Genomic DNA, 71,677 nt, shown 5'->3' on the forward strand with positions numbered 1-71,677 from the left:
TTTGCTTATTATCAGGCATAGCAGTAGGTACTTCCATCTATCCCCTAACACACTTCTTTTGGATAGAAGCATCTGAAAGACAGAAGTAGCCACACGCTTGGTAACACCTTCCAGCCAGTCTTTTATAGTTTCCTTTTTTAGTTCTCTTGGAACTTGCCAGTGGAGATAGTCTGTGTCTGTAGGTCCAGAACAGGAGTTTTTAACCTTTTATTGGGTCACAGACTCCTCTGTCAGTCTGGTGAAACCAATGGACCCCTTCTTAAAGTAATGATTTAAAATAATTGACGGAAATGCTAAATGTCATTTGGAAGTTACTGAAAATAAAGATGTAATTTTTTCCTATCTAAATTCATATCAATGCCTTCAAGGATCTATGAACTCAAGGCAAAGAATGCCTAATCTGGAATATTCAGTGCATTTAATTTTATTTGATCTAGTAATTCTGACCTCTTGGCTTCAAAAAGCAGTTTGAGAAAGGGAATCTCCCTGATTCCTGTGAGTCTAAAAAGAATTCCCCCAAACCATGTAAAGTTAAACTAATGTATTAATCTGGGGAAACTGTCTTGGGATCTAAAATTCTAGTTTCTTGTTTGTTTTCTAGCAACTTCATGCGTCAGGAGTGTCTGGATTCCAGATTTGTATTTGACAGACCTCTTCCAGTGTCTCGCCTAGTGTCTCTAATTGGAAGCAGTATCTTTTTGTGTTAATAATTATGGGTATGAACATGGAGGGTGATGTACAATAGATTATGTTCCCTCGAATCCCACATATGCATACATATGCATACACTGTTCCTGGAGCCATGTGGAAACTGGAGATTTTTAATCCCAGCAGACCATCCCAAATAGTGCATGATATCCATGCTTCCTGAAAACACAGCACCATGTAATGGCATCCTACATGAGAAAAGAGAGTTCTTGGGGGTTTATGCTTGGGTTTGATGAAGACCCCAAAATGTGGGATTTCAGTCTAAAGAGAGGACTCAGACCATTATGTTTTATCAAATTAAAAATGAGGTGATTTCGAGAATTTATACTGTACATTAGGGGGACCTTTATTGTTTGTCGTAAAGATGGTATAAAATTTAAAACATGACGTTCCTAGAGTCAGATGTTTCCTTAGACTAAGGAAGGAATCTCAAAAAGAAACATAGTCAGCTCATCCACATCAGGAAAAAGTCTTTAACTAGATTAAGAGACCCAGATACCAACCCAGCGTTATGGCCGGAGACCATATGGTGTGGGACTGCTCATCGCTGGGTATGACGTAAGTACCAACTCATTTCATTTGATTGAAATTAACTGTTTGAAGTAGCTTTGCTTTGTAAAGTGGTCTTTGTCATAATTATAATAATTATTTTGTATATATGTCAGAGGCAATGTGGTGTTACGGATAGAGTACTGAGCTTAGAGTCAGCAAGATTCAAGTTTAGATCCTGCCTCTTACACTTATTGGCTCTGTGACCACTGGGCAAATCACCTTAGTCCTGTGTGCCTTGGGCAACTTCCTTGGACTTTTCTGGTAAGCCCTAATGAGGCAGGTGGAAGGAATTCCCACACCAGAAGGCCTTGTGCTGAGGACACAAATCTCAGATCCTTTGCCTGTTCACATGTATGCTAACCACTATCTGAAGCAAAAAGTTCCAGACAGAAATTTTGTTTGTTTGTTTCAACCACTCTTATTGAAAATCTCTCTGAACCGTGAGTCCACTTTTGTGCTATAGTAGGAGTAACATGGAAAAACTGAATTCTTAATGGTGGATATTTTGTTACATTCGAACTGCCATTCTGAACTTCACTGGTAATTATATGGAATAATAGACACTTACTAGCAATTATAATAATAGCTAGCAATTTGCATAGTGCTTTACAGTTATTATCTCATTTGATCCTTATAGCAACACTGGGAGGTAGGTGCTGTTAATATCCCCAGTTTACAGATGGGGAAACTGAGACAGGCAGCAGTTAAGTGACTTGGCCAGAAGCACTCAGCTACCAAGTGTCTGAGGCAGGATTTGAACTCAGGCCTTCCTGACTTCAGCTTCAGTAATCTATCCTCTGCACCACCTAGCTGCTTGAGCTGAGTGCCTACACACCAAGAGTTGGGGTTGTGGGCTGGTATAGCCGGGTTTTATACACAAGCCCTGCATATTTCTTGCAAAACAAAAACAAAACTGGCTAACTCTGGTTGGAGGTTTGCTGTAATTTGTCTCCTTTTGAGGTATTTATAGTCTGTAAATTATTGTTTTCTTATTTAAGCAAAATAGCATTTGTTTTTATCTTTTTTCCAGATTGCAAAAAGTAAAATTACCATGTACTTTGTGTTTAAGAACTTAAAAGCTCGTCAGTATACCTTTTAATACCACTCTACCCAAATTTATCATAAACATCATGGAATTTCTTTTCATGCATGTCTAACTGAAGCAATTAACGTGTTCTCTTCCTTTCTGCAGGATATGGGTCCTCACATCTTCCAAACCTGCCCCTCTGCAAACTACTTTGACTGTCGGGCTATGTCCATTGGAGCCCGCTCTCAGTCGGCCCGTACTTACTTAGAGAGGTGTATGTCCAAGTTCAGTGACTGTAAGTCATAGGCTTGTTCTTTTTCAACTCCTTAATAAGAGGGTAAAAGCTACAGTCTCCTTAATGAAAGATAATGAGCCTTAGAAAAAGATTCCCAGTGCTGAAGTGTCCTCCCACAGATAGGGCGTCCCTTCCTTTCCCTGCCCCTGCCTGCTCGGGTCTTTACTCCATAGCCAGAGGCCCTTCCAGAAGCCTGAGGTTCTGCTCCCACTGCTAGACAGGCCCATATTCCGACCATAATCCGCTCCGTCCAACCCACAACAAGTGAGGGAAAAGACGATGAAGAGGAGATTGTGGGAAAGGAGAGAGAAGATGTGACATTGAGCAAAGCTCTGCTTCCCTTTGGAGGGGAGGAGGGAAGAGGAGTGAGAAAGGAAGGAGCAGAGGCAGAGCTTATTCCAGTTCCCTGAGCCTTTTGTCTGCTTTCTTTGTTACACTGAGCCCATTTTGGACTTCACATATATGGGCACCTTGGAGAGAACTTAGGAAGAAATGAGGGAAATTAGAGAAGCAAGTTCAAGAGGCAGTGCTCACCTGACAGGCTTACTTGTATGGCTCGGTTATATAGAGTATGTCTTACGGGACTTCAGTTTAGCCTAGCATAGTGAAAACACTGAAGAAGCCATCAAGTGTTTTCTCCCGAAGGCGATCCTAATCTTGATTATTACGTGATCTTCATGATCTGTTGTGTAAAGTATTTGTGACTGTTGTTGATTTTGGTTGCTGGTTTGCCTGAAAAGTGCTAAGTATTTGAACAAAACATGGATTTAAGATGGCAGGCTTGATAAATAGAGGTTTGACTTGGAAGGTAAAGCAACATCGTTTGTTTTCCCCTTGTAGGCAATTTGAATGAATTGGTGAAACATGGTCTTCGTGCCTTACGGGAAACACTTCCTGCAGAACAGGACCTAACCACAAAGGTAAATTTCACCGTTTTTCATTTATGTTCCATTAATGTAATGGTGCTGAAAATGGCGATTATGTAGTTCTTTCAGCTTGGGAAGAAGTAACTTGGCTTCGCCTTCCAACTCCAAATACCCTCCAGTCATACTTACCTTATTACTATCTAGATGACCATAACTGAGTGAAACAGTTAACCTGCCTGGATCTCAATTTCCCAAGCAAGGGCTTTCATGAGAACATACAGTGTACACCTTAAAGTTTTGTATGATGAATTATTATTATGGTGTATCTAATGTTGTAGGGAGTCCTGGATTTCTTTTCCATTAATTTTGTGCGTTTCTATCCAAAATTTATTTTAGCTGATAAATCATAAATTTTATTCCATTTGCTAGATAGTAATAATTGAAAAAGTTTCATATGAAGTGGTTGGTAAATTTCACAAGTAGGTTATCTAATATTTGACAAAAATCAGGAAAAAAAATACATCTAGATATAGTGTGAAATTTTTTTTAAAGTAAAACTTTTATAAATCATCAAATTTTTTAAATGGATTTTTATTTTTTGGAAAACTGTCTCTTTTCAGGCCATCCCCATCTCTTTTTTTTTATGAGACAAAACCCATTAAATCCAATAAAGAATTTCCTTCTTTTCTTAACCGTGTGCGTCTTGGCATGATTCATGCATTTTGTTTCCATCTCCAGATGGAGTAGTCAGTTTAATACCAGTTTAAAGAGGGATTTCATAGCTTACACAGTGTCTTGATATTTTTGAAATTCTGCTTCCCAGAATGTTTCCATTGGAATTGTTGGAAAAGACTTGGAGTTCACAATCTATGATGATGATGACGTGTCTCCTTTCCTGGAAGGTCTTGAAGAAAGACCACAGAGAAAAGCACAGGTAGGTCATGAAGCTGCCTGCAAACAAGACTTTCTTTTCTCTCATGTCCTTCATAAGAAAATATCTTGTATCCCCACAGAGAAAGATTTTTCTAACTTCTTGCAAAAATATAATCAGATTACAAACTAAATGATGATTAAGAAATAGGTGGATGTAAATTCTGTTTTGATAGGAATGAGTTTAAAGTAGTTTCATGTAGGAATGAAAAAGTACTTATATTAATATAAGAAGGAAAATACCAGAAGAAAAAAAGGTGAGATCAAAGTGAACATTAAGACTAAGTGGGAGTCATCGATGTGATGTGTTAGTGGAAGTTTGTGGTCAGGCTTCGATTATTGTCTATAGTTGATAAATGTATAATTTTACAAAACAAAAACCACACAATGTAATTCAGAATGTGGCTTTCTTTACTTCCGTGGAATGAACTGCCTGCTGTTTGGTTGCTGGTGACCTAATGTATTCTTTGTGATTTCCCCTTCAGCCTGCTCAGCCTGCTGATGAACCTGCAGAGAAGGCTGATGAACCCATGGAGCACTGATCTGTATTAGCCAGTCTGTCTGTGTTAGCAAGTCTAAAAGGAACACTTCTGTCCATATGCCAGTTATCATCCATGCTTCCAGCCAGATGCAGTCACAGAATGAGATGTTCTTAGGAATCAGTCCTGGAAGGATTTTTCCAAGAAACCTAACTATAACTGGGTGCATTTTCTTTAAGAGGGAGGATGTAATCATTTTCTAGAAAGAATGGGTTATCAGCACTACTGTTTTTATATGAAGAACATATTGTCTTTAAGGTTTTAAAGGCAACTGTGAAATAAAATTGTTTCAACTGATTATGGTATTTTTTTTTCTTTGACACCTTCAACAAAAACACTTTGTCACTTGCCATATCCATAGTCAGAGTTAATGTGTATGGCTTTAATTTTCTTGAAATTTGGTGAACTGAAAGGGAAAAAGAATACACCATTCTCAGCCCTCAAATGAGGGTGACAGGTGACAATACTGACTTTCTTACTAGTGTTTTATTTAGGTTTAAATTAAAACGAGTTTAACTTAGCACAGTGATGGTAAGAGTCAGGTCAAGAGTATGGTGGCCAGTGATCAAGAATTCTCAAGTTTAAGAACAGAAATGAGAGGCCATATCCTTTCACTTAGTGATCTCACTGGTGGGAACATCCCCTAAGGATGTTAATGACAAGTGGGAAGACCCGACAAGACAAAAGTATTTGCAGCACTGTTATAATATCGAAAAATTGTTAACTACCCAAATATCCATGGATTGAGGGATGGTAGGATCTGTTCCCCAGGATTGGAAAGCATTTCCATCTTACCTCTGCCTTTTAGACGGCCTAATTTCCTTCAAAACTCATGTACTTTTATATCTCTCCCAAGCACAATTTACCTTTTAATATGTTACAAAGAAAGATGAATGGAGTTATATATAAAAATAACAAAATTGGGTGATGTACACAGAAGAGATCAGTAGAAAACAAATAGGATGTTAATGTCCTTGTGATCCTTTTCATAAAAAACAAATTTGGAGGGCTTAAATTCTTTTTTTTTTCCGTTAGGCAATTGAGGTTAGGTGACTTGCCCAGGGTCATGCAGCTTAGTGTCAAGTGTCTGAGGCCAGATTTGAACTTGGGTCTTCCTGACTGCAAAGCCAGGGCTCTATCCACTATGCCACTTAGCTGCCCCAAGGGCTTAAATTCTTTAAAAATTTTTAAACATATGCTTATGTTTATGATGCTTACTAGAATGATGGCTATTCCCTTTAGAAAAAAAAATTATTTTAAAGAATCAACTTCAGATAATTGGGTGTTTCCTCCCACCCCAGGCCCCCTATTCCGAACTATGGCTGTGTCCTTACTGTCAGGCTGGTCAAGGGATAGCCAGCCTTTGCCCACAACAACCATGGGAGGTGGGTGGTACAGGTTTTCAGGAGTCCCATTTTTGAGATGAAGAAACAGGTTTAGAGAAGTCAAGCCATCAGGTGCCAGGTGAGTCATAGCACCAGCCCCATCTTCCCTCAGACTAACACAAACATCCCAGGACCCTGAACGCTAGAGCCTCGGGAATATCACTGCTTCCAGGACAGTGCCCTCAGCCGTTACCCTGGGAAGCAGCTCCTGTAGAGAACAGATCAACCATCCCCACCTACTGCCAGCAGAGCTGAAGTAGCCAGTACCCCTGAGAGAGAGATAGCAAGCAGTTTCAGGCAAGGCAACCCACCATCTCTCCTCAGGCTGTAGCCAGTACCCCTGAGAGAGAGATAGCAAGCAGTTTCAGGCAAGGCAACCCACCATCTCTCCTCAGGCTGTAGCCAGTACCCCTGAGAGAGAGATAGCAAGCAGTTTCAGGCAAGGCAACCCACCATCTCTCCTCAGGCTGTGATGGAGATAGCCCATAACTCAGAGCCCAAGAGCCTTGGGATTAGCAGTGCTTCTAGCTCAGTGCCCTTGGCCACTGTCCTGAGTGGCAGCGCCTGAGAAATGCAGCCTGGCCACTGTTCCTGCAGCAACTACAGTCATAGTTCCTGCCAGATAACTAAATATGTGATGCCAGATAGGCAAGTGAATTGACCTTTCTGAACTTTAGTTACCTCATCTGTAAAGTGGGGATAATAATCAAACTTCCCTTACAGGTCACGAGGATCTCGTGATACATATAAAGTACTTTGGAAACCTATGTAATTTATGCAGCACTGTGTTTGGTTATTATTGCTATTGTTATTCATTTACATGTAACAAGTTGACCAACAGTGGTGAGATTTGAAATTGACATATAAGAACTGGTTGAAAGTACTGGGCTGATTTAGTCTGAAGAAAAGATTTAATAGGCTTCATCATAGTCATCTATCAATACTGTCTAAAGTTACTTTGTCATATGTTACAAGGAATCGATTTGGGGGGTTGTGGGGGGGGGGGGGTTTGGCCCTGGAGGGCAAAATGAAAACAATTGGTAGAAGCTACAGAGGTAGGTATATAAAGAAACACTTCCTAACAATGCTATGCAAAAGTGTAAGGGGCTACCTTGAGACATGAGTTCCTGTGAAGGCCTTCAAGCAGAGGTTATATGACCATTTCTCAGATATCATAGGTATTAGAGTTGGAAGGCATCTTAAAAATCAAGTACTTCAATCCTCCCCCCACCCATTTTACAGATGAGTAAATTTAACACAGTGTTAAGTATCAGTGGTTGCTTAATTGACTTAAGTTCCTGCCTGACAGAGAAATGAGGTGACTTGAATAAGGTCACAGGGCTATCTATGTAAGCAGCTGAGCTGGGATTCAGACCCAGGTCCTCTGATTCAAAATCTATTGTTTTCCACTGTATTGTCCTGGGTTGGGAGAGAAGATCTCCAGGGTTCCTTCCAACTCAGATTCTATGGAGCTATCATTTATGCCTCTGATCCCACCTAAAACTTCCTATCTGGCCAAACACAGAGACATGACAATCCTTTCCTATCCCACAAGATTGTTTTTCATCATTGTAACCGTGGCATTTAACAAGGAGGCTTGCCCATGGGAAGGACCTGAGAAAGGTCTGGAGACAGTAAAGGTCTGTACCTATAGAAATGATCATTAATTATTAAAGTACAAATTGAAAGGATGATGAGCTTAATGCAAAAGGTTAATACATTCTTGTTTGCCTCAGCTTTGTCATCTGTAAAATGGGGATAATGATAGCACCTACCACCCAGGCTAGTTGTGAGGATCAAATGAGATCATTTTTGTAAAGCATTTAGCGCAGTGCTTGGCACATACTGAGCCATATTTAAACGTTAGTTATTATTAGGAAGCTAAAATGTTGGTTTTCTTGTTCTCTTGTTCTTTATGGAATCTTATACTTTCTTTTATGCCTGGCATACACTTAATAAATGATCGAGGTGATAGGGACAGCCTTTCTCCCCTTCCCTGCCTCTGACATTTACTACTTGTATGACCTTAAATTGCTTAACCTCTCCAAGTGTGTTTCTCATATTGCATCAGATGTTCAGTGAGGTCCCTTCCAGCACTAGGTCTATGATCCCATCATAGGATAATCATAATGAGTAATCATCAAGGAAAAGCAAAAGGACTCTCTTCCCTTGTACTTTTCACATATGTGCCATATGTAATTACAGTACCCCAGCATCATGGAGCAATGGAAGCTGCTGTCTACCAATAAACACACCTTGGAAATGACTTTAACTGCCCTATAATAAGATGGCAGCTGCATGGTATAGTGGAAGGTGCACCAGACCTGGAGTCAAGAAGATCTGAGTTCAGATCCAGACTCAGACAGTAACTGTGTGATCCTGGGCAAGTCACTTAACCCTGTTTGCCTTAGTTTCCTCATCTGTAAAATGAGCTGGAGAAGGAAATGACAAACCACTCTAGTATCTCTGCCAAGAAAACCACAAATGGGGGAAGGAAGAGTAAGACATGACTGAACAACAACAGTGATGGGGGGAAAAAAGTGTGAAAATTATGCCAGAGTTGGAATGGATTTTGAGTGTTTTCTGTAAAATCTCAAATGGGTAGGCTTTTGGAGGATAAGGTATAATAGGTACTAAATACTTGTTTGATAATAAGATGACTAGAGAGATCTGATACCTCTTATCTCCCTTTCTGGAAATGAGATGCAAGAGAAGTAGCAGTCTCATTTACAAAAACCAAAGGTTTTCTCCAATTCCCTGAGTCCTGCTTCCTATTCCTGTGAAGATCAAATCAGATAATAATTGTAAAGGACTTCACACAGTGCCTTGACACATAGTAAGCACTATATAAATGTTAGTAATTATTATTATTATTTTACTTATTTATTCACTCACTCATTCCACAAAAGCACTTAATATGTGCAAAGGCCTAGATTGTAAGATCCTTGAGGGTAGGGACTGTCTTTTACCTGTTATTGTATCCCCAGCGCTTAGCATAATGCCTGGCACATAGGAGGTACTTAATAAATGTTTACTGATTGATTGATTGCTAAGGGCAGAGGGCACAAATATCAAACATTCTCTGGCTTTAAAAGAGCTTACTGCATATCTAGTAGCAGGGAAGACTCAGACATGATATAAACAGCAAATACATTTGTTGTTCAGCTGCATCCGACTCTTTGTGACTCCATTTGGGGTTTTCTTGGCAAAGATACTGGAGTGGATTGCCATTTCCTTCTATAGCTCTTTTGCAGATAAGGAAACTGAGGCAAACAGGGTTAAGTGATGTGCCCATGGTCACACACTAGTAAGTGTCTGAGGCCAGGTTAGAACACAAGAGGATGAGTCTTCCTGACTCCAGGTGCCACCTAGCTGTCCTATATCAGGAGTAAGGTAGAATGTGTTTAAATACATAAAACAGTTTAACTAGGGTGTTGTAAGAGATTTTAAGAGGGAGAGATCCCTTACAACTGGAGAGATAAGGAAAGGTTTTGTGCAGTAAGAGGCATTTGAGTGCAAGGTCAAAGGAAAGGAAGGATTTCATCCAATAGGGATGTAGGTGTGATCTTCAAGGACATATAAATATCCTAAAATGGGAGCTAGGGTGAGAAAGGAAAAGGGTGAGTAGTCCAGTTAGACTTGGAGTATGTAAACTGGAATACTACAAAATATTAAACAAAGAAAGGTAGATGGGGTCATATTTAAGGGACCTTAGAGAGTATTTAATCCAAATCTTTCACTTTATAGATCATTAAACACGCTGACGACATTGAAGTGATTTTTAGAGATCAGAAGTACAGACGCAAAGAGCTGGAAGGGACCACAAAGTCCATCTGGTCTAATTCAGATCTGACCCAAAATACCTTCTGCAAAATCACAACCCTGTGCTTGAGGACTCTCAGTGAAGGGAAACCTGTGACTTCTCAGGGTAGCTCATTCCCCTCTGGGGTAGATCTGCTAGGAAGTTTTTTCTTCCTTATATTGCCTTCTGAAACAAAGCAGACCAAGTCTAATCTATTGTCCACATGGTGACCCTCCGGCTACCTAAAAGCAGCTTCCATGCCCCCTTTAAATCTTCTCTGCCCCTACCTAAGCATCGCCAGGTCTTTCAAAAGTCCGTCATGTGTCCAAACGGCATTGACAAGCTGGAGAGTGTCCCCAGGAGGCAGAGCACCTTTTTGAAGGGCTTCAAGATCATGTCATGTGAGGATTGTTTGAAGGAACAGGGGATGGTTAGCTTGGGGGTGTTGGGGGGAAGAAAAGAGAAAAGAACAAGACAGCTGTCTTCAAGTATTTGAAAACGTCATTTGCACAAGGAAATAACACTTCTGCTTCAGAGATCAAATGGATGGAGGTTGCAGAGGCAGATCTAACATTAGGAGAAAACTGCCTGACAATCAGAGCGGTTCACAAGGGACTGAAGTGGACTGGGTTTCAACAGGAGCTGGGGAGTTCTCACTCCCTGGAGGTTTTCATTCATTCTAAGGCTGGATGCCCACTTGGTGGGGGATGTCTGGAGGGAATTCCTTATGGAATTGTGGTTGCACTAAATAACCTCTAAGGCTTCTTCCCAATAATGTGCAGACCAATCTTTTTTAGAACACTGAATTAGGATATGTGTTCACATAACATCAGGGGCACCTTATGTCTTTCCAAGCCAACATAGGGTTCCTTTCTTTGCCATTCAAGGCTCTCTGTAGCCTGGTACAAAATTACCTTTCCACCTTATCTCATACTATGTCTCTCCACACATTCTGAGCTCTAGGGAAACTAGTCAGTTCCCTACACCCTCCTCCCCCCTTGTTCCTCTTGCCTTGTGCTCTCTCACTTTAGTATATTTGCCCAGGATGCTCTCTATCTCTCTCTGTGTCCGGTATGCTTTCTCTCCCATCTCTTCTACTGATTTTCAAGTCCTATTCATCCTTTAAAGCTCAACCTTAAATGCCATCTCTTCCAAGAAGATGCATCTTCTCAGTTGCACCAGGATTCATAATGACTTCTCCCTTAGATCTTGTGTATCCCTTAACGTCATCGTTGCTAGCAAAAGTGCTTTATAAATATTATCTCGTTAGATCCTCACAACACCCCTGGGAGGTAGATGCTACTATTATCCACATTTTACAGGTAAGGAAAACTAGGCAGACAGAAGTTAAGTGACTTGCCCAAGGTCACAGCTAGTATCTGAAGCTGGATTTGAACTCAAGTCTTCCCAACTCCAGGCCCAGAGCTCTATCCATTGAAACACTTTGCTGACTCCAGGTCCAGCATCTATCATTTCCCCCACCTGGAGTGCAAGATTCATGAGGGCAAAGAGAACATTTGTAAAGCACTATGTAAAGGGTCCCTATTTATATTATTTCTATTTATTGTCATATATATTATGTTCATTATGTATTTTGTTGTCTATATATCATTCTTTATATATGTTACATTATGTTATGTTGGTAGATTTCTATTATTTGTTATGTTGTATTATGTATTAATTATATTATTGCTGTTGTTCAGTGTATGTCCGGCTCTTCATGACCACATTTGGGGTTTTCTTGGCAGAGATACTGGAGTGGTTTGCCATTTCCTTTTCCAGCTCATTTTACAGATGAGGAAACTGAGGCAAACAGGGTTAAGTGACTTTCCCAGGGTCAACACAGCTAGTCATCCTGACTCCAGGGTGCTTTATCCACTGTACCACCTAGCTGCCCAATTATATGATATATTATATATATATATATATATATATATATATACATATATATATAACATTACATTAATTATATGTTATGTATTACATTACATTATATTATAATTATTATTGTTATTCTCAGCCCAGCTCTGGGCCTCTCCAGTGCCCAGAACAGTGCTGGGCTGCAAGGGTCACACAGACACAACTGCATTGGGTCTAACAGAACTTCCTGGGGCCAAGAGTGGCAGAGAAGCTGAGCTGCAGCCTAACTGGAGCGCTCCCGGGAATGCGCGGCCGCCCAGCAGGGGGCGACTTCCTGGAAGGCTCCAGGGGTTCACCAATCGCCGTGAGCGGGGAGGGGTTGAGGCGGGGCCGAGGACGTGAGACACGAAGCTGCGCGGCCGGAGGAGGCGTGTCCTCTCCGGGCCGCCGTAGACGCTAGGTGGCTTCGGCCTTCATTCCTTCCACGTCAGCCCGGATTCTGAGGAGCCGCCGCCGCCGCCGCCGCTGCAGCTGCCGCTGCCTGCCGCTGTCACCGCCCGGGCCAGGTAGCGGGTAGGGGTCGAGGCTGGGCCGGCGTCCGAGCCGCGGCGCCTCGAGGTCGGGCCGCGCCGCTCCGCTGGCAGGGGGCCTAGGGCGGCCTTCGGCGGGGTCGCGTCCCTGGGCCTGCTCGGCCCTGTCCTCGGAGCCCTCCCCCCAGGCCGAGGCGGGGGCTGGGGCGGGACTGGGGGAGGGGGCGCGTCTGTCAGGCCTCCGACCCCCGCCCCTGGGGGTACTTACTTTCGCAGGCCTGAGACGGCCCGGGAAGCCGGGGCTTGACCCGCAGCCGTCCCTGCCCAGGCCGGGCGGAGCAGCCGGAGACCGTCTGGTCCGGAGTCACCCCTCCCGGCCCCCTGTCCCGCTTTGGCCTCCATCTCCTGACCCCGGGCTTCTTCCCTGGCCGCCCCTTGTGCCTGGAATGCCCTCCCTCTTCGCCTGTACCCCGGCTTCCCTCGAGTCCCAGCCACGCAGGCAGCCTTCCTTCACCGCAGGGCCCTCCCTCCGCAATTCTCTCCTGTGTGATGTTTAGCTGCTTTTTGCCTTTTTTCATATCCCCAGCTCTCAGTACAGTGCCTGACATACAGCAGGTGCTTAATAAATGCACGTTGACTGATTGAATATCCCTTGTTCCTTTAGCACTTTGAAATCTCAAAACCACCCTGAAGTAGGTGAAGAAAAAGGGAAAGCAGGTAGAAGAAAAATATTCCTCATTTTACAGACGTGGAAACAGCCTTTGAAAGCAAATGTGATGGGTCTGGGGTCCCACTGTTTGTAAAGGAAGGAGCCATAACATAACGAAGGAAACCCAAGTCTCCTGAACCCCAAGTCCAGCATTTGCCTTAGAGCTAACCCAGTATGTATCACAATGGACTATAATCTGTTAGGACAAGATAGGGGAATAGGGACTGGCCTTGTCGTTTTTGGGGGGGAATTTCCCCTGCCAGAGCTAGTTGGCACCTTCTCTGCAGCTTAACCTTAGTTTTGTAAAGTGCTGCAAGTGTCACATAGTGTGTATCAGAGGCAAGACTGGGCGGAAACTGTTTCTCTTTTTTCTCTTAGAGAAATAACTAATACATTTAGAGTACAAGGCTCTGTACACAAATGCTTGGCACATTGTTTAAGTGACTCCATATTCATTCCAGTGAAACAACTTCCTTGGAATTTTAGGTTATGGTTATTATCAAAAATTGGGACTGTCTTTCCTTACCTTGCCCAGGCTGGAAATGCGTTGGCCACACACAGTCTAATCCCAGCATGGATTAGTGCAGAAGCTTTAATTTTGCTGCTTTTCCAACTCGGGCCACTTTGTCCTCTCCTTAGGCAGCCGAGTGGCTCTTCCCCTCGCCTCTCCCCCACAAAGGCTCACCATATTGGTGCCAAACTTAGTGCTGAAGCCCAATTGACTTTAGGTCAAAACTTCCCAACCCAAGCAGTCCACCAGCCTCAACTTCCCCAGTAACAAGAATCACAGGCATGCAGTGCTATACCCAGCCAGTCTTAGACCATTTTGAAGTTATTAAGCAGAGCTGAGTGTTTTGTTTATAGGATTAAATTTATTGACTTGTTGAAACTTTTAAGTAATGATATCTTGTACTTATTCTAGAATTTCTGATATTTATCAACAAAAATACTTACATTGTGGAGTACCCATAACCAAACACCATGACTGCTGCAGAAAATGTATGCTATACGTTAATTAACGTACCAATGGATTCAGAACCACCATCTGAAATTATCTTAAAAAATGACCTCGGTAAGTGAAGGATGGGGAACCTTGATGTGGACATATTTGTTTATGAAGCTAATTTATAATTGGAAGCATAGATTTTTATTTTATTTCAGTGGAAGAGATCCATGATTTCATCTTTGTGGAGACTGCCTTTGTCAGCACAGCTCACAATCCGCCCTAAAGTTTAGTGTACCATCTTCATGAGTTGTTGTGTATGAAAAAGTTGATTATATTTTGCCTAACTTTCTGAGGATGTGTTTTCTGAACCTTGCCAAGCTGGTCTTCCAATGAAAGAAAGCATTAGAAGACTGGGTTTTCAGAACTTTTCTCCTTGGTAAGCCAGAGCTGGAATCTTGTTGATATGGCCTTTGTGAACCTGTGGTCACCACCACAACATGAAAAGGCATAAAAGAAAGGCTAACGTAGGGGGTTTTAGTTCAGGGTTTTTATGTGAAGAAAACCATGCATAAATAGGGTAGTAAAAGTGCTTCTAAACATTCTGTGAATGTCTGTCTTACTGAAAATTCTCTTATGCTGAGGCTTTGCAAGTATTATTCTTTGTTTAAATTTCCAGCACCTACATGGTATGTTGCATATATCAGGCACTTAGCAAATATTTTTTAAATTGGATTGAAATTTTAAAATAGGTCATGATCTATCAGAATAATGTAAAGAGAACGTAAGAGATGGACTGTGGATGAAATATTTGTAAGGTGCTTTGCACAGTGCTTTGGCACATAGTAGGAGCTGTATAAATGCTTATTCCCTTTCTCCTCCCACAAAACACAGCCTTAATTTTTAGAGATCTTCTCTTCTTACTAAGAAGTGATGGGTAATTGATGATGGTGGGTACAAGTTTGGGATTGTCTTCGTCTCTTTGTGAGGCCTTTGCGTGGTCTTCTTATGTTAGTTAAACCAAAGGAGACTGACTTCTCACCTATTAAGATTTAGGGCTAGAAGGAAACTTAGCAATAATAACAACATTAGTTGGCATTATATAGCACTTTTAAAATTTACAAAGCAGTTTTTATATGTATATTTGTGTGTGCGTGTGATTTGAACCCCAGTGAAACACTGAAATATAAGTATAGGTATCATTATATCATTATATCATCATATAGATACAGATATCATTATCCCTTTCTGCAGATTGATAAACTAAGACTTAGGTTTTCTGTAGTAATACAAATAATAAATGTCAAAGAAAGTATTTGAACACAAACTTCTTTGAACTCCCAAGTTCTTTGTTTTTTCTGCTTTCTCATTTGCCTCAGTTCTCTGCAGAAACTGTAGGAAACTGAGGCACAGAGGAGTGTGGAATGACCCATCTAAACCATACATTTATAGTAAGTAGCAGAATGAGATTTACACCCAAGTCTTTATAACTAGAATATGGCTCTGGAAGCATTTCTCTTATTCACAACAAAGGACAGATAAAGAGATTGCCTTGAACCTGGGTTCAGGTCCCGCCTCTGACACAAGTGGTAGCCATGTGACCCAGGACAAGATCTGGCACCTCTCAGTGCCCCAAGTAATTCTGTAAGTCGCAGAACAGTTGCTGATCTGCATTTATAGAAGGAACTTCCACACGGATGATCTCATAGATCCAGTAAATATATATACATATATATATATATGTATCCTTGTGAGGAAATCCAGGAGCTAGATGGGAGAAGCATAATAGAGTTTGTTTGGGTGAAGAACAACAGACAGGGACAAAGATATCATTGTCATTAGAGTCTACTAGAGAACACCAAGATAAAAAGGAGAAATAGATGAGCAGTGCAGGAAATGGATCATATGGCGCAGAAGCTCGTTATAGTAGTGGGGAAGAGGGAGAGGTCAGTCATCTAGATGTCTGTTAGAATTATTGATTCCAAAAGCAGAGCAGCCAATAATTTCTTGACTTGCCATTATTATAATTTCACTCTTCAAAACGTAACAAAATTCAGCAAGAGAAATTTCTGTTATGTGTCTGATTCTTACTAGCAGGAGTAACTTGATACTGAGATGGACATGCTGGGAACCTTGGGAGAATGTGGCCACTCAATCTTAGAATTCGTGATAAAGGAGAATAGTATAACATTTACCCTAGATTTTGGGAAAATAGATTTCAGAGTTAAGATCAAAGACAAATAGGATCCCATGGCTTAAAAATCTACTGGGGAGGTTGCATAGGAACTTGGAGGGGTTAGGAACCTCTGAGAATAAGATTCTAAAGACCCAAAGAGAAATGGTTTTCATAAGGAGGAAGATGTCTAAAGAGACTGGTGTAGATACAGAGGGAACTTACCAACCAGAGTGAATTTTTAAAAGACATGTGCAAAAGATAAAAAAAAAAAAGCACAGGTAATACAGGTTCAATCAATCATCAAACATTTACTAAATAAGTGTTTACTATGTGCCAATACTGGACTAAGCACTGGGAATAAAAAGAAGCAAAAACAAGCCCTACCCACAAGGAGCTTAACATTCTAATGGGGTGAGATACATATGAATCAGTGCACATAAGATGAACGTGCAGCTGATGGGAGATAGTCTTAGAAGGAATGGCATTAGCAGCTGGGGGTACCAGGAAAGGCCTCTTGTAGCTGGTGCTTGAGCTGAGTCAAAGGAAGACAGGTGTTCTTCTGAGAGTTGAAAGTTAGGAGAAAGAGCATGTGGGTATGGAAAACAGCCTGTGCAGAGGCATGGAAAGGGCTTGTTATGTGTGAAGGACAGGAAATGTGTCAGTAGGGCTGGATCATAGAGTGTATAGAGGAGAGTAGAATGTAAAAAGACTGGAAAGGGAGCAAGGGACTACACAGTGAAGAGATTTAAATTCCCAAAAAACAACTTTGTATTTGATCTTAAAGGTAACAGAGAGCCACTGGATTTTGTTGAGGGGGCACGGGTGCATGTGAGATACGGTCTTACCACCTCTTTAGGAAAATCACTTTGGCAGCTCTGGAGGATGGGTTGTAGTGGAGAGAGACCTGGGACAGAGGAGAGCAGTTAGAAGACTTTTTCAGTAGTCTGTGCCAGAAGTGATGAGGTCCTGAACAAAGGTGGTGAAGAGATACTGTAAAGAAAGAAATTAGAAAATTTGTCTACCAGTTTGATATGTTAAAAGAGGAATTAAAAATGACACCAAGGTTTCAGACCTGGCTGTCTGGAAGATTTGGGGGTACCTTCAACAGTAATAGGAAAGTTCAGAAAAGAAATGGGTTTTGGGGAAAGATAATGAGTTCTGTTTGGAACATCTTGAATTGTATATAAAAATAAATATAAAAACGTGGCACAGTCCTGTAAGAATAGTGTCGGGGCAGCTAGATGGCACAGTGGGGTAGAGCACTGGCCTTAAAGTCAAGAGGACCTGAGTTCAAATCCAGCCTTAGACACATAACACTTACTAGCTGTGTGACCCTGGGCAAGTCACTTAACCCCATTGCTTAGGGGCCCCCCCCAAAAAAAGAAAAAGAATAGTGTCAAGAGCATTAACACTCAGATTGAGCTAAAGTTGTAAGGAAGGTGAAGAATGGCAGAAAGGTGGGTTTTTTTAAAGTCATATTTGGGAAAAGTGGAATATCTAAGAAGATAGGATTGGTAAGTGAGTCAGTGATAGAGGAAGAGAGACAGCAGAGCTGCGTAACTCTTATTTTACTTCTCTTTTCTCTACCTAGCAAAATGATCTTTAGTTTGGAAAAGACAGATTACAAGTGGCTAATAGGGAAATACTCCTTTCCCTCTGAGGTTGAGATAGATGAGTAGAGCGTTGAACAAATTCTCACGCTGTTCTTGCACTCAGAATTGGTTGAGTGGACGTATGTAAAAATTAGTCATTAATGGTTTGATGTCACCTTAAAAGGCATTTTCTAGTACCCCGGGGAACAGTGGTCCTGCGCTTGATTTGGATGAACGCAGACGTGACATGCTTAGCAGGTTTTCAGATGACACAAAGGAATAGAAAGTTCACTGGATGAGAGTCAGGATTCAGAAGTACCTTGACAGGGTAGAATCTTGCATATACTCTACTGAAACTTAAATAGGAATAAAGTTTGAAACAGTTGGGCTTGAAAAAAAAATGGTTTCCCTAGCATGAAATGGAGGGGAGGCCCCCTGCTGGGCACTGTGTGGGACAACTAGATAGACATTCATATGAAAAGGAATTGGGGTTTTAGTAGACTGCAAGCTCACTTGATATGTCACCAGGATGATATGGCAGCCAATAAAATGACTTCTATCTTAGACTTCATTGGGATATGCACAACAGAGGGATAAGGAAATGACTGTTCCAGTGTATTCTGCCCTGGTCAGACCGCATCTGGAATATTAAATGTAAGTCTACAGGCCACCTTTTACAAAGATAGATTGGAACATGCCTTGAATGTGGCAGCTAGGATGTGAAGGGCCTTAAGATCATTCCATATGAGTATGGGTTCAACTGGGGAAAGGTGGAAGTCCTGGCCCTGAAGTCAGAGGACCTGGGTACAAATCCTGCTTATGGTGCTTACTGCCTGGGGGACCTGGGGCAAATCATGTAGCCTTCCCATACCTCCATTTCCTCATGTGTAAAATGAAAGATGTTGAACTAAATGGTTTCTGAGGTTCTTTCCTGCTTTACTAAAGTTCTGATCCTGTAATCTGTGTGTATCTCCAAGAAAAAACTTGGGGAGGGAAGGGTGTGGCTCGTGAGAGTGGGCTTTCTGTTCTGGGAAGGGGCAGTTTTTTGTTCTTGATTCCAGAGAGCAGAACTAGAAGCAGTGGGGTATACATGACAAAGGCACATCTAGCCTTGATCAAAGTGAGAAAACTTCCCAACATTTTTTTGTTACAAATTGAACAGTAAGCTACTGACGATTTTTAAGGAAATTTGCATCTCTTAGTTTTGCTAGTTTATAAATAGTAGTAAAAATTCAAGAACAAAATAAACACAAATTATAGAAAAACAAAGATATCAGTGATATTTTCTGGACTTGGTGTCTTCCATAGTGCCAAACCAGTACATAACAGTTCTTATATTCAGGATCATAGCTGAGGGAGGAGGAAAGGAGAAGGAAAGCCCCCACTTCATTGAATGTTGCTACATGGAACTCTCTCTAATCAGTCTCAGTTTCTGAGCTGTGATTATCAGCAGTTTATTATCTTCACAGATTTCTGAAAAATAAGGGCTTGCCCACATTGAAACAAACCTTTCTACTGAAAGTCACAGTATGTTAGGACTACAAAAGGGCCCTTCCCAGTCATCTATACCATTGCTTCTGTTTTACAGATGAAGAAGCTAAGAACAAAAGAGGGAGGAGGTCTTGCCTAAATCAGTAGTTGGAGGGAAGACTAGAACTTAGATCTGCCAGCTCTCAGTCTGAGCCTCTTCCACTGTACCAGAACCCTGTCACTAATTAGTTTGTGTTTTCATTTGCGTGAGACTCTTTCGTTTTTGGTATTTATCATAGGTCTTTATAGCTTGAACTTTTCATGAAACAGATTTTGGGCTTTGTTGGCTGAAGTTTGACATTTTTTGTTTGGTTGTTATTTTTAAAATTTTCTTCCTAAGACTATTATTATGCATTCTTTTTAACTTGTGCTTTTAATTAGAAAAGGGAGATGTGAAGTCAAAGACTGAGGCTTTGAAGAAAGTAATTATTATGATCCTAAATGGTGAAAAGCTTCCTGGACTTCTGATGACCATCATTCGCTTTGTGCTGCCTCTCCAGGATCACACCATTAAAAAATTACTACTAGTATTTTGGGAAATTGTTCCCAAAACAACTCCAGATGGTCGACTTTTACATGAAATGATCCTTGTGTGTGATGCTTATCGAAAGGTAAATCACTTTGCTTTGGGGCTAGAATTTGGTTCTGTTTTTGCTCCTTTCTCTGAATGATTTTTTAAAAAATTAGTTGTCATTTCCTTAAAATTTCATTTTGAGCAGAAAATGTTGTTATATTCAGAACTAGATTTCTATTTGTGAAATGAGAAAATTCATTTTATTCCAAAATGAATTCATTTCTTGTGTCTTTGCTGAAATTCCCGGTGTACATACTATGAATGAAAAAATAAGGTACTTACAATAGAGATTTTATAAAATTATCTTACACTATAGACACATAGATAACAAACGTATAAGTTAATTCATATGAGCAGCAATAAGAATGAGGCCAACATGTTCCATTTGATATGAAAGGGGTCAAACTCTTCTTTCCTATACTCTTCCTTCAAAACATTGAGACATCAAAAACTTCTTCGGTGGCTTTAACATTTTGAAAAAGAGACTTTGAGGGGTGCACATTTCCTTTTAAAAAATGAGGGCTCCAGAAAAAAAGAAAGCATCTGCTGTTTGAATTTGTGTTTCAGGATCTTCAGCACCCCAACGAGTTTATTCGGGGGTCCACTCTTCGTTTTCTTTGCAAACTGAAAGAAGCTGAGTTACTAGAGCCTCTGATGCCGGCTATCCGGGCCTGCCTGGAGCATCGGCACAGCTATGTCCGGAGGAATGCTGTCCTTGCCATCTATACCATCTACAGGTACATACATGTTCATGCTTCTGCTGCGGCACAGGCATGAGTAAGTGGGAAAAGGAGCTGACACCATCTTTCATTTCTTCGCTTCTGGGAGCACTGGGCAGTGTTAGATGCCTTTTCTCTTCCCACACAAAGCCTAGTACTGGCTCTTTCTTCCCTCCTTAGGCAACTTTTAAAATAGGTTTACTAACACTCAACATATAAAATATGGGGGGAGGGGGAATCTTCAAATAAAATGTAAACTATATTCAATTAGTTAAAAATATAATGTTTTAAAAATACATTCTATAATAGGCACAGATTTCACTCTGAGAATGTTTGTTTCACAAGAGTATAATGCAGTTCTTACGTTTGTCTTCCCTTCTGTCTTTTACAAAGCCCATGGCTTTACCCCTTCAGAGCACTTGAGGATCTGTGTGTTCACTCAGGACTCCTTGTTTGTGGGTGTATTATAGAATTGGGTGAGCCTTGCTAGATACAGAAAACCCCCATGAGCTGGTGTCAAATCAATATTCTGACCATCAGTTAACTGCCTAGGGCTGTGCTGTGTGGCACAGGATGTTCTGGGGCCATGCGGACAGCTCTTTGTCCCTCTCCTACTTCAATCCCAGTGTCTTTGCTTTTGGAATTTTTTGCCTCCTACCTTTTTGCCGGACTCTCTCACTTCTTGTTTGCTGTGAGCCTGCCTCTAGAAGTGACACTGTGAGTAAAGTGAAAGGAAAACAGTTCAGAATAGGGCTTGGGGACACCCTCCCTGAGGAGGGAGGGACTTTAGAGCATGAACATTTTTATGTTTAGGTACCTTTTTTTCTTCCTTCCTGGTTCTCTGCTGTATCCCTAATAGTTGATGAATTACTGATTTTGGAATTACTGTCTGGAAAGTGCTTGAGCATGTTGTAGAACCTTAGGATCACCGCTTATCGTTACCTTCATAAATTGTGTGAGTCATGAAAGAAGTTTCTGTTTGATAAAATCCTAGCTAAATTGTCTTTTACTGTTATAACATTTTACTAAGGTAAGGAGCAGTTATTAAATAAATGAAGCACTTTAGCTTAGTTCAAAGAGCATCAGACTGGAAAAGAGAGCTCCAAGCTTGTTCTGCCTCCATTTGCCAGGAGGGTGGCCTTGGAGAAGCTATTTCCAATCTGTGGACCTCAGTTTCATTACATGTAAAATTAAAGTGGTTGGAGATCACATTATCTGTTGAGATCCTTTCCAGCTGTAAAATTCAGTGATTGCTATGCAAGATGCTAACATAGGTTTATGGTACCTGCTGCTGACCCAATTGGGGCAAACATTTGGAGGGCCCATGGAGTCTAGTCTGGGACTGAAGCAATATGTAAGAGAGTTTTCTTTCAGTGTCTCAGTATTGTTTTTCTACCATTTTACTTAAAGGAATTTTGAACATCTTATACCTGATGCTCCTGAACTCATCCATGACTTCCTGGTTAATGAGAAAGATGCAAGTTGTAAAAGAAATGCATTTATGATGCTCATCCATGCTGACCAGGTGAAGTACTTTTTCTCTTGTGCTCGAAATGAAGCTTAGAACCAAAAGCTTTATTCAAAATTATTTCTATCATTAGTGGTTCATACACTAAAATAATCAAGATAATTTCATTTGCAGCACTTGAGATTTTTGGCATTTCATTGACTTTAGGCCTAAGAACCCAATTTGAGTAAAGTGAAAATTATTTTTCTAACAGGATTTTACAAACCATCTCTGAATAGTGGCATTATGTTATTCTTTTTTCAATTGTTTAGGATCGAGCATTGGATTACTTAAGTACTTGCATTGATCAAGTTCAAACGTTTGGGGACATTCTTCAGTTGGTCATTGTTGAACTGATTTATAAGGTAAGGGAGAACATCTACATCATGTTAAAGCAGATTCTCAAAACTTACTTTAAAACAGCCTTTTAAGTAACCTGCCTACTTCTAGGTCAACTCCTAGTTGACATTTTTAAAAGCAGCCATATTGCTGCAGACTGGGCTTGGAGTAAAACTCAAGGCATTTATTTACTTGACTATGACACCACATCTTTTGGGAACCTCAAATTTTTCCACAGCTCTCTGCTCAGAGTCACATTTTGGTTAAGAGAATCTAATACTTGCCAGAGACACTTCACTTTACTGATTTAGCTTTGTTAGTTAATTGTTGTAAAAAGTAGAAATAGGCTAAGTTTGAAATTTTAAATGAAATGCTTAATTAGCCCGTTCTTGCTGAACAATTCAGAAAATATCTCTGTAAGAAAGGGATAAATTTTAATTTACCAAATTAAAATAGCTCAACTCTTGGTTTTTTTTTGAAAGTGGGGAGTGGTAAATAGCTGTTTTGCATTAACATAATGGTAGTTTAGGATAGCCAGAAGATTTCCTGAGAGTAGGATTCCTTGCTATCTAGGACTCCCCTCTTTGCCTAATAGAAAATAATTTCTAGACCATGATGGCCTAATGGGGTTTTTTTGACTGGTCCCTTACTTACAACCAAACAAATTCTGAAATAAATACCCAGTCTTATAAAGCAGATAAGTTAATGAGTGGTTATTTGTTTTAAATAAGGGCTCACCTTTCAATAATATGTTAGATTTTACAAAAATTTGCTTTTCCATAGCCAATATATTATATAAAAGTCTTTATACAAAGTAAGTGTCTAAATGAAAAATATCCTCTTGAAAAGTTACTAAATATGTTGTTTGCCACAGTCTCTTACTGCATGGGCCGTTCTGTTGTCTTTATATAAATCCTATTTAAAGGTGATCTTTCATAGGATCAAGTCCTATAGGAACTTCCTGATTGTATGAACAAGTATTGTTTAACCTAGTGTTGGTTAAAACCATGCTGTTTTTTTCCTCTAGGTGTGCCATGCAAATCCATCAGAAAGAGCTCGTTTTATTCGTTGCATCTATAATTTATTGCAGTCATCTAGCCCTGCAGTAAAGTATGAAGCTGCCGGCACCTTAGTTACACTTTCTAGTGCCCCAACAGCAGTCAAGGTATTGAAGCCATCTGTGTCTTTTGGAATGATGTTGAGTAAAAATGAGATGTCTTATGAATTTTGAGTTTACAGTCACTTGGTACAGTGCGCTTCATATTCATGGGACATGAAATGAATAAGGATTACATAATGCCATTTCCTTACCTGATGTGATTCTTTTCACTTTGTCTTTTTTATGTAACTTTTATTTTATTTTTTCAATTAAGCATTTCTTCTCTCTTATCTCTTCTCCCCAGTCCCAAAGGTGGAAAACCCCACAAACAAATGTTTGTAACAAATATGCACAGTCAAAATGAATTCCCACATTAGTCTACTTTCTAAGAGAGATGGTATCCTCAGGGCATACCAACATTCCTCCTTACAGGAGGTGGTTTCAAAAGCTTTCTTTAGATGGATTACAGAAAAGCTTTCATTGGTTGGCTTAAAGTCTTGGATGGTTTCTTTCTCAGCTCTGATTCATGATCTTAACTAGTCACTTTTTTCCATCTGTCCTCAATTTTGATAAGAAATATAGTGAAAGAGCAAGTCTGCAAAGGTCTTAGGGAATGAGTCATTCTGGATGCTCAGGTTCTGTGGATAGCTGAGTGTTTCTCTTTAAACACTGAGATCTGTTTTATGTTTTAATCATTTGGGATGCAAATCTTTCCAGAATGAATCTTGGATTTGCTTGCTGCCTTAAGCAGTGTACTGACCACACTTTAACTATTTTCTGAGTATTCTGGGCCATGATAATAAAAGTCACTCAAGTTTCCATAGCACTTGAACGTTTGCAGAGTACTCTCATCACCACAGCCCTTTGAGGTAGGCAGTACAAGTGCCGTTGCCCCCATTTTGTAAATGGGGAAACAGGCAGTTGAGGGGCTCGCCCTGGGGTGCTAGCTGGTGTATGAGGAGGGCTTTGAAGCCTGGCTTCTCCCTCCTGGATGGCCTGGAGCTCCTCTGCAGGCCTGCCCCTGTGCTGAGGGAGCTGAGCTGCTTGATTCTGCAGGTCTTTATGTACCGTTTTTTTGTGGTTTTTCTTTTTGCACCCTTGCTCCCAGACTACTAGAGCAACTCTGTCTCCTCTTCTGATTTGCTGCTGTTCATTTTCTGTCAACTGGGAAACCAGGTAATAACAGCAGCTAGCATGTAGATCATATGGCACTTAGGAGCTTGCAACGCGCTTTATAAATGTGATCTCTTTTGATCTTCATGACAGTCCTGGGAAGGATGTGCTATTATCCCCATTTTACAGATGCGGAGACTGAGGCAGACAGCAGTAAGTGACCTGCTTAGAGGCAGCGAGGTGACACAGTGGAAAGTGCTGGCCTGGTCTGGCTATTCAGGGTTTCTCTGTGCTGCCCTCTGATTCTTGGGGGTGCTAGAGTGGATCATTCTAGTATGTGTGGTTGGGGGTTGCCACAGCACGTTCTTAAACATTTGTGCTTTTGCTCTGTAGGCTGCTGCTCAGTGTTACATTGACTTAATTATTAAGGAGAGTGACAACAACGTAAAGCTCATTGTCCTGGATCGACTGATAGAGCTAAAAGAGCATCCTGCTCACGAGCGCGTGCTACAGGTGAGTATGGTCTCAGAGCAGTCTTTGGGTGATGGCAAAGGCTTTCGGTCAGTCAGTCAGCAAACATAATATATTCTGTGTGCCAGGGACCCTGCTAGGCACTGGAGAGTTCGAAATACAAGGAAAGGAGACAGTCTGAGCTCCCAAGGAGTATATGTTATTTGAGGGGGGCAGGGGAACCATGTATATGTATAAATGTATACAAAGTAAATATAAAGAGAATAAATACAAATAAATAGAAAGTAGTTAACTGCAAGAGGCAGCTAGATAGCTGAGTGCATAGAGCATTGGTCCTGGAGTCAGGAAGACCTGAGTTCAAATCCAGTCTTAGACACTCACTAGCTGTGTGACCCTGAGCAAGTCATGTAACCTCTGTTTGCCTTAATCCATTGTAGAAGGAAATGGCAAACTACTCCAGTATCTTTGCCAAAACAACCCCACCAACAGTATGGTTCACAGGATCACGAAGAGTTCAACACAACTGAACAACTAAACAACAAAGTTAACTAGAGGTTAATTTGGGAAGAAGATGCTAGCTGCTAAGGGGATCAGGAAAGTCTTCATGTAGTAGGAATGACTCAGTTCATCTCTGCTCATAGAATCCTTCCTCCTCCTTCATGGTGGTGCTCATTGAGCCATGTCTTGAAGGAAGAGGAAGGATTCTCTGAGCAGAGGTGAACCGAGTCATTGCTAAATCTGTTGGTATAAATCCTAGACCAAGTGAACACCGCCGGGGTTGGAAGTGTTGTCAGTGTGATGTGGTGGCTGTGAGTTGAGCGTTTGTTTTCTGCTCAGTCCTTCCTTTCCAACCATAGATGTGCTCCAGCTTCCCCATCCACAAGACCCCTTTCCTTGACTTGCCCCCCCTTCCTGTTATCCTGTGGCTCTCCTGACCTTCACTGTGAAACTTGTAGAAAAGACTGTCTGCAGTTCCTCCTCCTCCTCCATCCCCTCCTCAGCCCTGTGCCATTCAGCTTCCAGCCTCCCCACCACTGAAACGGCTCTTCGTGGTCCCCAGTGATCCCTTCGTTGTCAGGCCCACGGCTGAGGGTTTATCTTTATCCTCTCAGTTTCGGCAGTTTTTGGTGCTGCTGACCACAGCCTCCCTAATCTCTTCTCACTTGGCTTCTGTGACGTGGCTTTCACTTGGCTTTGTTCTGCTGTGCCCAGCAGTCTGGCTCCTTTTTCATTTACTCAACAAGTGTTCATTTAAGCACCTGCCATGAGCCATTGTGGATACAAAATAGAAAATAAAACAGTCTCTGACTTCATGGACCTTCTTATTCTCGTTCATTCTCTTCCAGTTGCAAGTGTCCCTTGAAGGCTCTGTCCTCATCTGACTTCTCTGTCTGCATTGTCTCCTTTGGTCTCATCCATTGCTTGTGGTCTCAGTCATCGCCTTGTCTCCTAAATCTGTGTGTCCATCTCTGTCCTCTCTCCTGAGTGCTAGTCCTACATTTCCAACTGCCTGTCAGTCCCCTCTGTGTCCTCATGACACTTCAAATTCAGGATGTTCTTAATTCATTCTTCCCCAAACGCTCTATGTCTCCCCAGTCACCCAGGGTGGGTGACTGTTTTGTGGCCTCTATGTTCCAGGCACCCCACTGGGCCCCGAGGATACAAGTGAAAGGATCTGAGCTTCAGAGATTCTTTCTCAGCTCTTTGCTCTTCCTTACCTTGTGTATGCAGCTGGTTGTCAAACCCTGTTAGTCTCCTCCACGATACCTCTCTTTCACTTAAACCACTGCTGCCGTTGTTTGGGCCTTTGTTTTACATCTCGGGTACTGTTGTGCTAGCCCCCCCCATACCTCCCCCATGGCTGCCAAAATAACCTCCCTAATGAACAGTCCTGATGAGGTCACTCCTTTGCTTAAAAACCATCACTAACTCCTCAGTGCCTTGAGAATGAAATACGTCAACTTTATTTTGTGTTACAAATTATCTCTCTTCCCTTCCCCCACCCATTGAGAAGGCAAGAAAAACAAAACTTATTACACACATGTGTAGTCATGCAAAACAAATTTCCCACAGCCACCATACCAGTCCCCACTCGCTCCACTCCCCCCCCCCCCGTTCCCCACAAGTCAAGAAAAAGAAAGAGAAAAAATACACTTCAGTCCACACTGAGTCCATCAGCTCTCTCTCAAGTTGGGTTGCATGCTTCATCATCAGTCCTTTGGCGTGATGGCTGGTCATTGTGTTGTTCAGAGTTCCTAAGTCTTTTGCAGTTGATGCTCTTTACTTTATTGCGGTAACTATGTCTGTTGTTTTCCTGATTCTGCTCACTTTACTACATCACTTCATGCATATCTTCCCAGGTATTTTGAAACCATTTCAGTGATGGAATACAGGCTCTAAATAGTGTTTTATTTTTTCCAATTACATATAAAGACAATTTTTAATGTTAATTTTTTTATAAAATTTTGAATTAGAAATTTTTCTCTCTCCTTCCTTCCCCTCCCTCTTCCCTAAGATGGTAAGCAATTTGATATAAATTATATATGTGCAATCTTGTAAAACATTTCCATATTAGTCATGTGATACAGAATGTTTAGTTAGGCAGATAAGGCCTTCTGCAACCATGGCCTTCTGCCCGGCCCAAACCTCCACAGCATTCCCCAGACATTTCTCTACTCAGGCCATTACTTCCACTTCCTCCCCACCTGAAAACCAGGCTTCAAAAGGCCAGTTTGGCTTTATCTTGTTCAATTCCTGGCCCCCAGAGCACTTGTGAGATGTCTGTAGCCGTGCTACTACCATGTATCTCCTTCACTCTTTGCTTCCCAGCTTTCCTTTATTTTGTCTTTCCCTCTTCGAATATAAGCTTCTTAAGGGTAGGCACTGTCTAGCGTTTGTTTATTTTATCCCCAGCACTTGGCACACACATGATGGTCCCTCTGTCTTGCCAGCCTTATCCCACTGTTGTTTGTCCTTCCTTCTCAAAGAAGACCATGCCATCAGTAAGGTGTTGCCATGACTTGCAAGTGGATTGGATTTAAGTGAGGCAGGGCTGTGCAAAGTCACTAGCCTCACTTTCTCCTCCAGAGCCATCTGGGTCCAGGGGCATGATAGAGATCTGGATGACTGGAGATGGCCCTGGATGCAGTGGGAGACCTTGGCCTTTTTAAGCCAAGGTCTTTAACAGGTCTCAGTTTGACTGAGGTAACACCCATTCAGTGATTAAGGCTAGGTAAGAAATAAGGCAGAGAATGGCCTCTTTTACCTAGTTAAAAGAAAAGATCAGTCTGGGAGGAGAAGACCCTCAGGGTTTCTGGGCAGCCCAGAAACAGTTGCTGTTTATAGTCACTGTGAGACATCAGGGCCCAAGCAGTGACCAGCTGAGGCTTACCCACTGTACATCCCTTCGTACACCCTTTATTCTAGACAAGTTGTTTCCAGATCTGGGAACTGAGGCCTATGCCTCAGGACTCTCCACATCTCTGCCTGTTGATATCTTTTCTTACCAGCTCAAGAGGCCACTTTCTCCAGTAAGCCTTCCCTCACTTATTTTAGCATTTTGTCTGTCCTTTTCCACAGTCTGTCCTTCGTGTCTTACTCTCTTCCTTACCACCATTGGTAGCTACATGGAGTAGTGCATAGAGTGCTGGGTCTGGAGTCAGGAAGACTCATCTTCCTGAGATCAGATCTGACTTCAGACACTTACTAGCTGTGTGACCCAGGGCAAGTCACTTCACCCTGTTTGCCTCAGTTTCCTCATCTGTCAAATGAGCTAGAGAAGGAAATGATAAACCACTCCAGGAGCTCTGCCAAGAAAACCCCCAGTGGTATCACGGAGAGTGGGACATGACTGAGATGGCTGAGTAACAACATGTGTGAAGCACTGTGCTAAGGCTACAAATGAGAAAAAGAAAGACAGCCCCTTATAATCTAATGAAGGAAGATAAAGCTGGAAGGGGGGGGGGGTCTGGGTCCGTGCCCTCCATAAAGGAAAGCTTTGGGTGGAATGTAGTGCTCCATCCTCCAGCCCTCCTGATCAGAGGGAGAGGAGACTGAGGGAGTACAGAGGATGTGGAGTGTCCAAAGTTTCAGGACCCGTTTGGGGTTTTCTTGGCAAAGGTACTGCAGTGGTTTGCCATTTCCTTCTCCTAGCTGCCCTCTGGCACATAGTACAGGCATAATAAATGTTTATTGAATTTGAATCGAGCTCTTTATATTGCCACTACCTGTTAGAGCCCTGTACATAATAGACACTTAAATGTCTGTTGAATTGAATTGAGTTTATGCCAATTCTAAAATACAGTATTCATGCCCTAGAAGTTTGTTTTCATCTCAGATGTTACCTAGTTTGCTGATATTTGCCTTTCTCTACTTTTGATTAAGTAGGCTCTAATTAATTGAGATTTTATTCTATAACGTGTAAAGATAAACTTTCTTCCTTTAGCAGTAATCTTCTTCATACTTGCAGTTTACTTAACATTGTTACATACAGACATTTAGGATCTGAAGGACTCTTAGAGATTATTTTAGAGATTAGCCCCTTAATTTTACAGATGAGATAACCAAGTCCCAAAGTAGCCTGATGATTTGTCCAGTATCACACCGACAGGGTCAAAGCAGGAGTTTCTGGACTCCTTATATGGTGCCCTTTCCCTCTGTGACATTGCTTCTTTAGTAAAAAGATACCCATATTTTGAACTTTCTTGGAAAATATTGACAAGAATGCATACGCACTAAAATTCTTAGTTTCCATATTTGATCTATGAAAATGTTTCTTTAAAAGGAAAACTTCTTAAACAGAGTTCTTGTTCTTTCTAGGATCTGGTTATGGACATCTTGAGAGTGTTGAGTACTCCAGATTTAGAAGTGCGAAAGAAAACTCTGCAGTTGGCACTAGACCTTGTGTCTTCCAGAAATGTGGAAGAGGTAAAAGAAAGCTCCGATTACCATGTTCCATTCACTGTAATATACTTTAATGTATGACTTGGGGACTTATCTGTATTCGATTTTGTAGCTAGTGATTGTCCTGAAGAAAGAAGTGATTAAAACCAATAATGTGTCGGAGCATGAAGATACTGACAAATACAGGCAGCTCCTTGTCCGCACGCTGCATTCTTGCTCAGTTCGGTTTCCAGACATGGCTGCAAACGTCATTCCGGTGGTAGGTGAAATCTGACTGTCTCAGACAGCTGTTTCCATTTTTATATTTCCAGTGGGCACATTGTCCGACTCCTCTTAAAGGGAGCAAGGAGAATACCTGCCACTAACCTGCGCTCTTTCTGAACAGCACAGGTAGGGAGCTATATCCTCAAGCCCCACAGCCTTTGACTTAGAATTATGTTTACAATTCATCTTACTGATTCAGTAAGCTTGGTTTCTCAGCCTTCAGCTCCTCCTAGATCATATTGAACAACACATGGAAGCAGAAATGAGCAGGGAGCCTAGAGGTTCTGAGATGCTGCTGAGAAATGACGGTGCTGGGATGCCATGGTAGCATACATGTCTGCCCCTGAGAGCATCGCTGTTGTTACTGCCCACAGAGGCCATAGAACGTTAGGGCTGGAAGGGACATCCTCTTCCTTTGGTAATAATATTTCACTACGTTATCCTGATTCATCAGCAGATGATTAAGTTGTACTCTGTATACCATTATAAAGGTAATAAATATTGCAGATTTACTTTAATATCTTTTAAGAAGGTTTCCATCGAAAGGTGTTTTTAAAAAAGTTCAGTACTTAGAACTGTACGATTCAGTTATGTGGAAAATTCACTCTGAGAATCTATGATTCTCTGAAATTTTATCTTTTATGTCTTGGAACTTTTGGCTCCTAGTGTGATTTCATTTTCATTTATGACATTATAGAAATTCATCACAGTATTTGAGTTGTAAATTGGCCACCCTTTTATAGTGAGTGAGCGGTAAGAAAATGAGTAATGCTTTTTCCCCAACAGTGAATACACCCAAAAACAATATTTTACCATCAGTGCCTGCTTTCAGTAGTTATGTCAAAGAAATCCCACTGAGCACAAAATGAATGTTTGTATCCTTATGGGACCATGGCATTGGCATGTGGGCAAGAGCAGTGGCTTTAGAGGAAGAAGACCGAAGCAAGGCCTGCTCCAATACTTGCTGTGGGACCTTTTGCCTTCTTCACCTGATAAAGCAATTCTTTGGAGCCCTAAGACCTGGGTTCAAATTCTGTTCCTGCCATTTTTTTGCCTATGTGCCCATTAACAAATGTCACTCTTCTGAGCCACAGTTTCTTTATCTGTATGGTAAAGAGTCTGGAGAAGATGAATGATCCTGAGAAGAGTGCTGTGTCAATCTTGGGGGGGGCCAAAGGGGTGGAATGTGGGACTGGTGAGTGAGCCATCTGTGCTTACTACCACAGGGTGCTGTCCTGGAACACAGTAGGTGCTTAGTAAATGCTTGCACACTAATTCCTTTGAATTAGCTGGCTTCTGGCTTGGGCTCTTTCTTCCGGAGTTATGCAGTGGCTGCTGTTGGTTTTTTGTTTTGTTTTGTTTTGTTTTGTTTTAGCTAATGGAGTTTCTCAGTGACAACAATGAAGCAGCGGCTGCTGATGTCTTAGAGTTTGTCCGGGAAGCTATTCAGCGGTTTGATAACCTCCGATTGCTTATTGTTGAGAAAATGCTTGAAGTCTTTCATGCTATTAAGTCTGTCAAGTAGGTGTAAAATCTTCTCAAAACAATAAACTTAACATTTTGTCTCTTTTTCTCTTTGAAGGTTTTAAGAATCAAAATAGATAATAATAGCAAATCCAGTGGAGGAGAATGATTTAGGGTAAACTGTCCAGAGAGGACCAGTGTCATTTTAGTGAATCCATAATTTCTAGGGGGAAAGAGTCATGATTTAAAGAGTTAGCTTTTTCTTCCCCACCTGGCGTCCTTAGAAATGTAATGAAAACTCAAGTGTGGACAGTAGATAGATGGATTGATGGATTCGTATGTGTGATATTAAATATCACTACTTTTCCAGTATCTTTATATATACATTTATATATATATATAAACTTTGTATGTGTTAGGGAGCAGAAATAAAGGGGCAAACTTTATCTAAAATTATGTCCCTTCATTAAAGTAATCTGTTGCTAATAAAGGATTATTAGATCTGAACTTTACTTTATTTAAGTACACATGACAATGCACCAAAATAGGATATCCACCCAGTAAAGAGCAACTGTAAAATGACAGATTTGTATCATTAATATATTACGCCAGCATTTATGTCGGTAGACAAATGCTGCTTCCATGATAAAGGAAAAAAGTCATGGCAAAGTGCTCCCTACGTACCATTATACTATCATATTATACAGTTCCTGTCATTTACCTATTTCTGTTTCTGATCAAGTATGATGAAAATGTTAATGAAGATTCTGTTTGGGACTTGGGGCACATTGGCAAACTTGGCTTCAGTTCCTTCCTCTGTAAAATGAGGGTGAACTTTGTAAACAGTATTGTTTCTCAAGTCCCTTCGGCTGTAAATTATACAGTTCTGTTATGATGTATTTCTTTGTTTCAGGTTAAGAGGTAAAACAAGTATTCTGTAGGCTTCTCTCTACTCCTATATATTTTTCACAGTTTATTACAAATTGGTACCTTGCATCCCTTTATTGTCTACTGTCCCATGCATAAAATTAACTCCTTTTTGATAACTTCAGAAGAGTAATATTTTTTGTTCTAAAGTAAAATAGCATAACCTTTCAGAGCGATGAAATATAACATGATAGGACTAAATATATTTATTCAGTTTTAGAAATAGAAGGAACCTCAGGAATCTTCTAGTCCAACCCCCTCATTTTTCAAATGAAGGAAATAAGGCCCAAACATTCAGTGAACATGCCCAAGGGTAGATAGGCAATAATGGAAGGAAGCCCCCTCCAGAAAACACTTTTGAAATTTAATTTTTACTCCTGTTTACCATTTGCTCTAATAACATTTTAGAATGAGTTTTTAGTGCTTAATTGTGAAAAAAAACATGATTTTCTTGCTAATCTTATAATATATGGGTAGACTCCAAAGAAATACAATCTGTGTATATATAGAGGGGAGAGAGAGAACGCATGCACCTTCTTTATGGTGTTGCCTGTCTTAAAATCTAAGTTGAGATCTTTGTTACTGGGACTAAATTCATTTACTGGCTCAGGGTTCATAGTACACCTGTTTTTTCTTCCTTTAGAATTTACCGGGGAGCTTTATGGATCCTGGGAGAGTATTGTAGTACCAAAGAAGACATACAGAGTGTGATGACTGAAGTCCGCAGGTCCCTGGGGGAGGTATGTTTTTGATTAGCAATTGTATCAGATATAAAACTTACTTTTGTACATTCATCAGTGATGTGTTTTATCTAACTAATGCCAAAGTGAGGGAAAGAGAAAGCCATGTGATTTAATTGGTCTAAGGATCTTCTGGCAAGGAACTCCCTGTCCTGATGCAGGTGAGCATCTTCTCTGCAACTTCTGGTCCTAGAGTGTGGCCTGACTGAGCAGGGCAGGCAAACACACGGCCCGTAATGCAGTATGCGTGGCCTAAGCCAGACTAAAATGTCGTTGGGAAGTGTTTAACAAGAGTGACTCAATTTTTAAAACTGAGGCATTGTATATCTTGAAGAGATCTTCAGGCATGATTCAGTGGCCCCTGTTTCTATTTGAGTAGGACACTTGGCCTAGAGCATCTAGAGAGTAAATGATTTGCCCAGGATCACAGAGCCAGAGGCAAGACTTAGACACAGGTTTTTCTGACTCCAAAGTTACCTTTGTAGCTACATGTCGCCTCTCCCAGGACAGATGATGTGGTACTGAAAAATGTTTATGAGGTTTATGGACCGTTTGAGGCTGTAGTTCTGAAGTTCACATACAGATGTTAAGATGGAAAGGCAGATGCTTTTAGTGAAGCCCAGCATAGTTTTCAGTATAACAATGGAATAGTCCATAGCTGGGAGTTGGAGGTCTGGTTCTTACTTTGGACAAGTCCCTTAACCTTTGTAGGCTTCAGCTTTCGCATGAGAGAGTCTCAGGGTCCCTTCAAATTATTAATTTCTTAGATTCCATAAAAATGGAAAATTGTATTTAATACTCATTTTGTGTTAGAAAGATTTACTAGATTTAGTTTTTTAAAAAAACCTGGGCTGGAGCTGATCACATCTTAACTATGTGACCTTGGGTGAGTCATTAATTTCTGGTCGTAAGTCTCCTTATCTATAAAATAAAGAGGACTCGATGAGAGGTGTCTTCTAACTCCAACAGTCTGCAAGTTAAGAAATTCTGCCACCACTGCTCATGAATTGTGTGACATTAGAAAAATTCCTTGTTCTCTCCTCATCAGTAAAATGAGAATAATAATACTTAATACTACCTACCTCAAAGAGTTATTAAGATGGAATCAGTTACTACATTTCATAATCATAATACACTATATAAACATAAGCTATTATCTAAAGTTGATAGGAAATGTTCAGATGATGAAGGTAATATTGACGGCTGGACAGATTGACTTTTCTTGAGACAAGTAAGTATTACTTGTGATCAATATTTCAAGGGAAGGAAAGAAAAAGAGGTAAGATGTGAACTTGAAAGACATAGGAATATGTGGAATTGGAGTATATTACCATGAATTATAGTTACTAGGAAATAACTTTTTCTTTCCATTTAAAAATGTTCTCTCTCTTTAAAAATTATACTTCCTTTCTTAGAGCAGAGCTTACAGTATCTCCTGAAGTGATTAAGTTATAAAAGCATCATCTAAAAGGAAGAGTATGACGCCAGCTTCATTATTTCTGTGGTGGAAGTTGTTGCTAGAGTCATGTTTCTGGTTGATTCTTAGATCCCAATCGTGGAATCAGAAATAAAGAAAGAAGCCGGTGAATTAAAACCTGAAGAAGAAATCAATGTGGGGCCAGTTCAGAAACTGGTAACCGAGATGGGTACTTATGCCACTCAGAGTGCTCTCAGCAGTTCCAGACCAGCCAAAAAGGAGGAAGACAGGTAACCAAGTCAACCTGGACTCTAAGAATAGATATTCTCTCCTTCATAAAAACCCATCGTGCGGATGATGAAATTGAGACTCAGATATGAAGTCCTGAAAGGTTTATCCCCCTCTCAGGTGTCTCTAGGAGATCACTGACATTGACTCATTTTCAGGTTGAAGACCCTCGTGGCATGAATCCATTGAGGGTAGTTAGATTTTGTTTAACCATCTCATAATGCTTGGGTTTTAACTCCTCATTAACCATTTTTTCCTATCCTTCTTAATTCAAAGATATAATGCTCTTTGCAGAAGGGAACAAGCACAAGTAGAGTTGAGTAGTTCAGCCAGCGCACCATCACCTGTCATCATCCCATACTCCCTAAGCAATAGTCATCCCTTCTTTGATCCTCCTCTTGCACCCAACATAGCCTTAAAAAAGATGCTTTTTTGCTATCCTTAGCATTCGTTAGCAACCTCAGTCCATTCTGGGATTTAGCAGTCCTGATGCTCTTCTTACCGGACTCTCTTCCTCTTTGTTATTCACCCTCAGTTAATGGCCTCCACAACCAACGTGTGTACGTATCTTTTCCAAATATGACTTGTTCCCCGTTTAACTACATCAGTTGCTTTACATAGTTCTCAATTTTCATTCTCGTGGGAGTCATTCTATTTCACATCTTTACACTTTCATTCTTGAGAGCATCCCATCCTTCTTCAGCTTCATTCCCTTGTAAAATAATAGAACATTGAAACCTTTCTATTTTTCCTTGAACCTTTTGAAAGCCTGTTCTTTAAGATCTCTAGTCCCCTTTGTGCAACATGGATGGCAGTTGGGATTTAGTGTGCCTTGGGTTTCTTCTTTGTGCCTATTTTGTCATCATAATCTGAATTCTTTTGTTTCCTTGTCCATTTGGCTCTTGGCAGGTGATACAGTTAATTATAGAAAATATCATTTCTTCTATGTCATCAGAAAAAAAAGTTTTATTTATTTACATTTTACTTTGAAAGCTGTAAGATATTTTACATATAGTTTATAAAGTACATGCATTTCTCATTCAATCCAATCTCAGGCAGATAGTAAAACTTATTTTGATTTTGCAGATGAGAAAACTAAGGCTCAGACTATTCACTAGTTGATAAACTGTCAAAGGATATGAACAGGCAATTTTCTAAGGAGCAGTTGACATGAAAAAATACTCTAAATTGCTAATAGTCAGAAAAATTCAAATTAATGCAATTCTGAGGTTGCAGCTCGTACTGGATATGTTGGCATTAGTACATAAAAGTTGTTGGGAGGGGCTGTGGGACAAAAGGCACATGAATGAAGACAGTGACAGTGGCACTACAAATGGTCCAGCCTTTCTGGGAGCCATTTGGGAGCTATGCCCCCAAAGGCACTAAGTGCTACCTGCCCTTTGACTCAGCTATTCATAGGCTTGTATCTCCAAAGAGAGCAATGAAAAGAGAAAAAGACCCTTACAAAAATATCTAGAGTGGTTCTTTTTGTGGAGGCAGAGAACTAGAAACTCAGGAGATGCCCATCAGCCTAGCACTGCCTGCACAAGTGATGGCTATTGTGCTGTAAGACATGATGACTGGGGTGGCTTCACAGAAACCTGGGAGGACTTGTATAAACTGATACAGAGTAAAGGAAGCAGAACCAGAGAACAATTTATACAGTAACAACCTTGTAAAAATAAACACAACCTTGGAAAGACGTAAGAACTCTGACAAGGGTAGCGTCCAACCACAGTTCCATAGGACCAATGATGAAGCTTGCTGCCCACTTCCTGATGGATGGGTGAAGAGTTCAAAGATGCAGAATGGGATATATCTGTTTCTGGCCAACATGGGAACTGGTTTGGCTTTATGCTGCCTATTTGTTCCAAGGGTCTTCTCCTCCTCGCCCCCCATCCCCTACTTGGGAGGAGAAAATAAATGCTTATTAATTGAAATCAAAAGTTAAAAGACAAAAGAAAACAGGCTCTGAGAGTTCATGCATCAAGGACATGGCAGAGCCCCAGTAGAAACACTGTCTGAAAAAGCGGAAGCACAGGAAACAAGAGCCTTGCTCCAAGGGGCTTAGAGTGTACCAGTGGGCGTGTTTTTTACCAGCTTTAGGCTACCTCTTGTTTCTTTCCCTCAGGCCTCCACTTCGAGCATTCCTCCTCGACGGGGACTTCTTCGTCGCAGCCTCCCTTGCCACAACTCTGACCAAGATCGCCTTGCGTTATGTGGCCCTGGTTCAGGAGAAAAAGAAGCAGAATGTAAGTCCATCCCCACAGTGGTCATTGAGCAAAAGTTAGCATGTGTAAGGTCCCAGACCCACCCTCAAGCAACTCAGTCTAGAGGAGGAAACAAGTAACTATGAAAGAAGGCAGATTGTGACGTGTGCCCTAAGAGGGTGCAAGCACAAGCTCATGGGCATTCAGAGGAGGCACACAGAGCTTCTGGCTCAGGGAACCAGAGAAGCCTATTTGGGAAGGCTGGGAGGAGTTGTACTATCAAAAATGACAAGAGTGAAATAACTTTTCACCTGAAAAGGATAGTGTGAGCAAAAGTGGGAAAGTGTGGGATCTACTTGGGGAATGGCAAGTGGTCCAGTTTAACTGGAATATTTAGAGGGGAGTAATTGGAGAGGCCTAGACATGAAGCTTGAGGTCGGATTCTGGAGAGCTTTGAATGCCAGGCTAAAGATTTGAGCATTATCCTCTAGGCAACTGGGATACCAGTTAAAGTTTTTGGCAATTGAATACGGAGAAAAAAGAGGCAGAGGGTAAAGAAGTTTGACTTTGTTTCCTAGTATGATATGTATATTAAAGACCAGAAGCTCTTTATTGGAAGTGAACAACTAAGACAGACTTTTTTCCACTGTAGTCTTTTATCGCTGAAGCTATGCTGCTCATGGCCACTATTCTTCATTTGGGCAAATCCTCTCTTCCCAAGAAGCCAATTACAGATGATGATGTAGACCGTATCTCCCTGTGCCTCAAGGTCTTGTCTGAGTGTTCACCTTTAATGAATGACATTTTCAACAAAGAGTGCAGACAGTCCCTTTCTCACATGCTGTCTGCTAAACTGGAAGAAGAGAAGCTCTCACAGAAGGTAAGGTCCCTCACAGATTGTTCGTGCTGTCCTAGGTGCTTGATTTTTTTTAATCATCATCATGTAGAAGGCAAACCTCTCATCATGCTGAGAAGAGCTCTGTAATGCTTTCTCAATCTAGAAAGAGTCTGAAAAGAGGAATGTGACTGTCCAGCCTGATGACCCCATTTCCTTCATGCAACTCACTGCCAAAAATGAAATCAATTGTAAGGAGGACCAGTTTCAGCTGAGCCTACTGGCAGCAATGGGCAACACACAGAGGAAGGAAGCAGCCGACCCACTAGCGTCAAAACTTAACAAGGTAAGAGAAAGTGACAAGTTGTCTGAATCATCTTTTCTTTAGATCTTTCACTTATGGAATATTTTTGAAAGTTTTTTTCTGTAATTCCAATAAAAACATTTAGAAGTCCTTAGCTGACTTTTGATGTCATTTACTTTGTTACACTGCCCTGCCTGAGTTGAGTCTTTTAACTTGGTTCTTATAGTTTTTGTTGTCTAATGGAATCATTGCGTTCTTTTTGCTCCATTCTTCTTTTTAGGTAGTTCAGTGGAGAATGACTAGTTCATATGGGGAAGCCACTTATTCTCTTCCCAGGTTTTTTAAGAGCTCCAATTACATTTTTTTATCCTTTCATTTTTTTCTTGGTATAGAGTAAAATATTTTTAAAAACCTCTTTTTGCCTCTGGGCTTCTCTTAAGCTATAGTACTTTTTTATTGGTTTTTGGAGTTTTCTATTTACTCATATCTCTGGCCTGGATTAAGGTTCCCTGGATTAAGCCTATGTGCCAGGGCTAGACTTCACCTTTTCCCACAGTCTTTATATGGGGTGGGCAGGCCCACTCTGGTCCTGTCTCTTCTTTTGTCTGGATGGGGTGGCTGGGACAAGGTCCCACCCTCTGCCTGGATTCTGTCTCTGTCTCCTTGTGGCCCCATATGTCTTAGCCTCAGCCCTATTACTGTCTCCTTGCCTGTTGAGAGATGTTTCCATCCCATTCTGTGGCCCTGACAGACCACAATCAGATCTCAGAGACTGGAGATGGTGCTGGTCTCAGGCCTTCTAAAAGGCCTCTTAGTAAATTTACCTGGATACCGAGCTGGCTTTACCTCTTTCTGTGGCTCTGAGTATCCCAAGGGATTCACTGTCCAGCTCTGTCTCCTTGTGTAGTGACTTGCAGAGACTGGCTTTGTCCCCCATTGTAGTTCTGATAGGGCAGGCCCTACCTGCGCTTGCACTGTCTTCTGTATTCTCTGACCCGTCCCCTCTCCAAGGATATACAGACTTCTGGCAGTCTTCTGGTACATTTCTGAACTAGATGGAAGAGGTAACTGGTGTTCCCCTTTGGTCTCTTGATCATTATCTGGTTTCCTGTCCTGGTGCAGTTCTGGGAGAGATGGGTTTTTCTAGGGCCTTTCAAGTCACTATCTTAACTAGAAACCCCTGCACAATGTGATCCCTAATGGATAAGTTAACATCCTTTTGTTAACATTTGTAACCAGGATGAGGAAGCTACTGCATTCATTGGTGCCATTACAAAAAAATACCTTATTTCCATGAGTTCAGTTTATTCGTGCCCACTGTTTCAATATATCCAGAAAACCTGTACTTGAAATTGCAGACACAGAATATGAGAGCTGGACTGGGCTTCAGGGATCTTCTAGTTCAGGCTTTTAGTTTTACAGACAAAGAAAGTCTAGGGCCCAGAGGGAAAATTATTTGCCCAGAATTATACAAATATGGCAGGTTGGGGACTCAAAAGCACATTTCTTGCTTCCTGGTCGGTTTTCTTTCTACTAACATATTCTTTTTTTTCCTTCAGAAAGCAAGAAGTAATCATGATGAGGGGGAATAGTATGTTAGAATTTTAAAACCTTATTCCTCTAGTGTTGTTTGTTAGATATGCGCCACATCTTTTCTCTGATACGGGAGGAGGGGATGGAGGTCTGGAAATCCATTTTAGAACATTCAAGTTATACATTAGTTTGAAATTCTGTTGTAATTGCTGAATAACTTAATTCTCCAAGCCCACTTAGAGAGTAGTTTTAATGTCTTGCATTAATTTCTCACTTAGGTATTCTAGAAAATTTTTATCTGGGGCATTGCACCTACCTTAGAGTAGCTTAAGAGATCCAAACAGCCCTGTGTCAGATGTCTGTTAGGTTTAATCATTTGGCATGCAGATACTTGACGTAAAATGGATATCTTAGAAATCTGGTCATTCGGTAATCTCTTTATTTCTGTTTGGCATTTCTGTTTGGCAGGTTACCCAGCTGACAGGTTTCTCAGATCCTGTCTATGCAGAGGCTTATGTTCACGTCAACCAATATGATATCGTTCTGGATGTACTTGTTGTAAACCAGACCAGTGATACTTTGCAGAACTGCACATTAGAACTAGCCACATTAGGTGAGGACAGATCCTCTACAAGTTACCGTGAGGGAAGAACATACACACTCAATTGGTTATAGAACTCTGTCTTACCCTACAGGAAAGTAGAGGGGAAGGGGATAAGAGAAGGGAGGGCAAATTGGGGGAAGGGGGAATCAGAATCAAACGCTTGTAAGGAGGGGCAGGGTGAAAGAACAGAATAGAATAAATGGCGGGGGGGGGATAGGATGGAGGGAAGTGTAGTTAGCCTTTCACAGCATGACTGTTGTGGAAGTGTTTTGCATGACTACACATACATATATATCCTATATCGAATTGTGTGTCTTCTCGATGTGGGGAGGGGAAGGAGGGAGAAAATTTGGAACACAAGAGTTTTAAAAACAAATGTTAAAAATTGTTCTTTTACATGTAACGGGGGGAAAAATATGAATTAAAAAAAAAGAAAGTTACTGTGGTATCTTAGCTATGAAACTAAAACTTAGCACTTGCTCTCATCTGTTGAGTTGAAGAAATGACAATTCAAATTTGTAGATTTCAGATAACTATATTTATCAAATTCCTAACCTGGGACTTCTTTTACAAGATCAAAATTACATTTTCCTGGGTCTGAACTCCTTTGCAAGATATCTGTCAGTAGCTTACAAAGCTACAATTTCTAGATATATTCTAGTCTTATTTTGTTTATTAAATGACATTACTGAAGTGAACTAGCAAGTAAAGCTTTATCATAACTATGATCTGAAGCCTTTGAGGTGACATTTGGGCTAATGGATTAAATGCTACACTTAACAATCAGAGCTTTGCAGCTCGTGTTTCCTTGAGTCCCTGTTTTCACACTGGCTGTCTTCTTCTGTTTTTGGCATTTGAAGCTAGCAGTTCAGTAAACCTGATAGTTCTGGTGAGTGTAGATTTTTTCCGGGTGTCAGTGAAGGGAACAACTGAAATAGAAGACTGTTATTGTTACTTCACTCTTTTGAACGGTTAATTTGCTCAGTACAAAACTAGGCACCTGTTTGCCCACAGACTTTGTAACGTAGGCATAGCCAAGTAGGGCCTCACCTGTAATGCACGTCACCTTGGCGGGGTCTTTTTTGTTCCTCCTCTTAATCCCTTTTTTCCTCTGCCCTTAGCCTACTGCAGATGCTTGAAGTAGATTACATCCCTGCTGTCTTTCACATTTTGCTTTGAAAAGCAAAAATGTGGAGTATTCCCAGGAGTCTTTTGGTACCTTGGTTGGCCATGTAAGTCAGAAGAGAATGGAAGGAGAAAGGGAGTCTTAAAATACAGGAGTCCTCCATGTCAGCCTTGGTACAGCTTGGGATCTGTATGGAGACCGTTGTATAGTATAGACAATTTGTCCTTGCCTTGTACGGTCAGATATCTCACTTAATTTGGAACGCATTATACCCTTAACATGAGGTCATCTTTGTCAGAAGTTTGAGTACATGCGTTGAAATGAATGATCAGCACCCACCATTCTGGATCTCTGGGACATTCAGATGAAGAATCACCATAAAGTTATTCTTAGGTGCCCAAGTTTTAAAACAAATAGAAATGCACAGATTGCACTTTTAAAATGAAAGATAAACAATGGTATAACTCTAAATATTTCTCCCTTTCTGGTATTATAATAAGCTAAAAACTTAGGCAGTTTGTGTTTTGATGTCTAAGACTTTGCCATATACAAACTGAATTTTTTTTTCTCCTTCAGGGGATCTTAAACTTGTGGAAAAACCTTCTCCTTTGACTCTTGCACCTCATGATTTTGCAAATATTAAGGCTAATGTTAAAGTAGCTTCGACAGAAAATGGAATTATTTTTGGTAATATAGGTAAGACGTCATGCATGTTGTACAATCACAGATGAGGGGCATACATTGTAAAGAAGGGAATCTAAAGAAGGTCTTCTCTAGTAAGTGGGTGGTGCTATGAGATTAAAGATTCTTTGAGGTCATAGACTTTGTCTTATGCTACTTTTGTATCCTTCCCAAAACTTATCTTGCACAGTCCATTAGTATTTCAGATATTTCATTGATATGACCACCAACTCAGGTCATAGTCATTCCATCCCTTAACTGTATACGTGAGTGGATCACCTCCCAAAAATCATTCTGTGGGTTCTAGCACTGCAGTGATCAGCCTTTCTGCCCTTAGCTGACCTGGTCCTTAGGTGACAGATCTACAGTCTTTTGCCAGGCCCATATTCAACTCCTTTCTAGCTTGGGTTGGACTGGCCCACACTTGTGCTCGTGTAGCATAGTCTTTAAGAACCCAAGATTGGGTCAACAATTAGGCATCAGAGGACATCGGCAAAAGGCCGTCACACACATATTAGTTCATTAATGCTGCTTGTTGAATTGCAAAAATGAGGTTAATGTTTAGTGAAAGAGAAATCCTCTTAAAATGAGATCTTAAATTTGTTTTTTGCAAACGTTGAAGTCATATTTTTCATTCATATGAATTCACCTGCCAATCTCACAGTTATGTGGGGGTTTTGTGTGTTTTTAAAATTATATCTGCAGTATATGATGTATCTGGAGCAGCAAGTGACAGAAACTGTGTGGTCCTCAGTGACATTCACATTGACATCATGGACTACATCCAACCTGCTTCTTGTACTGATGCCGAGTTCCGCCAGATGTGGGCAGAATTTGAGTGGGAAAACAAAGTTAGTATGCGGGAAAGTGGTGGGCTTCATGAACTTATTATCCTCCCTACTTTTGGGTTAGTATAGTAGTCAGGAGTTTTCTAGTGAAATCTTTCCCCATGGCAAGTGACAGATAGAGAAAGAGAACTTCGAACTTCTTCAGCCCATTCATAGTACCTAGAAATTAGCATTGGTTAGGCTTACCAAGAAAACTGTCATGTGGTTTCACTTTTCCCAAAAGAACCACTTGCTGTTCTCAGGCATGAGATTAGCAGCTGTATAGTTAGTCTAACTGATCAAAATGTTACAGGCTGTGTCCCAGACAGGATATGAAAAATGACTGAATCCAGTTACTTTAAGGGACTGGATGCAACAGTTTCTTGGAGACATTCATTCAGTCATTACTTCCATCTTTGGCAACTGTTGTAGATGTTCAGCAAGAAGCATAATTCATTTGTTTTTATGAGGTCATTCTCTGTGGAAAAGTATTCATTCTGGCATCCAGTTTGAAAGGAAATGTGAGGAATACAGTTACTCCTCTGAAAGCAGAGATATAAAATAAAATTAAAATAATGCTATAGTTTGCCTTTTAGCAATTATAAATTTTTGCAACACTAAGAGAAATTATTGTGAGAATTTTTTTTCTTTTTAAGATCATAGCATTTTAGACCTGAGACTTTAGAAGTTATCTTAGATCTATTTCCCTGATTTTTTTTTTTAAACAGATGAAGAAACTGAGGCTCAGAGGTCATATAGCCATAGTATAGACCTAGGAATAGACGTTTCCCTAACTCCCAGTCCAGTGTTCTCTTTGATCTTTTTTTTTTCTCCTTACAGGTGACAGTTAACACAAATATAATTGATTTAAATGAATATTTACATCATATACTAAAGTCAACCAACATGAAGTGCCTCACTCCAGAGAAGGTAATACTCTGAATTTGCTGTTGAACAATCTGGGGTGGCTTCCTAATGAGTATCTGCCATAATAAGGATCTATTTAAATTTGATGGCCAATCTAGGTTTTCTTCCCCATTAATCATTTCTTCCCCGTTTTTCTAGAGGCTTTATCTAGAGGAGTCTCTGTGAGAAATTATTTTTACTCTTATCAGGAAATACTAGAAATTACCCCAACTTCTATCTCTCTCTTTCCTGCCCTCTTATTTCCCCTCCCAAACATCCTTCACTTTTGCAGTCACTCTGATATGAATCAGAATGTATCTGCTAGTAAGCATAGTGGTTTCCATTGCAATATAGATTTCATTGGCTTCTGGTTGATGTAGCACTCTTGGCACCTGACTCCTAGGACTCCAGGCCCTGCAAATAAAAGCTTATATGGGATACCTGACTTGCATGCTGAGCCCCTGGGTGAAGTGTTGAAGTCATTGTTGTTTTCTTTCAGGCCCTTTCGGCTACTGTGGCTTTATGGCTGCCAACCTCTATGCCCGTTCCATATTTGGAGAAGATGCACTTGCAAATGTCAGTATTGAAAAGCCAATTCATCTTGGACCAGAAGCCCCAGTAACTGGCCACATACGGATTCGTGCAAAGAGTCAGGTAATGGTTGTCCTTCCTTGTACTGTCTTTGAATGTAGGAAGAGAAGTTCTCTCTAAACATACTTTTTTCACGACTGTCTGCATAGCCGTGTAATAGTTTTGCCTGGTTCCATAGGTATGCAGTAGGCATGTTCTCTTAATAGGCAAGATGGTTAATTCATTTTCATTGTGTACGTTTGGGGACCATCTTTCTGGACGTTATGTGTAAAGCCTCTCTGTGTCTCATATAACTTAATTGAATAGATCCCTTTCCCATAAAGATTGCTGGAGTCCAAGGTTCATCACAAAGCAGAGAATCAGAAATTTTCACGAGGATCTTAGAGATTATCTAATCCAGCATCCCACCTGTTACAAGAATTTCCTCTACAGCATCCAGGTCATCCAGCTTCTCTTGAACACTTCTAATGACAGGGTGCTTGCTAGTTCACAGAGTATCCCTTTACATTTCTGGAGAGCTTTCATTGTTAGAAAGTTTCTTCTTCTGCTGAGCCGAACTCTTTCCCCCTCTTAATTTCCACTTGATGATGATAGGACTTAGAGCTGAATCCCTTCAAAAACATTCCTTACAAGTGGCGAGTCCAGCATCTGCATAAAGGCCTCCAGTTAGGAGAAATTCATTATTTCCTAAGACAGCCTCTTCCACTTTTGAGTATCTCTGATCATTAGAAAGTTCTTTCACTACAGGTAACTCAGCTCTGCCTCTGAGCAACTTCTACCCATAATTTCTGTTTCTGTACTTTGTGGAGAAGTAGAATGAAACTTTCAAATTAATCTTTCAAATATTTAAAGACAAGTATTTCCCTCTTCTCCCAGATCTTCTCTTTTCCAGGCTGTAGCCCTGCTTCGTTACCCTGATCTTTGTATGGCATGGTTTCCTTTTCCATTGGGATCATGGTGGTTTTTGGATGCCCATCAGCTTGTCAGTGTCCTTCCTAAAATGTGATTCCCATACTAGGGCACAGTACTCTGAATTTGGTCTCACTGTGGCAGAATTGTTGTTCATCAGTCACGTCCTATTCTTTGTCACACTGTGGACATAGCATGCCAATACTGTCCATTGGGTTTTCTTGGCAAAAACCCTAGAGTGGTCTGCCATTTCCTTCTCCAGTGGATAATGGCAAACAGCAGTTAAGTGACTTGCCCACAGTCATACAGCTAGTAAGTACCTGAGGTCAAATTTGAACTCAGGTCTTCCTGACTGCAGGCCCAGCGATCTATCCACTGCACCACCTAACTGCCTTGTGGCAGAGATCAATTGGGCTATTGTCTCCCTTTTTCTGGAGTTGATACTAATACAACCAAAGATTAAATTAGCTATTTTGGGCTATGTATGTCATACTTTGAATTTGCAGTCCATTAAGAGCCTATCCTCCATACCCCCAGTTACTTTTATATGAATTCCTGTCTAGTCATATTTTTCCCAGTCTCTCTTCCTCATTGGAGGGGAATAAATGTGGTCCCTTTTTCAGAAGAAAGCCCTTCAGATATTTGAAGATAGTCATATGTCCTTCTAAGACTTCTCTATTCAGAACTAAAACACCTCCAGCTGCTTTAATCATTCCTCATCCTTTTCTGGACATACTCCAGTTTGTCAGTGTCCTTGTAAAACAGGTCCAGAATTGGGGGCAACTGGGTGACACAGTGGATAGAGCACCGGCCATGGAGTCAGGAGGACCTGAGTTCAAATCTGGGCAGCCTCAGACACATAACACTCACTAGCTGTGTGACCCTAGGCAAAGTCACTTAACCCCATTGCCTAGCAACAAAACAAACAAACAAACAAAAACAGAATTGGACTTAATACTCCAAGTGTGGTTCAACCAGCATAGAACCTGGCTCTCTCTTTTTACGTACACTGTGCAGAGCTATGGCTTCTGTAAACACAACAGGAGAACTCTGAGAATTGGGATGGAGTTAGGTGGCTGCTAAGTGAATTGGGGCACCTGCAGATGGCTCACTGCTTTTATGTGGTATCAGAAATGCAAACATGTTCTTTCTTCTTTACAGGGAATGGCCCTTAGCCTTGGAGATAAGATCAATCTGTCTCAGAAGAAAACTAATGTATGAAAGTCAGAAAAGGCCTTTTCAGATTTCCAGATTTAGGTATGTGTCTTGTTGGACTCCAAGCAACTTGTATTCCTTCATGCTTTGTGTAATGTAGAATCTGAGTTTGTGCTGAATGCATTCCAGCAGATAATTTATAACTTTTACCCTAAATCAAGACTGAGTTAAAAATTACAGTTTATTTTTCTCTTTTGGTCTTAGCCATTCTGTGTACCGTCTTTAAAGTGTATAACATCTTCCACATGTACTAAGACTGTTTCACAGTACAATAAATCTGTTTATTCTTAGGACTTTTGTCATTTTATAAATAAATGCATAATTTGATTTGCTACTTATCTGTGTGTTTTTTTCAATAGGACATAAGGTAGGGTTTGAGTTCAGGTGCTTTGATTTTTCATTGACTTAGAGAATGTTAGAATTGAAAAGAAACTTAGAGGTTAGCCCCAGGTGGGCTTCTAGGTCCTGTAGGAATGCTTTCGGGTTAGCATTTAGGTGTGCCCCCCCTGGTTCAGCACTTTTCCTACTGTACTATAAATTAATAGAACCATGTACAGGTTAGCTCATCAGAAGAAAATACTTAATCAGTGTAATATAGTATATTTTGCTTTTATGAATAGACATGAATCTTTGAAGAGAATGTGAAAGGGAGGTATAATCAAGAAAGAGGCCTAGATTTACCTACTTGGTTGTGTTTATTTAACATCTGAACACTGACATTGCTGAAACCACTGTACTAAATTTAATGTTTTTGTAATTTGATGAAATTTAGCACCGGGGAATCAGTATCAGATTAACTTAAGAAAAGAGATTCATCTTCAGTATGAAGAAATGTTAGGAAGTACACACACACACACACACACACGTTTCATTGTCCCCACAATGGAGAAGATGGATAGAATTGGTAAGTGATTATCTATTTTAAAATCATTTACATGTGGCTTTGGAGTGTACTGTTTTATTTACTATGAGTTCACAGTGCTAGATTCATTAGAAAAACCACATTATGAAAACTAAGGAGGATTTAGAAAACTCTCCACCTTGATGTCTCTGCTCAACTCCTGTCTCCTCCATTGTGTTGGAGATGGGCACCATCATCCCTCAGACTGATACCAAGTAAGTCAAATGTCTTGGTTTTAGACTTGTGTCTTCCTGGCTAAATCTGGGGAAATACCTTAAACCTCGAGCTTCTGTGCCTTCCAGCTGCTCTCTTCCCGGTCTATTCAGGGTGGTCCAAGGGAAGACCAAGAGGCCTGGATGAGAACCTAGATATTTATCTGGACTACACAGGAGGAAAATCTACCGCTGATATCTTTTGTCATGACACAAACCCATAAGCCACACCAAAGAGTCAACGACTATAGAACATTAAGGTAAGAGCCATTCAAAACCAAAACAGATGGCTTTATTATAAGTAGTGAATCTTGGTCCTCCCCATGTTCCCCCAACAAGTGTGTGTTCATTCAGTGACTACATGGCCACTTGTTGAGGATACTGTAGAAGGGATTCCTCCTGTAAGATATACCAAGGATAGGCCCTTAGAGGTCCAATTGCCTGCTCAGTAGATGAGCTCTTTCTACAGCATCCTCAGCAAATGGTATATGTGCTTCTGAGGGCTTCAAGCACTAACAGATATCTGCCTAACTGACAGCATCTATCAACCAAGCAGGAAAGGGCTTATTTGGAGATGGAATAGTTTGAGCTACTTGCAGGTTGGAAAACAAAGTGTGCAATGTCAAGACCCATGGATTCTGATGACAGTAACAGAGGATCAAATAGAACTTTAAAAATGCATTTTCTTATTTGGTTTTAAATATCTTTTAAAAACCCAATAACAGCACCAAGCTCGAGGTAAATATTCATTAATCATTATATTGAAACCTTTAGACACTTAATCATTATGGTGGCACAGTGTGGAGATGGTGCGGAAAGGACATGGCATCCTCGTTCGGGATAAAGTATGATGACATGCATGTGTGTGTGTGTGTACCTCATAAAGCTAGATAGATATCACAGAACTGGGGGACATATGAGTAGAGTCTAAGCTTACAGTAGGAAAAGAGATGAATATGTTCAAAGAGTAGGCGGTATGGGGAGGAGATGGCCAAAAATGGAGGCCTGGTTCTGGCCAAGATAAAAATGGGCATTTTATTTGTCTCTAAGTTAATCGGTGGTTCTGGTAAGCTGAATACGCTTTGCTTGCACAAATTTCATTTGTGGTTTTAACAAAATGAACATTCAACTGATCGTCAGGACACTTGTGTTCTACTTCCAGGTCTTCCATTAACCACATTTCAGCCTTAGGAGAGCAGGAGAGGGTACCCACATTGGAATCTAGAAAGTGAGCTGAACCAGAAGAAAAGTGAGCATGGTCTGAGGTAGCGACTCCCCAGTGGGGCTCAGGGTGGAGACATCTCCAGGGTGAGATAGCTGCTGGCAAGAAGATGGAAGAGTCCATTGAGGGAGTGGATCTCGGAGTACCCTGCTTCCTCTTAATTCTCTGACACCCGTGCCAGTTCTCTCGTATGCCCTCATATCCTATACCCTACTCCAGGGAGTATTAGGGTGAGGAGCAGCATCTCTTCCTGCCACAGAAAGATTGGGTACCTCAGGCCTCTCTGGCCAACAGTTTGGAAGCCTTCAGCCCTGCGGAGAGGAGACAGGATGGACTTGGACTCCACACTGTAAATCCTTGTCTGTTCTCCTCCTCCATTAATTACACCATACGTGAAATATTCACAACATTTCTTGACTATTAAAAGGAGCTTCCCTGCCAAGGGACTCATTAATCGATATTGCAGTCTACCTAGATTTTCAATAAGGTTTAGGCTTGATGAGTCACCTAACCTGATCCCACCTTTGGTTTATGGGAATCAATAGGTTATCTGAAAAGACTCATGTGAACTGATGCAGAGTAGGATGAACAAAATTGGGAACCATTCACACGATGAGAACAGCTTTGAATGAGGCATCAGTTCAAGCCAGTGGCCAGTCATGACTTTGGAAGACTGCTGACAGCGGGTTTCATTTTCGTGCATCTTGGCAGACAAGGGATAAGAGTTGAGATGCAAAAGGAGACGTGCATTTTCAGACACAGCTAATGTGTTGAATCATTTTGCTGGACAAGGGCCGGTTTCTACTGAGGGAAACAGGAGAGTGAGTTTGCAATTGAGATTCACCCAAAAAAAGCATCAATAAAATACTTTATAATGTAGAGAATAAGAAAGTTCAGATGGTGACACAAATAGTAATTTTTTAATTAAACCATGCTTAATTATATCTTTTATTTTTATTTTTAATAACATTTCCCCCCACTACATTAAAGATAATTTTAACATTCATTTTTAAAAATTTTGAATTCCAAATTTTCTCTCTCCCTCACCTCCCCACTCCCTGAGACAGTAAGCATACCTTTTAAAAAAATCAAACCAACAAGGTCACAGATTCATATAAAATACTCTGTTGTTATTTGTATACTAAATATATTGGTTAATTAAGTTCACAATGAAAATTTAAACTACAAAAAAATTAGCAGGTTCCTTCAGTAATAGGAGTATAGTGTAGCTGTAGCTACAAGTGCAAATGAACCTGATATAGTGGAAAGGGCCCTCCATTTATTAAACCCCTGCTGTGCACAGAACACGGCTAATGGCCGGAAGACAGAGAAACTCCAGGATACAGTGTCTGCCTTCACAAAGCTTACAGTCTAGCAGGGGAATAAAATACAAACACAGATGATTATAATTCACACTATTACATGGAAAGCTCATAAAAGAAGTACAAAGAGTTACATGAACTTTCAAGGTGAGCTACCCGCTGCCTCCTGTCTCCCTCAGGGTGCCTTACTGTTTCAGCTAGGCTGGCTGGCTTGTCTGTCATTTCAGTAAGGAGAGCTGGCCCCTTCTCCACAGGAAGTAGGTGGTATTATTATCCTCAATTTACTGATGGGGAAACAGGCAGGTTAAGTGGCTTGCCCAGGGTCAAACAGCTGGTAAGTGTCAGAGGCAGGATTTGAACTCAGGTGTTCCTGACTGAAATCCAACGTGGTCCACTATGCCGCCTAGGTAACATGCTGCCAAGGTGGAGTGACTTAACTGTAATCACCTGGTTGGTAAGCTCCAGAACAGGTTTCTCTGATTCTGAGCCTGGTGATCATTCAGGTACATACAAAATTTTAATCTGACCTTCTCATCTTAAAGATGATGATTGTTTTTCTCCTGAAATCTCTCCCTAAAAGAAGGAGAGTTGTTTTTTTTGTTTGTTTTTTAAGGTGAGGGAAGAATATAACTAATTCTGGATCAAGGAATGCCCTTGGGGAGGATGAGTTACCACTCAGGCCAGCAGCAGGGTTAAGGTGGGACTGGCAGCCTAGAGATAGATGTGGTAGGTGGGGACCAAAGCCATGCTATTTAGCTCCACTATTTATTTAACCTTGGACCCAATTCTTCTTTCTCTGTCCTGCGTCCAAGCCAAGGCTTAGTTCATAGTCTCATCATAGGATTTAGAGTTTGAAGGGAGAGAAGGTATGGTTAGGTATAGGGAATACTTATATGGGATTCCTAGAGTCTTAGTTAAGGCAGTGTAAGGGGCCAGATACTTAATAAATGCTCCCTGATGTGACTTAGAGGTCATCTTTTTCGATCTCCTCATGAAGAATTCTCAGAAAGGGGTAATAGCTTATCCTAAGTAACACTATTACTGACAGCTAGACTTTGAACCAATGTCCTCTGATTGCAAATTCAGCATTCCTCCTGTGTTGCCTCAGAAGACTTGGGCTTGAGTCTTGGCCCTGCTTCTTATTAACTGTGTGACCTTGTGGAGTCACTTTTTCCTCTCTTGGCCTCAGTTTCCTCATCTGTAATATGAAGGGTTTGGACTAAGTGACCTAGAGACTTAGGTTAGATTTCAACAGTTTGCCTGCCACAACCAGAGGATTCCTCCACCTTTGAGTTTCGACCATTCCCGCCCTACTAATCAGTCCTGACTTACTCCACCACCACCACCACCACCGCCATTGGGTTTCTCCACTCTCACCCCTGGGTTACTGAGCACCACCCAGCTGGCAGTTATAGGATAATAGAGTTGGAGAAAAGCCCAAGGTCTGAGCTTTAGTAAATGTAACCTGAGCAAGTAATTTAACAACTCTCAAGCTTGACTTTCTCCATCGGCAAGATATTTGTACACACCTGCAGATTGTTGTGATATAAAGTGTACTGAAAACTAGAAACTCAGCTGGCCCTTGGTGCTACTCGACAGCACTAGCTAACACCTCTGAGAAGCCTTCTCCGATCCTGCTAGCCTTTGAATTCCTATGGAACCTTGTACCTCTATTATGCACATAATAGATTTACTTGGTATTATTATTATATCAGGGATCATTTCTTATTTGTTGATCTTTGGAATCTCCTTTAACCCTGAGCCTGGATATAATGGATATTTAATAGGTTTTGTTAAATGGATGAGTAAATGTTGGATTATAGACTAAACAGGCTTTTGTGGATTATCCTCAGAACCTGTTATTTCTAACTTTCTGTGGGAAATACTGCCAGGTATATAATCTAATGTCCCTCACTTCGAGGACAACCATGACATCAGGAAAGCGATTCCATGACTTGCAAGTGAATTGGATTTAAGTGAGGCAGGGCTGTGCAAAGTCACCAGCCTCATGTTCTCCTCCAGAGTCATCTAGGTCCAGTGGTGAGATATAGATCAGGATGACTGGATGGCCCCCATACCCTAAGGAAGTCAAAAGAGTACAAGTGCACGAAAACATAGGGCAGCTAGGTGGCGCCAAAGTGCATAGAGTGCTGAGCCTGGAGTCAGAAAGACATCTTTCTGAGTTCAAATCTGGCCCCAGATACTTACTAGCTATGTGACAGTGAGCAAGTCACTTAACCCTGTTTGCCTCAGTTTCCTCATCTGTAAAATGAGCTAGAGAAGGAAATGGCAAACCACTCTGGTATCTGCCAAGATAACCCCAAGTAGGATCACAAAGAGTCAGGTACATGTGACAAAGGATTGAACAACAGTGCTACCACCAAGATATTCATAGCTACCTCTTTGTGGTGGCAGAGAATTAGAAACCAGGTAAGGGACAAATCAAACTGCAGAATTGTGGCATGTGAGTGTAATTATACCTTAAGAAACGACAAATATGAATCAGAAGCATAGGAAGACATATTAATTGAGGTAGAGTGAAGAAAACTAGGAAATCAATATATACAATGATTATAATAGTGTAAATGGGAAAATTAAAAAAAAAAAGGAAACTGAAGACTGTGTACCTATAATGACCAAGCCTAGGAGAAGAATTAAGCAAATAATGACCCCTCCCTTTTGCAGAAGTGACTTCAACAGAAGGAACACAAGGAGTAGAATTACACACACACACCCCATATGCTATCAGAGCTGGGGAAAGTGCTGATTCTACTGAACTGCTTACTGAACTTTCTAGGCTTTTTTTTTTTAACAAGGGATGGCTTACTGGGGAGGGCAGGAGAAGGAGGTTATTTTCAGAAGTAAAAGTAATGTAAAAAACATAAGATGGAAATAAGGTAAAATAATTTCTGTGAAAAGATGAAGTTCCAAACAACTTACAAGTAAAATTTTGGAACACAGACCACTTTTAAAGTAGGACACTGCCTTTTGTTAATTTGCTACTAATTCTTTGCTATTAAAAAAGGGGGGGGGAAAGCCTTCTTTTACTGTTTCAATAGGTATTGTCCCTATTTTACAGATGAGGAAACTGAGGCTGAAAGGGGTTAAGCGACTTGCGTGGCTATTAAGTGTGTTAGGCATACTGTTTGCTCTCTTTTTTTTGTTTGTTTCTTCTTTCTTGTGGTTCCTCCCATTGGTTCTAATTCTTCTTTGCAACATGACTAAGTAAATTAAAATATGTTTAATAAGAATGTATATGTAGAACCTATAGCAGATTGCACAACATCTTGGAAGGGAGGTGAAGAAAATTTAAAACTCAAAAGCTTATGGAAGTGAATGTTGAAAACTAAAAATTAATTAATTAATTAAAACTTTGGGGGAAAAAAGTGCCTTAGGCCTTCCTGACTCCAAGTCCATTGCTCTCCCTCATTGCACAAGGTCCTTCCTCAAATGTGGCTTTCAGAACTACCCACAATATTCCAGATGTAACCTGACCAGGGCAGGGGACCATGGGACTAACCTCCCTCAGTCTTGGAAGTTTGTTTCTAATAGGTGCTGTGTTCCACTCTGTCCTTCCAAGGGATTTCTTAACCTTGCTGTTTCTTACTCATGGCAGCAAGCTGGCTAAAGAGCTTTGCTCTTGCCCAAGGTGAGCCTGCCCTGGTCCTTAGAGCTTAACTTGAAGGGAGTTTTTCTGGGGACCAACTAGCTTCTATGGGAACCATGGCAAGGATGCGTACAACCATGGGGGGCCGGGGGGGACAGGGCGCGGAGTGTTCCCAAAGAATCACACACAGAAGAGAAAGCCCAGCTGCCACCTTGACCAGTGAACACTTGACTCTCCACTGTAACATGCCCAAAGAATTCCAAGGAGGAGGAACCAGCTTCCTTGAACATCTTTTATTGCTTAGAAGTTTCCCCCAACCTCGGAGGAAAAGATCCTTGCTGCTGTTTGCAAGGCCTGCTCTACTCACGTCTTGCCATTGTAAGCTTTAGGGGTCACAGTAACCAAGAAAATTAGGCTCATTTGACTTAAGGAGGTGAATCACCCGGGATTTCCTTTTAAAGTCCTGTTTTGGAGGGGCTTATGACATTATAAGGAAACATGGGATAAATAGCTTTTGAGAAAGCAACAAAGGACCAGGCGTTGGGATTCCTAGCCCAGAACCAGGGAAGAAAAGTTCCCAGCCCCAGTGTCTTTGTGTGTAGCTAAAACCACCAGGGCTGTTCTGCTGTGTGCTCAGACCTCAGAGGGTCACACGGAAATATGTACGTCTGGGTAACCACAGATATTTATGAGAAGTAAAACTAGGTGAGTAAAAAATAACAACTTACAGCAGAGTAAATGAATGAGTTCAGAAACACGCCCAACCAGAGTGGGAAAGGGGGAGGGGAAGAAGAACCAAATTCCCGAAATGCATCTGCTTTTAGCAGTGCAGCAGCCACTGGGACGCTTGAGCCCCTGTGGACCTGGGAGGGAAGCCCCTTGGCAATATCTCCCTGGTTCAGGAAGTGAGTGCAGCTCAAAAGGCCACAAATCATGAAGGAGCTAAGCCAACCCTCCTTTTTGTGGGGTAGACAAAATTGGTCACTCCCTTTCAAGAAAGCAGTTGTGAAAAAGGCCTTTTCATGGACCTGTTTTGTATCTTTCTTGTCTGTCCTCTGGCCTTCACAGGCTCTCTGTGTGTGGGGGGGGAGTCAGGGACTCAGTTTCCCTAGCTGCAAAATGAAGAGCCTAGACTATGTGATCTCTGACTCAGGGTCACTCAGAGATCTCCTAATTCCCTGTCTCATGCTCTTCCCCTAACACCACACTATCTGCCTCTCTCTCCTTAATTATGGAGTACGACCACTGGAATGGCTTGAGTAGATGGAGTTTTCGCTCCAGAGTGGCCTTATGTGAAAGCTTGACCAATGACGCTTCAGGTAGCTACTGTGGGATGTGGGGGTGATGTCACTGCAACGTCTGGCGCTGGAATGATTTGGCTGGTGGGCTGGCAAAGTGGGTTCCCCTTCTTCCCTTCCCATCTAAGAGAGGAGAAGAGTGGCGAATTCAGTTCATGAAGACCACCTTTGAGCATTTGGTGGCTGTCACAGGGAGAGCAATTAGCTTTGTGCAGCCAGGCTTCAGAAAATAGATCTAGGAGCCACAGTAAGAAATTTCAGGGAGGCAGATTTCCCAGCAGAATGAGAAAAAAAAATCATAACAATTGGAGCAGTACAGCAGAGGAAAGAATAGTTTCCCTGGAGGTCTAGTGGAGTCCAGGTGACTGCTTGCAGGGATTTTGGAGAGGGGACCTTGTTCAGGTAGGAGATGGACGAAATGACTTTTGAGAGCCCTTCCCACTCCAAAGTTCTTCACAAAGTCCTAGGAAGCATTTTGCTTGCCCCCCCTTTAATTTATTTTATTTTATTTTATTTTTTAGGCAATTGGGGTTAAATGACTTGCCCAGGGTCACACAGCTAGTAAGTGTCAAGTGTTTGGTCTGAGGCCAGATTTGAACTCAGGTCCTTCTGACTTCAGGGCCGGTGCTCTATCCACTATGCCACCTAGCTGCCCCTTGTCCCCCCTTTAATATATTATTGTGGTGGTGGTGGTGTTGAGTTGTCTCAGTCATGTCTGACTCTCCATGATATTTGAGGTTTTCTTGGCAAAGATGCTGGAGTGGTTTGCCATTTCCTTCATTTTACAGATGAAGAAACTGAGGCAAACTGAGTTAAGTGACTTGCCCAGGGACATACAACTAGTAAGTGTCTGAGGCTGAATTTTAATTCAGGTCTTCCTGACTCTCAGCCCCGAGCTCTGTCCACTGTACCACCTACCTGCTCCCTTTATTTTTTTAACTTATGTTTTCTTATTACTGAAACTTAAATATACAATAAGAAAAGAAAAAGAAACATATTATAAACTTAAATATTGAAACTTAAATACATAATAAGAAAATAAAAAAAGCATGTCATGTGCGCAGCAGAACATAAAAGATTCAAAATGTATAGCGATAAATTTCCATTTCAAGAAAGCCTGTATAATAAATATAAATACTACTCATGTTCAGAGCTGTCCACCTTTTCTCTGCTTCCTTGTTAGTTTTCTTTTGTTCTCTGCTGTGCACTTCATACTTTGTCCTTTTCCCCCCTTTCTGCCCTTATTATTACGTGTAGCAGGGCCATCTCGGGCAGCATGCATGGGGATGGGCCTGTGCCCTGGCTCATTCCATGCAACATGTGCTCTGGATCCTTGCTGAAGGGCACGTACAACCAGAGGCTCTGGGGTGGTCCCTTAGTCCCCATCATGGGGGAGTCTGTGTTAAGATATTTGGCAGCTAAGCCAAGAAAATCTACCCCCTCCATAACAGACATGAAAAAAAAACTCTTTTTTTTTAATTAGCCTCTTTGTCAGGACACAGCCAACACCAGCCTTCAGGGTGGGGTAAGGTGGGGTGGGAGCCAGAGGAAGGATTTACCAATGGCAGGTAAATGCACTTAACAAGTATAAGTCCTGAAGGCCCAGGAGTCTAAGGCTGGATCTCAAGTCTCTGGCAGCCTCTGCCACTTTGTGTTTCTTTCCCTGAGCACAGGTGAATGATGGATGTTTTGACTACCTTGTGAACTTGAGATTTTCTCTGGAATCCCAGGATAGGGACAAATAATGAGCCAGAAAGTTAGAGGGAAAAGCCTGAAACTCCTCTCTTTGGAGTCAGGGTCCTCCAGGCCTGAATCTGGCCCAGAGCCAGCACCCACCCCACCTTGTGGGACAGGGCCTTCCCCACCCCACCCCAAGCTACCACCCCACTGTTATTTGTCTTTGTCTCTTACTCCCCTATTAGACTATAAGCTCCATGAGGGCAGAAACCAGGTCTTATTTAAATTTGGATATTTCCCCAGTGCAGAGCTTAATTCTCTGAACATTTGGTGCTTAATAAATGCTTCTTAAATTAATGACTACTACTACTACTGGCACCTCACTGATGCTGTCCATTCTGTTAGGGAGACCAACTAATGCCTAGAGGGTAATTTCTTTGGTCAAAGGAATAAATGCCTGTGGCTGACCCAGTGCCCAGAGGTTAGACTCCTGGAGGCCTTAAAGAGAGTACAATGCAGTGCTAGAGACTGCAGCCCCTGCTTGGGGAGGGTCCTGTGATTGACCATTCCCTCCCTAGGCAGACAAAATCATTTAAGGCCTAAATTGAGTAGGTGGGCCCCAGAGTCCTGATTTTGAACATCCCAAGCTGTCTTTGGTTATTTCCAGGGAAATCTCAACATCTTCAAAACAAAGACTAATTTTCATTGTATTAAAACTGAAAAGATCATACAGCCTTTCTTGCAGAGGAAGCTGAATGGGTCTGCCAAATCAAGGAAGACACCATTAAGCCATGCATTGCTGCAGAAAGGACATTGGTCCCGGAGTGAGGATGTGTGGGTTGGACTTGGGCATTTACAAGCAATGTGACCTTGGGCAAAGATTTGCTTTCTCTAGGCTCCAGTTTCCAGCTGGACACATTGAGGTTAACCCAGGTGATCTCTAAAGGGCTGTTCCAGCTTTTGCATATTATCATTCCAGGATTTAGAGTCCACGATCCAAGGAAATTGCTGGCTTTGGAGTAGGGGGCTCTCCCTGCCCAGGAGAGAGTGGGCTGGGGAGGAAAGAAGGCAGTAGGCCCTCAGGGGCCCTACTGCATCCCCTCACCACTGGAAGCAGTAGAACCTCTTAAACAGGAGCCAGATTTTACGTAAAATGAAAATATGACCAAATAAGAAAGTATCATTGAGTATCCATTAAGAAATCACTTTCACACACTCACACTTCATATAGGTAATGCAGGTGTTATCCCCATTTTACAAATGGGGAAACTGAGGCTCAGATACCCAAGGTTGTACAGGTAGAAATCAGATGCAGGGAGGATTTTTCCTCATCTGAACTGTCTCTCCACACTATCTCATCACAGGGATAAGAAGGACACAGACCTCCAAGTGATTCTTCCCTCCTTCACAAGTGCCTGAGGCTGCTAAGGCCAATTTGGAGCAGAGACCAGCTGGGACCCAAGACTTCATTCGTCACTTAATTAGAAACACAATATGCCAAGCCAGGGGTGGTGGCCATGATCTGTGTTTCTCAAAAAATAACAGGCTTAGGGTATTTGGTGATAAAAGGGTCCATCTGTCTCCAGCGCCACCAGATTGGACAGATTTCATGCGTATGTCAGAATGTTGTCATTACAGACAACTCACTCCAGGAACATCGCTGCCATGGCAACCGGAGCTTTGCTTAACACTTTGTAGACGCAGCCAGGCCCAAAGGGAAGGGTTCTCTGACAATGACGGGTAGTAATGGGATGTGTTTCTATAATCTCCTAAGCTTCACAAAGTGCTTTCCCTCACCCACCCCCAATACCTTGTGAGCTAGGCCATGGCAAGGATTATTATCCCCATTTTACAGATGAGGAATCTGAGGCTCAGAGTGCCAGAGAGACTGAGGGACTAAGGTCACACAGCTATCAGATACTTGGGTTGGGATTCAAACCCAAGTTTGTAATGAAATACAATAGCAAGGGCCATTGGGGGGTCAGAGAAAAGAGCTCATGTATGAGGCAGCTAGTTCACAGAATACTGGGCCTGGAGTTCAAATCCAACCACAGACACTTACCAGCCGTGTGACCCTGGGCAAGTCACTTACCCACCACCTGCCTCAGTTGCCTCATCTGTCAAATTGGGATAGTGATAGCACCTACCTTCCAGGTTGTTATGAGGACCAAATGAGTTAATACTTGTAAAATGTCTGGCTTCAGACACTTACTAGTTTTGTGACCTTGGGAAAGTCATTTAACCTCTACCTCAGTTTCTTCATCTGTCAAATGGAGATAATAACAGCACCTACCTCACAAGATCTTGTGAGAATCAAACGAAATACTGTCTGGAAAGCACTTAGCACAATGTCTGGCACATAGAAGGTATTTAATAAGTGCTTCCTTCCTTGTTATTGAAAAAAAAAAGACAAAGAAAATTTTAAAAATAAGAAGACTGTGAGTTGGAAGATCACTTTCCAAGGATGTTGTAGAAGAATCCCCGAATTATAGAGTTAGAGCTAGAAAGGACCTTAGAGGTCATCAAGTCCCACCCTCCCCCCATTTTACAGATGAAGAAACTGAGTCACAGCGAGGTTAATTAGTTTGCCCAAGGTCCCAGGCCTGAGGTTCTATTTGGATGCAAGTGCCCCCAGTGCCCTTCTCTCCACACCCTGAGGCCTCCTCTGGGAGGAGTGGGCCTAAGTGCCCTTGACATCATTTTCAGGGTTGAGATTCCATGAGTCTGTTATTCTTCTCCAGGTTAGACATCCCCAGCTTCTTGGGCTCCTCACAGTCTTGGTGGACGAATGTCCCTCTTCAAACATAGCCCTGCTTGGGGCAGCCAGGTGGCACAGAGGACAGAGCACCAGCCTTGGGTTCAGGAGGACCTGAGTTCAAATCTGGCCTCAGAGACATGACACTTACTAGCTGTGTGACCCTGGGCAAGTCACTTAACCCTGATTGCCTCATCAAAAAGCAAAAAATAAAAATAAAAATAAAAAATAAACAAATGTGGCCCTGCTGGTCTCGGGTCATTACTAGTGTCACTGACCCCTGAGAATACTATTGCTAGCTCAGGAGAAGCACACCCCATCCCCCACCTGGAACCCTCAGTGGGGCATTTGGGCAAGTGGCCTGCCTCCCACACTCACTCCCTTCTCTGTCCAGTACCAAAAGGGGGAGGGGAGCGCAGATATCTGACTTGAGGTCTGAGCTGTGGCCAGGCCTGTCCCAGCAGCCCTTGGGATTGTGCTGACCGAACTGTCCAGTCCTTCCTCAGGGGAAGGTCTTCTCTGGGGAAGAAGAAATTCCATCTCCTCATGTGCCTCTGGGTTCCCAGGCCTTCAGGGAGGCAGGCCAACCTTAAGCTTCAGTGTCCTCCAGTGGGAATGGACTATTAAATCATAAAATGTCAGTCCTGAAAGGACCCTGAAAAGTCATGTTGGCCACCCTCCCTTATTTTATAGCAGAGGAAACAGCACGAAAGAGGAAAGGGAGTTGGCTGAGGTCAGAAGAGCCAGGCTTTGAACCCTGGCCTCCTGACTGTTCCCAGCTTCTGTCTTGAAATAAGTGGGCGGTTAGAAAGAGGAATCTAGAACACTGACACTCTGAACCCATGCCTCGCATCTACAACAGGCCCACACTAAAGAACATAGACATGAACAACCCACACACAAAACCCACAAACACCAATACATACATGCCTACTTTGTGATAGTGGGGCGTTACAGAAGGATCGATATTATGTGCCAAGCACTAGCTAAGCTCCTTACAATTATTATCTCATTCTACCCTCACAACCACCCGGGATGGTAGGTGCTGATATTATCCCCATTTTACAGATGAGGAAACCAAGGCAGACAGAGGGTAAGTGACTTGCCCAGGGTCATACAGTTAATCAAGCGTCTGAAGCAGGTCTTCTTGACTCGGCCGCCTAAAAGAGTCAGAGGAGCTGGGTTCAGATCCCAGCTCTGTTCCTTATCAGATGTGTGACTCTGAGTAAGTCACTCAATTAAAATTAATAGACATTTATTAAAAAGTACCTACTATGCCCAAGGCTCCCTGTTCATGGCTTAACCTCTCAGCCTTTCTAGGCCTCAGTTTCCTCATCTATAAAATGAGAGGGTTAGATTACATCATGGTTTAGCAAACTTTCTGATGTAGGACTCCTTAAGGACCCCTCAGGACTTCCAAGACCCCTCAGGACTCTTAAAAATTATTAAAGATCCCAAAGAGCTTTTATTTATGTGTCTTACACGGGGTGTCCCCAAAGTCTTAGTGCAGCACTAAGCTATTTACCATACTAAAACTTTAACTGTAAATAGCTGTGACCTTATGGACCTCTGAAAGGGTCTCGAGAACCCCAGGGACCCCTGAACCATTGGCCAGGATGAACTGGAAGGTCCCCTCAAACTCCACATCCTGCATACACGCGAACATATGATCAAAGTGAATGAACACATCCTGCCACACGTGCGTGCCCCCTTCACGTGACAGTACTCTCAGCGTAGTGCTCGGCATGTAGTAAGGGCTTCGTGAAGGTGTCTCTGCTTTCGCGTGCTGGGTCCTGCCTCCCCTTTCCAATCATTGAGACATTCATACCCGGAGCTCCCAGAGAGAGACAAGTACAGATCCGTGGTCTGTCTGTCGCCAGGCCAGGGCCTGTCTGTCCATCATCGAAGCCTGGCCTGACCTCAGGCCATTGGCATGCAGAATATGCGGCTTCAGTATTCCCCCTGGAGCTGAATCATGTTTCAGGAGCCAGCCTGGCAATGATTTATCATATCTGAGCAGGATTTGGGCAAAACAAATGACTCGTGGCCTCGGCATGTGGGCTCGTGGGGCAGGAAGGGGGAGACCCGCTGATTCTGAGGAGCTGTTCCTGGCCTCCGGAAGGGTGGGCCCATCCCCACCCAGGGCTTCCTCTGGCCATCCCCAAGGCTGGTGGAACTGACGGGCCACAGAGATAGAAGCTTCCCATGGGTTCTCAAGATCTTTTCAAGAGAAAACCTGATTCGGGGGAAAGAGCCCAGGGCTAGGAGACAGAACACTTGGGTTTTCCTTCTGCTTCTGTCCCTGATCTGCTGCGGGACCTTATATTAGTCACCCTTTAATCTGGACCTCAGTTTACCTATGTATAATAGCTTTGGTTTCTCTGCCTCCCAGAATCAGCATGCGTTCCCCTGGAATCATGACTAGTTCAGATCACCCTAGAGCTGAAAGGGAGCAAGAGTGAACAAGCATTTATTAAGTGCCTAGTATCGGTCAGGCTGAGCAGCTAGATCCTGGAGACAGGAGGACCTGAGTTCAAATCCAGCCTCAGACACTTATCAGCTGTGTGATCCTGGGCAAGTCACTTTAACCCTGTGTGCCTCAGTTTCCTCATCTGTAAAATGAACTGCAGAAGGAAATGGCAAACCACTCTAGTATCTCTGCCAAGAAAACCCCAAATGGGGTCACCAAGAGTCAGACAGGACTGAAACAACTGAACAACACCAATGAAGGTCCGGCATTATGCTGAGCACTGAGACCTCTGAAGCCATCTGGTTTAACCCCTTCATTCTACAAATGAGGAAACTGAGACCTGGGGAAGTGAAATCATTTGAAAAGGTCACCCAAAGACACAGGCCAGCAGGCTGGCTTAGCAATTAATGTGCTGAATTGATTATATGCTTTGGAAAAAGATGCACATAATAGAGAGTAGAGGCTTCTGATACAATCCCCCTCTTCTCTTCTTTGTCTATGGAAATATTCATATTTGATGTCTGCCAAGATCAGAATAGCAAGAGTTTAAATTAAAATACTAAAGGGAAAAAAAGTCACTCAAGGAGTGATCATTCTCACCCTCCTCATTTCCTCTTATTAGAATCCCTAGCTTTCTCCAAAACTCAGCTGAGGTGCTTCCTCCTAATGAGTTTATTTACTGCCCCCTCAGTTGCTATTGCCCCCCCCATTCCAAATTAGCTTTTTCCTTTTGTGGGTATTTTGTGTTCCTTTGTATTTTTTTTTTCTCCAGGCAATTGGGATTAAGTGACTTGCCCAGAGTCACACAGCTAATGAGTGTTATGTGTCTGAGGTCAAATTCGAACTCAGGTCCTCCTGACTCCAAGGCCAGAGCTCTATCTACTGTGCCACCTAGTTGCCCCCTTTGTATTTTTTGGTAGGTATTTTTTATACCTTAGGTATATATACATATATACATATACATATATATACATACGTACACACACACACACACGCACACACACACATATATATACACATATATACATACACACACACACACACACATATATACATATATATACCTGTGCTCTCTCCTGATAGACTGTAAGTTCCTTGAGAGTAAGGACCTTAGCATGATTCCTGGCACACAGTAGGCATTTAATAAATGCTTGTTGGGGCAGCTAGGTAGCTCAGTGAATAGAGCTCCAGCCCTGGAGTCAGGAGGACCTGAGTTCAAATCCAGCCTCAGACACTTGACACTTACTAGCTGTGTGACCTTGGGCAAGTCACTTAATCCCATTGTCTACCAATAAAATAAAATAAGATAAAATAAAATAAATGCTTGTTGATTGACTGATGACCTCTCACTGTCATTACCATTGTAAGGGGCCTTGGGAGCATGTGCAGCTTGAGCCAGGGTTACACTGTCATAGCCTCTTAATGCCTCTAACTCCTCCTTTGTCTAGCCCACAATCTCCATGAGGCCCCTGGATGGTGCTGGAGTCAGGAAGATTGTTGTTGTTCAGTTATGTCTGACTCTTCATGACCCCCTGGGCCATAGCGTGCTACTACTATCCATGGGGTTTTCTTGGCAAGGATACTGGGGTGGTTTGCTATTTCCTTCTCCAGCAGATTAAGGTAAACAGAAGTTAAGTGACTTGCCCAGGATCACACAGCTAGGAAATGTCTGAGACTAGATTTGAACTCAAGTCTTCCTGACAGCTGGTGGCTCAGTAGATGGAGCACTGGTCCTGGAATTAGGAAGACCTGAAGTCAAATCTAGCCTTACCAGCTGGGTGACTCTGCATAAGTCAATTAAAATCTGCCTCAGTCCCCTCACTTTAAAAATGGGAATGATAATAGCATCTAACTCTCAGGGTTGTTTTGAAGGGAAAATGAGATAATATTTATAAAAACAAAAACACTTAGTATAGTGCCTGCAACATAGCAGGAGCTAAATAAATAAATGTTTGTTCCCTCCCCTGCCTAGGTGACATTCTTTTTTTTTTTAATTAATTTATTTTTAGTTTTCAACAGTCACTTCCATATGTTCTTGAGTTTCAAATTTTTCCCTGCCTCTTTCCTTCCCTCCCTCCCCAAGACAGTGTGCAATCTGATATAGGCTCTACATATACATTGCTATTAAACATATTTTCATATTAGTCATGTTGTAAGGAAGAATTAGAACCAATAGGAGGACCCACAAGAAAGAGGAAACAAAACAAAACAGAAGAAAAAAGAGCAAATAGTATGCTTTGATCTGCATTCAAATTCCATAGTTCTTTTTCTGGATGTGGATGGCATTTTCCAGTATGAGGCCTTTGGAGATGTCTTAGATCCTTGCATTGGTGAGAAGGGCTAAGTTTATCAAAGTTAGTCATCACACAGCGTGGCTGTTACTGTGTGCAGCGTTCTCCCGGTTCTGCTCACTTCACTCAGCATCAGTCCATGCAAGTCTTTCCAGGTTTTTCTGAAATCTTCCTGCTCATCATTTCTTACAGCACAATAGTATCCCATTACATTCATATACCACAACTTGTTCAGCTATTCCCCAACTGATGGGCATCCTCTCAATTTCCAATTCTTGGCCACCACAAAAAAAGCTGCTATAAATATTTTTGTACATGTGGGTCCTTTTCCTATTTTTATGATTTCTTGGATGCGGACCTAGAAGTGTTACGGCTGGGTCAAAGGGTATGCACAGTTTTATAGCCCTTTGGGCATAGTTCCAAATTGCTCTCCAGAATGGCTTGATCATTTCACAACAATGCATTAATGTTCCAATTTTCCCATCTTCTCCAACATTTACCATTTTCCTGTTTTGTCATGTTGGTCAATCTGATATATGATGTGGTACCTCAGAGTTGTTTTGATTTGCATTTTCTTTAATCAATAGTGATTTAGAGCATTTTTTCATATGACTATAGATGGCTTTAATTTCTTCATCTGAAAACTGCCTGTTCACATCTTTTGATCATTTGTCAATTGGGGAATGACTTGTATTCTTATAAATTTGCCTTAGTTCTCTATGTATTTTAGAAATGAGGCCCTTATCAGAGATACTTGCAAAAATTCTTTCCCAGTTTTCTGCTTCCCTTCTAATCTTGGTTGCATTGGCTTTGTTTGTGCAAAAACTTTTCAATTTGATATAATCAAAATTATCCATTTTGCTTTTCATAATGTTCTCTATCTCCTGTTTGGTCATAAATTCTTCTGTTTTCCATAAATCTGACAGGTGAACTATTTCTTGCTCTCCCAATTTGCTTATAGTATCAGCCTTTATATCTAAATCATGAACCCCTTTTGACTTAATTTTGGTATATGGTGTAAGATTTTGGTCTATGCCTAGTTTCTGCCATACTCTTTTCCAGTTTTCCCAGCAGTTTTTGCCAAATAGTGAGTTCTTATCCCAGAAGCTGGGGCCTTTGGGTTTGTCAAATAGTAGATTACCATAGTCATTGATTACTGTGTCTTGTGTACCTAACCTGTTCCACTGATCCACCACTCTATTTCTTAGTACCAAGTAGTTTTGATGATTGCTGCTTTATAATACAATTTAAGATCTGGAATGGCTAGGCCACCTTTCCCCTGCATTTCTTTTCATTAATTCCTAGGTAACGTTCTTAACGCGTAGGCCTAATCATGTCATTTTCCTGAACAAAAACTTTTAGAAGAAAATATACACTCCTATTCTTGGCATTCAAGGTCCTTGACAAACTAGCTTGCCACCTGTCCCTGTTCAGTCTCCCAGCCAAACTAGACTACTCATTTTTCCCCTTTCTATTCTTCTCCTTTCCCATCTCCACACCTTTGTTCACACCATCCCTCATGCCTGAAATGGATTCCCCTGTCACCCATCTCCACTTATTTATATCTTTCCCATCTTTAAAGACCTGGCTCAGGTGTCATCTTCTCCATGGATCCTTCCTCACCTTCTTCCCTACTTCCCCAAGCTTGAATAGATCTTCCTGTCCTCAAATAAACAGTAGGCACTTAATAAATGTTTACTTAACTGAAGTGAAGGGAATCAATGTGCCCAAGGCCACACAGCATGTTACTGGATGAACTGGGACCAGAAGGTGGTATGGTGGAATGAAAAGAGCCACTGGCTTTGGAGTAAGATGATATGGGTTAAAGTCCTGACTAGGCCACTGTATGACCTTGGGTAAATCACTTGATTCCTCTGAGTCTCAGTTTCCTTAGTCAGTCAGTAAGCATTTATTAAGTGCTTACTATGTGCTAAAGCAATGGGGATACAGAGAAATGCAGAAGAGGGTCCCTGTGCTAGATGAGCTCACAATCTATAAGAATATTTGCACGACCTACCTCCCAGGCTTATTGTGAGGATTAGTTGAGATACTACATATGGTCCAAATTCCCATAGAAGAAATGTGTCCTGGTAGCATCAGACTTTCAAAGAGAAGAGAAGTGGGAAGGGAGAGAGAAAGGGAAAAAGAGATGGAAGGAAGGAAGGAAGGAAGGAAGGAAGGAAGGAAGGAAGGAAGGAAGGAAGGAAGGAAGGAAGGAAGGAAGGGAGGGGGGAGGGAGGGAGGGAGGAAGGGAGGGAAGGAGGGAAGGAGGGAAGACAGAAGGACTCACTACTTACCAAGCACTGAACTAAAATGGGAATGCAAATACAAAAAGACAAAGGCAAACCCAGTTCCTGCCCTTGAGGAGTTTACATTGTAAAGGGAAACTACTAGAAGGAATTGTGAGCCAGGAATTCTGGTCTGGAAAGTTAAGAGAAATAGAGAATAAAACCTATGGGGAGTAGAATTACTTTTGTAATTCCCCATCTAGGAACAATGGGATTGTGGATTCCACCTTGGTTCAAGGTTCCAGAATTTGGGGGTAGAGGCGTTTAGGTAGGTGGGGAGGGAGAAAAGGAAGAGAAAATAAGTCAAATGTGGTCCAGGACGGACTGCAGGAGGTGTGTGACCTTGGCAGTCACAAGTGGCACAACGGAAGAGTTTTGGGTTAGGAGTCGGAGAATCTAGTTTCAAAGTTCTGCTCTGCCATCTGTGTGAACTGGGGCTACTCAACTTCATCTCCCTGGGCCTCAGTTTCTTCATCTGTAAAAGAAGACTTAGGTGATCTGTAAGATTCTTTCCAGCACTAAAGCTATGATTCTATGTGACCTCTCTGGACCTTGACTTCCCCATCTGTAAAATGAGGAGGATTAGATAATCTCTCAAGACCTTTTAGTTAGCACTGATAGTCTTTGTTTCTGTGAAAGGGACATAGGAACATTACCTATCACTATTATAGAAGCCTAGGAGTCTGGAGACCTTTGATAACTGTATTTCAACATAATTGATTTCTTTTGTAATCCTATATATTTTATGTTATGCATTTTAAAACATATTCTGAGAAAAGGTCTCCAGGCTTCACCAGGCTGCCCAAGAGGTCGATGGGCTTCCTCAGACTTCACCAAGGGGTCCATCAGCTTCACCAGACTACTCAAGGGATCCATGACATAAAGAAAAAGTTGAGAACTCCTGTTCCAAGGTGGTCCCAAGCTAGAAAATCTCTTTATACTGTCTTCCTCTGTTTCAAAGGAACAACAAATGGTGGGCTAACCCTAACGTTTCTGGAAGAAATAGTTTGACTCAGTAACTAAAAGCCTGTGACACTGACCCCATCCTGCCTGTGTCCTGGGACTGGGCCTGAGGGATCTCGGCTATGCTGTGTGTCAGCAGATGTTGTGGAAAGGGTACTTAGTTACTTACTTGCTAGGTTACCCCAAGCTTTATCTCTCTGGGGCTCAGTTTACTCACCTGTAAAAGGAGAGGATTGAACTAGAACAGTAATTCTCAGGGTTTTTTTGTTTCAAGCCCCTTTATACTTTTAAAAATCATTGAGAACCCCAAAGAGTTTTAGTTTCTATGGGTCATATCTATTGATATTTACTATATTAGAAATGAAAACATTTTAGTATTGCTGTGAAAATAGTTTTAACTTTTGTGGATCCCCTGAAAGCACTAGGGGTTAGTAAAAATCCCTTCTAGCTTGAAATTCTATGAACCTATGTATGATATCATATGTTCAGAGAGGTGACTGAAATCCCCCTTTATTCCTCCTCCTCCCCCACTCTTCCCCACCAACCCACTGCCCTTGTCTCTAGCTGAGTTATCTCTGTGGGCTTAACTTTCTTAGAAGCCCTTGAAATTCTGAGAAGGACACTCCCTCCATTTCCTGTTTCCTACCTAAGGCCCTGAGGAGTAGGCCAGTTTGGGGATCCACACCACCCACCTTCCCCTCTATCTAGCTCATTTACCTCAGAATCTACTCTCTGGGATCTATCCTATTCCATAATGTGCCAACTAAAGCAAGAGGGATTATGGTAGGATACAAGAAGTAACTTCCTGGAACTGATACTTAAGATTTGTTGACTTACTGTTCTCGGAGATGGTTAAGAATAGAAGAAAGGAGCTTCTTTCCTGGGGGTGGGAGAGGAGATGGAGATGCCTGAAGACTAAGGGCTGGACTTGGTGAACTTTGGGATTTCATTCCGCCTCTAAGATTTTCATAGTCTAGGGAAAAGAGCACCAAACTTAAAAAAAAAAAGCTTGAATCTGAGTTCAAATGCTTACTAGTTTTGTGATCAAGAGAGCAAGTGACTTCTTTCTAAGTTTCAGTTTCCTCAGTTATAGAATGGAGACAATACTCCCTGTTCTACCCATTTCATAGGGCTGTTAAGTCAGAGGCATCATAAAGCTTAAAGGGATGGGCATAAGGACCAGCCCTGTGACTTCATTGGTCACCAGGGTGAAGGTGAAGAAGATCCCCCTACCGATAGAGGTTGGCGCCTTTTGTGCAACACGGCATCTTAGAGAGATGTCTGGAGAACTGACAGGGCAGAGGTTCACCTGGAGACAGCTCAGGCCACTGTTGTCCTCTTGGTGATGCTCAAATTTTTGCTCCATTATTTTGGCTCTTCCACACAGAGAATTTCTTTTGCCCCACAGCTACCCACAGCCCCAACCACTAACAGCTACTGCCAAAGCAGATGAAACAGCCAAAAAAAAAAAACCCAAAAGAAAGTGACCTGCTCAGGGTCACATAGCCAGCATGTAGCAGAGCCAAGGCTTAGACCTAGGTCTCTCTGGCTTCAAGGCCTATCTCTAGCCACTTATGATATGCTCTCTCAAACCTAAAAAGCTTATATGAATAGGAGCTGTTATTATTTTATAGAATCATAGGAAATTGCCACTTGAACTTGGAGATTAGCTAGTTAAACACCCTAGATGGGGAAACTGAGGCCCAAAGAGGTCTCTTGCAAACATTCCCGGGAGCGGAGGATGGGGTAAAAGGCTATTTCTGAGCCAGCTGTCACAGCTGTGACTCAGAAGTGACCAGCTCAGCCTCTCTGAAGCAGGAGAGGAGATTTTCTGTTTCAACCTCATCAACCTTAGCTATGAGCAGATTCTTTGCACTGTCTCTGACTCAGGGAAGTACATTTAATAATTACATCTACCCAATAATGGATGGTCCTTGGGTGTGGTGGGAGACCAACCTTTGAAGACCTAGACACCCTTCCAAGAAAGGAATAGTCTCCCCCATATGTTCTGGAACTGGCCCCCTCCAGATCGTGAGATTTCATGTTTCTAGGCAGCTGGTTCCCTTACCCTGTCCAATTCACTAACACCTGAAGTTTACCCATTGTCATCAGAGGCATAATTGGGAATTTTGGACCCTGGGGCAAGCACCAAGGCAGGAGGAAGAGGTTAGGGGTTGAGGAGAGAGACCTCAGTGCTCAGGACATAAGGCCCAGTGGGGAGAGAGATTATGGCCCTGTGGGAAAGACAGAGACCATGAGTTACCCTGACACCATGGATGGGGAGGCTGCTGCCCATAGGAAGGGAGCAGGGCAAAGTAGGGCAGTGCCCCTGGAGAAGAAAGGCAGGGAAGCTGGGGGAAGGGAGACTTGTCCTGAAGACGGTATGGCCCACAATCCCATGGTGCAACCTATAACCAGACTCTCAGATTAGCACAAATTCCTCTAGTTACCACTTAAAGCCCTTCACATTCTGACTCCAAACTACCTTTCCAGACTCATTGTATGTTACACCCCCTCATGTTCCCTACATTCCAGCCCAACAGCCCTACTTCCTGGTTCGGGGACAGTGGCCTTTCCGCGCTTATCTCCAAGCTTAGCTCAGGCCATCCCCCATATCTGGAAGGCTCTCTCCCTATTCATCTTTGAATCCCCAGCTCCTTCAAGGTTCTGATCCAGGGCCCCTTCCTGTGGGAGGCTTTTTTTTTTATCTCTTCTAGTTGTTAGGACTCTCGGGTCCCACTTTTGAAGGTTTTGGTGTGTATTTTGTATTTAATTATTTGTATCATAATAGCTAACATTTATATAGCACTTTGAGCTGGGCAAAGTTTCTCATTTAATCCTCAGAACAGCCCTGTGAGGGAAGTGCTATTATTATCCTCGTTTTACAGATGAGGAAACTGAGGTTGAAAGAGATTAAAGCGATTTGTCAAAGGTTGCACAGCCAGCAGGTGTCTGAGGCATTGTCCAAATTCAGACTTTCCTGACTCCAAGTCCACTATTCTATCCATGGTATATATACTTATTGAGTTAAAATGGGCTCATGTTGTACCCAGTAGCATGTAAACTCCTTTGGGGCAAATGCCATTTCATTCTTCTCTGTGTAACCCCTGTGCCTCACACAAGTAAGCGCTTAGTAAATGAGTGTCAAATTGAATCAATCAATCAATCAAGATACCTACTATGTGCCAGGCACTGTCTAAGTACTGAAGTGAATTAAATTTGCAGTGATTTCCCCCTGACTCATTCCTGGGCAGGGCAGGAAGCAGAGCTATTAAGCACGGAGACTGAGAGAGTCCTGCACTCATTTAATCCTCTATGTTGGGGAGCAGATGCCTAGAAGTCCTTGTAAAGACAGAGGTCAAGGGGCAGCTAGGTGGCGCAGTGGATAGAGCTCTGACCTTGGAGTCAGGAGGACCTAAGTTCAAATCCTACCTCAGACACTTGATATTTGCTAGCTGTGTGACCCTGGGCAAGTCACTTAACCCCGACTGCCTCACCGAAAAAAAAAAAAGACAGAGGTCAGAGTTGAGCTGCCAAGATCAAGAAACAGGCCCATGAGTCTTGGATGTGAAAGAGGCAATAGTAGGAGATGGTGTCTGGAGTAGGGAGGTGGGAGAGGAGGGATGAGCATTGATAGAATGAATGGCTACTAGGTAACAGGC

General features: G+C 41.8%; 2 protein-coding genes across 9 annotated transcripts in view; both read left to right on the forward strand.

Annotated features, from left to right (window-relative positions):
- PSMA1 (proteasome 20S subunit alpha 1) overlaps positions 1–5,214 on the forward strand; it is a 13,307-nt gene extending 8,093 nt beyond the window's left edge. Inside the window, exons 5-10 of the mRNA XM_021005491.2 lie at positions 602–690; positions 1,196–1,266; positions 2,453–2,582; positions 3,423–3,502; positions 4,272–4,382; positions 4,864–5,214. Of these exons, the coding sequence (XP_020861150.1) occupies positions 602–690; positions 1,196–1,266; positions 2,453–2,582; positions 3,423–3,502; positions 4,272–4,382; positions 4,864–4,920 (538 nt within the window). The 3' untranslated portion in view covers positions 4,921–5,214. The remainder of the gene's footprint in view (positions 1–601; positions 691–1,195; positions 1,267–2,452; positions 2,583–3,422; positions 3,503–4,271; positions 4,383–4,863) is intronic.
- Positions 5,215–12,395: 7,181 nt separating this feature from the next.
- COPB1 (coat protein complex I subunit beta 1) lies at positions 12,396–44,587 on the forward strand. 8 transcript variants are annotated; one of them, XM_021005411.2, is made up of 21 exons: positions 12,396–12,537; positions 13,159–13,375; positions 14,126–14,275; positions 19,826–20,055; positions 20,586–20,755; positions 22,148–22,262; positions 22,517–22,609; positions 23,611–23,748; positions 25,189–25,308; positions 30,085–30,192; positions 30,281–30,427; positions 31,808–31,953; positions 33,467–33,563; positions 35,110–35,270; positions 37,400–37,520; positions 38,131–38,358; positions 38,480–38,659; positions 40,619–40,763; positions 42,457–42,576; positions 43,267–43,412; positions 44,229–44,587. In XM_021005411.2, the coding sequence occupies exons 3-21, from the start codon at positions 14,185–14,187 to the stop codon at positions 44,328–44,330; spliced, it is 2,658 nt and encodes an 885-aa protein (XP_020861070.2). In that variant the 5' UTR covers positions 12,396–12,537; positions 13,159–13,375; positions 14,126–14,184; the 3' UTR covers positions 44,331–44,587. The 8 variants fall into 8 exon arrangements, with proteins under 8 accessions (XP_020861070.2, XP_078004741.1, XP_078004743.1 ...); XM_078148615.1 differs by having other exon boundaries at positions 12,396–12,533; XM_078148617.1 differs by having other exon boundaries at positions 12,396–12,533; positions 13,241–13,375.
- The last annotated feature ends 27,090 nt before the right edge of the window (positions 44,588–71,677 follow it).

Source organism: Phascolarctos cinereus, unplaced genomic scaffold (genome assembly GCF_003287225.1).
Source record: "Phascolarctos cinereus isolate Bilbo 61053 unplaced genomic scaffold, phaCin_HiC Scaffold_9;HRSCAF=440, whole genome shotgun sequence".
Classification (NCBI taxonomy): Eukaryota; Metazoa; Chordata; class Mammalia; order Diprotodontia; family Phascolarctidae; genus Phascolarctos; species Phascolarctos cinereus.

Coding starts and splice junctions, on each gene's coding strand:
- COPB1 (XM_021005411.2), top strand. CDS start 14,185: ATGACTGCTGCAGAAAATGTATGCTATACGTTAATTAACGTACCAATG. Junction 37,521..38,130: donor AGGAGAAAAAGAAGCAGAAT/GTAAGTCCATCC, acceptor TTTCCACTGTAG/TCTTTTATCGCTGAAGCTAT. Junction 40,764..42,456: donor ATTAGAACTAGCCACATTAG/GTGAGGACAGAT, acceptor TTTCTCCTTCAG/GGGATCTTAAACTTGTGGAA.